General features: G+C 38.2%; 1 protein-coding gene and 2 long non-coding RNA genes across 4 annotated transcripts; 2 read left to right on the forward strand and 1 right to left on the reverse strand.

The window, feature by feature from the left end:
* Nucleotides 1–1,421: 1,421 nt before the first annotated feature.
* Nucleotides 1,422–2,651, reverse strand: LOC110925375. Its single transcript, XM_022169334.1, has 3 exons — nt 2,216–2,651; nt 1,623–2,093; nt 1,422–1,579 (listed from the first exon to the last, which is right to left on the reverse strand). Exons 1-3 carry the CDS (start codon nt 2,649–2,651, stop codon nt 1,422–1,424), a joined length of 1,065 nt encoding a protein of 354 aa, XP_022025026.1.
* Nucleotides 2,652–51,865: 49,214 nt separating this feature from the next.
* Nucleotides 51,866–54,654, forward strand: LOC110925822. 2 transcript variants are annotated; one of them, XR_002584754.2, is made up of 3 exons: nt 51,866–52,043; nt 52,785–53,282; nt 54,245–54,654. It is a non-coding gene; the product is annotated as an uncharacterized LOC110925822 (long non-coding RNA). The 2 variants fall into 2 exon arrangements; XR_002584755.2 differs by having other exon boundaries at nt 51,871–52,043; nt 52,785–52,872; nt 53,193–54,654.
* Nucleotides 54,655–57,698: 3,044 nt separating this feature from the next.
* LOC110925671 lies at nt 57,699–60,231 on the forward strand. Its single transcript, XR_004885566.1, has 2 exons — nt 57,699–57,871; nt 58,609–60,231. It is a non-coding gene; the product is annotated as an uncharacterized LOC110925671 (long non-coding RNA).
* The last annotated feature ends 11,858 nt before the right edge of the window (nt 60,232–72,089 follow it).

Consider the following 72,089-nt stretch of genomic DNA (forward strand, 5'->3'; position numbering starts at 1 on the left):
TCATTTTTAACCTATGGGTCCAAAAAGGTTTCACAGTTGCCATTTTAGTCCACTGGGTTAACTTCATCCATTTTTTCTGTTAACCAGAAAGCCAATTCGGTCATTTTATATGGCTGAATTACCCTTTTAGTTAACAGAATTACATACAAAATGACCAAATTGGCCTTCTCGTTAACAGAAAAAAATGGATGAAGTTAACCAAGTGGACTAAAATGGCAACCGTGAAATCTTTTTGGACCCACAAGTTAAAAATGAAACCTTTGGACTAAACTGGCAAAATGGCTCAAACCACAGGGACTAAAATGGCATTTAACTCTAAAATATAATTGAATAGTTAGGAGGTTGTATGATGATAAATTGGTTAACTGTATTATAATGTCATATGTTTTTAGTTATATATTTTTAGAATTATTTTAAAAAAAAATTAAGACTTTGTTATTATTAGTAAAATCAGTGATTTTATATTTGTAATTTTTTTGGTATTATTTTATTAAAAAGTGCATATTATATTATGCCTTAAGTTATTGATGTCATCCAAAATGTTTTTTGATTTTATGTCTAGCATTATATATATTATGGTAAAAGTTTACATATAAAAAGTTTAACGTTTATTAGAGATAATTATATCATCGTAAACAATAAGAGTAAATTTGTATATTACATATAAAAAGTAGGTTCATGGAATATGATATAAAAAATCAAATAAATATTGTTATAAATGAAAAGTATACATTACATTTAAACTAAATAATAATTATCTATAGTTAAGTAGAAAAGATTAAACAAAATAATATTTAGTAGGAGAGTTATCTATAATTAATTAGAAGAGATTAAATTAAATCATAATTAGAGTAAATTGCCAAAATCGTCCCTGAGGTTTGAGTATGTTTGTCATTTTCACCCTAAACAACTTAAAGAATGTTTTCGAGTCTAAACTAACTTTTAAAACATTCTTGTTAAGTACAAGCTCCTTTTTTCTTGCAGCTTCTAAGACCATTGGGTATGGGAAGGATAGTCTCAAAATGGATTATCCTTCACATAAGCGCCACGTAAGCATAGGATGAGGACCCTCCCTTTGGAGACTATCCAAGGGTATGGTGGATGCTCCTCCTCCATTTTTTATTATTATTTATTTGATTTAATTAATGAATGAAAACAAAGTAAATAAAAATAAAAAAGTTACATTTAAATAAAACCTAAAAAAACAACAACCTAAAGTTACATTTAAATTAAAAAAAACACACCTAAAAAAACATAAAGTTACATTTAAATTAAAAAAAATGCACTTAAAAAAAACCTAAAGTTACATTTAAAAAAAACTACACTCCCCCACTCCATTTTTTCCTAATTTTTTTCTTCATCATTTGTAAAATGGGACGGTCTTCCGGTGGATATTCGCTAAGATCGGTGGTCATTATTTTTCATTCCTCCAACTCCTGTGCTTCTTGTTGCTTCTTTTGCTTCTCATCGGCTAGTTTTTTTTTCATCTTTACCTTCTCGGTTTGCGTCTCGTTAAAGATTTGGTTGAATGCTTTCAACTCGGCCATAACACCTTCCAACCTCGAACCACCACCACTTCCTGATGCGGCTTGTTTCTTTTTTTTCAACCGCTATCTTTTTACTTTTGTCTCTTCCTGGGGGACGTTCTCCATCTTCATTCGGCTCCTTCTCATAGTCGGGCTCGTCGTTGATATTTATTTGGCAACAACCGGTTGAGCCTCCAACGCTATAACTTCCTGACTCGGAAGTTTTAGACCGTTTCGTTGCTCGTTTCGCTTGTGCAACCTCATTTCGACATCCCTTCCATTTTGGTCGATCCTTTACAACTAGCCAAGCACGGACATGTGGGAAAGGAGATTTGCTCTCATTTTCATATAAACGCACCGCTTCATTGTAAGCATTTTCGTGGTTCCACCCACTCGGTTTGTTGGCGAGCGTTGTGTTATAAAACCCACAAAAGCGTTGGATCAACGTATTCATCTTGCAACACTTCGAGCTGATAGAATCAATGGTTCTGTACTCGCCTTGTTCCATAAGCCTGTGGAATAAATCAAGGGCTTCTTGCCAAAACGAATCGCCTGGTTGATTGTTACCTACAAGTTAGTAACAATAATAATAATATTTTGTTAGAAAAATATAGTGTACAAATAAATATTTAATAACAACAATAATATAATGTACAAAAAAATAATTTTTAACAATAATAATATTTTACCGATTATAGGAGATGTTGAAGAGTTAATATATGCTTTCGCCAACGCATCTTCCTCATTTTTTGTCCATTGTTGTTGTTGTTTGGCGGCTGCGTCTTCCTTTTTACCATTTCCCTTTTTATTTTTCTTTTTTGAAGGTTCAGGTTGCATTTCTCGCACAACCTCTACGTCATCATCTTGTTCCTCGATTTGTGTTCGTGGTGCTTGTGGCGTTGGTTGATATGGCATATTTAGCGGGTTTTGCATTAGTTGCTGCATTTGATATGGGTTGAACGGCATGTTGGGTTGTTGCATTTGCCTCGGGTTGAACGGGTATTGGTTGAAAGCGTTTGGCATTTGTTGGTGACCCGCAAAAGCGTTGTCCATTGCGGGTGTGTAGTCGGATGACGAAAACGGGTGTGAACATGAGTTGGGATTATTTGGGTTGTAGGGATCCATAATTTTTTTTAAGGTTGGGAGAGGTTTTTTTTATAAAAATTGGAGAAAAGTGGGAGTAGTTTGGTAAAAAAGTGAGGTGAAAAGGGGTTTAATCTATAGTGGTGGGGTGAATTTTTTTTTAAAGGTTGCAAGTTACCATTAGCGGGCCCACCCCATTCAAAAAGCTTGCCCCGTCTCCAACGTCCGAATTCGGACGGAAGTGCCGAGACGCCCCTAAGGGGGGGGGGGGGGCCTGTGCCGATCCCCATACCCATTGGTCTAACAGACCGAATTGGGATCTCGTTGACGATCTTGATTTGGTCAACCTCAACATCGAATTCAGGATTCGTGTTGGTTGGTGTCTTAAGATTTTTTTAACCCACATCTCCGTATCTGACCATATTTTACTTCATGAAAATCCAAAAGCATCTTTGCAGTAACTTTGTTGCCAAACCCATCTACACTCTGACTTGTGTGACCACCAACTCTCTTATCATTTCCTTCTGACCCCACTTTACCTTGAAGAAATTTGAGGGTATCTTTTAAAATTTATAAAGAAAAACTGCTGTCTTTGTGTGATGAGTCAACTCTTAGTTCAACATCAAACCCACAAGTATTATTCCTAAAGATCAAATGCAGAATCATACAACTACAACAATAATATGGAAATTATCTAGGATTTTGAGCTCTACCCTAAATTCAAATCAAGAACATCATAAATTATTCAACGAAAATAAAGATGGTGGTTCATTATTATTATATATGACAATTTAAAAACCCCTCTTCTTGTTCATGTAAAATTGAAAACTTACTGAAATCAACATTCTAATTCGAAATTTTATGAACGAAACCTAGTTATAAATCAAAGTAAAAATAAACAAGAATCATTGAATACTTCAGAGAACACCGGGTGAAATTATAGACTTACGAGATTGTTTGAAAAGGAAGATTTGAACCAAACTGATGTTGATGTAGATTGTTTTGGGTTTGCGAAGGGAACCGTTGTTTGAATGGAAGCATTTTTACCAGATTCTTTGAAAAGGAAATACGGAAGGGTAACTCGGTAATTTCATTAAAAAAAAGGGAAATATGTAATTAATTATAGAAGCTGGGTAAATATGTAACAAAGGTTTTTAATAGAGGGATATATGTAATAATCCCATGAAAAGAAAGGTCAAAGTCACTATTCACAGAAGTCGATAAGTGTTAGTATCTTGAATATCTTGAATTTCTAGTTCTTATCACTTTGACTATACAATGGTCAAACTAATTACGTTTCGGATAGAAATTTAACTTACTTTAATGGTTTTGCCCCAAACTTTTAAAAATAACCATTTTACTCCCTGATCTATGAAGCCCTTCACGATTTTACTCCCCGCCCTAAACGTCATCCATTTTAAACGTTAAAGCATGTCACGTGCAAAACACTTGATGGGCAATTATATCTTTTAACACCAGTTTGTCCGTAGTTTTTTGGGGAGCATAAACATTAATAATGTTGATCTTCTGTTGTGACCCTTTAATAGTCCCACTCACCAAAAGGAAATTCCTATTCTTAACAGAACTAGAAACCTCGAATATCCCTTTGTCCCATATACACATCAGAACCCAGACAAACCAGTCGCCTCAACTCCCTCGACGCCAAAATCTTGATTCCCCCAAAAAATTAACCACATTTAACTTTGAGAGATCCGTACGTTTCGTTTCTTGAATCAAAAGAAAATCAACCTTATTTATCTGTTTCAAACCCTTAATCCAACCCTCCTTAACCGGCCCCCCAATCCCTCTAGCGTTTATTGAAAGGAAATTAATTTACTTACCACGTTGATGCATTCTGTGCCCAAAGTCTCCTGAATCAACTTTCCATGTTCGGTAAGATTCACACCAACCAAGTTTCCAATACGAATCGTTTCCTCGAGCTCATCAAGCTCCACCGCTTTACTGTGCCTTTTTTCCTGCGAGTCATCCACCAGCGTTTCCCCATATGAGCAATCACCTTCATCGAACTTATTATTTGCTTCCACATTAATAATTTATAGAAGAGACAATGAACTCATGACATGGCCTTGCATGGCTTGACATCATGACATTGAACAAATGTAATAATCAAGATTAGGCCACTTTCTATGTAATAAGTTATTTAAATGTACCTATTGCTTATAAGAACAATGACGAAACACTAAAGTTAAGTAGTCAAATTATTTTATGATAAAGTTGAATCAGTGTGTATGTAATAAGTTATTTAAACATTTGTTTATCTGATACACGATTAATGGGATATAGTGACCTTTTTAATTAACTATCCAATGCACAATTATGTACACTATTTTTTTTTTTTTTTGAAAAAAGGAGGAATATTATAAAACTGTTGTGGTTTCAACGATTTCGTTGACCAAAGAAAATAGAGGGAAACTTGAGAGAATTTTAGAGAGGATAACTAGACTAGTATTTTTCATTCATGCTAGAAACTTTAACATAATAGCCATACAAACACATACCCACTACTTGCTAATATGACTCATAAACTCACCCACTACTCTACATAATAACTAGAAAATGCAAATAAGCTACTGGAATCCTAATAAATTGGAAAATAGACCTTATTTGGAAACGTGAGAGATCCCCAAGATTCCTTTATTTTCTGCACTTAACAACTAAACAAATGTAATAATTTATAAAAGAGACATTGAACTCATGGCATGGCCTTGCATGGCTTGACATCATGACATTGAACAAATGTAATAATCAAGATTAGGCCAGTTTCTTATAAGAGCAATGACGAAACACTAGTCAAATTATTTTATGATAAAGTTGATTCAGTGTGTATGTGAAGAGGGAGTGAGTAAAAAAGTAGTAAATTCAGTGTACATCTTACTTGGATCTAAAGTTATTTATGTAGTTATATCAGCTGCAAAATGCGTGTAATTACTTATACGCATCATGGTAATATTGTAAGTCATCAACAAAATATACACTTTGTAGAGTTTGATCAAGCCATATAAGTTTCCACAATGAAACTGGCCTTGATAAGTATTATTTCTCTTCTACAAACTATGTGAAACACATACCAACTAGAGGTAGTGTATGTAACGCCCATCTCGTTCTATTAATATTTTAATAATAAGATACACATTTTTATGCTAAAATGTGACTTTACAAAAACTTGTTATACCAACATTCCCAAATGTTTACAACATTTCAAAAACAATTTATAAGTGTTTACATAATTCGCTTATAACAACACAAATCAAGATTTGACGCGGAAGCTTCATTTAACGTGTGTTCGGTTCTTGCTCGCCGCTTGATCTTCATCCGGATTAGGTCCATCTTCGCCTACGGTCAAAACCATGTAAATAATTAGTTTTGACACTTTAATAATCGAGTGTAAACAAGTTCCGAGCTTAAACGTAACAAAACAAGAAAAATCATAATCTACATGTAAATTATAATGTTTTCCCGCCTAGATTGACTTATCGCTATCATGTAAATTATAATGTGGATAAATTGTTTAACTTAAAATATATATCCTATTTTAAGTGCTAAAATTATGGAAGTTTTCAAATAGATGTTTATTTGAAAACTTCCGTAATTTTACAATTAAAAACATTTATTTAAGAAATCATATTCTACATGATAGCGATAATTCTATCTAGACAGGAAAACACGAATTGAGTGCTCCTCATGTTAGGGGTGTGCACGGTTCGGTTCGGTTTTTTGGTAAAACCAAAACCGAAACCGAAATGTCGGTTTTCGATTTTTTAAAACCGTTCGGTTTCGGTTTTTATGTCGGTTCGGTTCTTCGGTTATTTCGGTTTTTGGAACCAAATTATGTAAGATTCAAAAATTAAGTTATTATAGTTACCTCTTAAACTATTATTGCTTACATAAACCTAACATTTTAATCTATTTTTATATTTCTCTAAAATTTTTATTAAGACATTTACTTTTATAATAATTTGAAGACAATTTAATTTTTGTACTAAATTTTGTTAGTTCTTATAGGTAATAAATAGACCATTTCAATTATAAATAAACATGTAATGTTTTTATTATAAACAACATTCAAGAATAAAATTAATAATTTATGCTAGCATTGGGTTAAATACTTAAACAACTTAAACTTAGGGGCTGTTTGGCAACTTCTGAATGGTTAAGTGCTGAATCAGTAAAAAGTATGAACCATTAAGAGCCAGTATAATACTTAACCGTTGAGAGGCAAATGTCTGACCAATTAAGATTTAGGTCTTAACCATTCAGACTCTGTGTAAAGCTTAACCGTTCAGAGGCAAATGTTTGAACCATTCAGACATCTGCTCACGACACAAACAGTCTGAATCACTAAGTGATGAACCAGTAAGAGGTCTGAACCATTAAGAGTCTCATTGAGAGCTAAACAAACAGCCCCTTAAACATAAAATATATGGATTGTAACTTGTCGATTTTTTTCGGTTATTGAAAATGGTTATCCGAAAACCGAACCGTCGATTTTTGTTTCGGTTCGGTTTTTTTAAATCTAAATCAATCAAACTATATTCCATCATCTACTGTTACATTGTTACTTCACTTAAGAAAAGGACATTTCTGTTGATATAACATTGTTATTCATTCAAATCCAAATCAATCAAACTATTTAAGATTAGTAGCTTATTAAAACTTATGTACATTAAATATGGAGGTATCTTTCTCATCCCACATCGTTTATTTAAGGGTTCCAATATTCTTTCCACTCTTATAAAAGATGAAGATATGAACTTTTCTTCAAAAATTAGCTTGTACATTTTAATGAATCGGTGTCTATCATAATATCCTAAGTAATAATTTGATTGAATGAATTGGTTTTTTAAGCTAGTCAACAAGATAGATCCGCACATGCTCAATTCAGTTTTATATTAATTTTTTAAGAGTAAATTACGTTTTTGGCCCATGTGGTTATATCACTTTTACTATATTAGCCTAAAATAAAATTTTTTAATATATCTGCCCACATGGTCTCTATAACTAACCATTTTGGCCCCTAAGTCTAACCATTTGGCCCTCATGGTCTCTATAACTAACCACTCGACGTCGACCGAACCCTCCTCCTTCGAACCAAATACTTCCCGCACCTGGGAGATTAACACGACGTCGTCTGAACCAAGAAACTACAAACCCACCACCTTCAATTAACTCAGTTGCAAACCAACCACTAAAAAACGAAAACATTGTTTATGAATATTACCAGCAAGAACATCCAGACGATTTAACAGATCAAGAGTTGAACTTGGCATACGATTTAGCAACGAGCACACTTCAAATTGCATCGCCAAACACTAATCAACCTAACCAGATGCTGGAGCAAGGAAGACCGGAAGGCTATGAAACGGACCCGGGAGAGGAGTACGTAGAATGGTGGGGGGAGGAGGACACTCGATGCCCAACACCGGAGAGCCCACGTCGTACATGTTGGTACTCGCCAAGATCTGACGGTCGTGACAGTGATCGTTCGGTCTCGCCGCCCCCATTCTTCTTGGGTGATTGGCCTTAGGAATAATCTATTTTTATTTCTTAGATTTTTAGTTTAATCGTACGTTTATATAAATGTTTGTCCGTTTGTTTCCTATTGTATCTTAATAAATAAAGTCTTTGTCTTATTTAATGTCTATTGCAATGTACATAAAATATAAAATTTATCTTATATTCACGGGAAAATTGCAATTTAATTTTACAAATTACGGCAACATTAAATTAAAGTGAGCTCCGGATTTTTAAGCTAATAATGATACCTGCAAATTAATAAAAATATAAGTTTCCAAATAAAACCAGCGATGATGGTAGCCCATCTGGTTAGTGTGTGTGTTTGTGAGACGGAGGTCGCGGGTTCGATTCGTGTAAGGGGCGGATCATACAAGAGATCCCCCCTTTTTAAACCGGTCAAATCATAATTTTTACCTATGGCACTTGACTAACTGGACTAACGGAGTTCTTTAACTCAGTTGATTGATTCCTTTATTACATAATAACCTAGTTAAGTATCTAACTTAGTTATTATTTATTCCATATATGATTTAACTAACTAGGTTAGTTTAATCTAACCTTTCATTTATAGACGGCCTTCATAAAAATGTATGGAGAAAAGAGTATTTTGATATTTTTTTGATGTTTTTTGATATTTTTTGATGTTTTTTGATATTTTTTTGATGTTTTTTGATATTTTTTTATGTATTTTGATATTTTTTAAAAAATACTACTGAAGCGGCTCGGCTTGTACTTTAAGCGGCTCGGCTTGTACTTGTAGCGGCATGGCTTGTACTTGTGGGCAGGGGGCGAAGCGGCTTGGCTTGGGGATGAAGCGGCTCGGCTGACAGGCGTGGCGGCATAAAGCCGGTTCAGGTTAAAGGGACACGTGTCCGCTTGGTTGTGGCTGGATTGAAGGTGCATAAAAATGGGGGTTCACTTGGATGGGAAGGTCCATTAAGCCTGGTCAAATGGCTATTTTCGTAAAAAGGTTGGTCAAGCGGCTAGTTTGGTTAGCCGCTTGACCAACCTTTTTACGAAAATAGCCATTTGACCGGGCTTAATGGACCTTCCCATCCAAGTGAACCCCCATTTTTATGCACCTTTGTCACACCCCCAAAATCCACCTGCGGAGTATCACCGCTTGGGAGCGTGACTGACCAGGATCAAGCCACCAATCATATCGAATCTGTAGTTATTGTCAAGTATAATAAATGTAAACCAATTATTCAATACGATTGATGTTCCAACAAAACATAATTTAAGTAGCGGAAGCGTAATAATGATATCCAATGTATGTAAGTAGATCAAGTGTTGTAAGTATGACATAACATCCACGATCCAAGCTCCACAACGACCTGCTCCTCCCTGTGCAAGCTCCATATGTACCTAATATCCTGCAAGGCATGCAGCAGAGAGTCAACAACTAGTTGAGCGAGTTCACAGTTAACAGTTCAGTATTGTATAGTGTGAGTAGTAGTATGTTCGTTCGTTATGTCGTATATCGTAATAGTTTCCATCGCGGCCTCCCAGGCAGGTATGCGAAGATGTTAGGGGGATGGTCATCCCGTATATTCTAGACTAGGTTTACTTGTATCGCGGCCTACCAGGCAGGTGTGCGAAGATTAGTAAATTACAGTTCGCGGCCTTCCAAAGGCAGGTGTGCGAAGTCAGTCATAATATCGCGGCCAACCCTTGGCAGGTGTGCGAAGATCAGTTCAATAAGTGTTACTAGTCTAGTCGTAGTTCAATCAGCAGTGTATGTACCATAGTTCATCAAATCACATCACTACGTTCCAGTATCGATAAGTACCAGTAAATAATCAAATCCCATTCCCACCCTGGGAACCCCATGCCTTGGCTGTGTGAACTCACCTTGGTTTGCTCGGTATGTTATTGCTTCTAGGGTTTGCTAACCGTCTAAGTCCGTTACACACGACCTAGGATGCATTGCACATGATTCGATGTAAGTGTTACATTCAAGTAGGGTTTACATGTTACTTATGTCTAAACAGTTGTGATCGGTGTGAGGGTTGTGCACAGGATGAGATGACAAGAGTTGTTCGCACATATAAGATCATGTAGTACCATTCAATAGCATATAGTCACATATAGTACATGCAGTAAGCTTTAACTGTTTGTTCTAAACTCAGATTACACGCCACTTATAAAGTTCAGACAACATTATTCAACTCGTGTGTTCATCATCATCAAATTCGTTATTGATTACTAGCAGTTTATTATAATCGTTTCCTGCATGCATATCAAGAAGCCGTAAACATATATGTATATATATCATTCAGTATTCGATCATCAGAACAATCACACCACATCAGACAATTACACATCAGACGAGTGTGTGTGTGTGGGGGGGTTTTCCCCTGTTTGAAACTCGGATAACACATGACCTAGCATACAACCTCGAACATATAACCAACATACAAATTCGGACATGTATGATCATATTAAACTCGGTCCAATATATAATCATTAAGGTCGGACCTTACTGCATACAATAATCTCGGCCCATCATGTCACACACACAAACTCGGACTTATGTGATTCAAATGATCGGACCAACATCACAAGCCATTAACTCGGACCTTGAGTCCATTAATTTAAACTCGGACCACCTCAGGCCCAAACAAAGTCGGACACCACTCATTTATAATAAACTCGGACAAGGGTGTCCAAGTTAAACTCGGACCCCAAATCCCTCACTAAACTCGGTCCAAATAATTATCAATAAACTCGGCCCATGCACACATCAATAAACTCGGACAAGGCATTCACTAAGGAAACTCGGTCCACCATTATAATGTAAAACTCGGACTAGAGTCCCTTATGTAACTCGGACATGGGCCGCCCCCTTAAACTCGGACCACATTGTGTTTCTTATTAAACTCGGTCATTCACTCCTAATGTAAACTCGGACCACATTGTTATTCATTCAGAAACTCAGGCAACATACTGGTTGTGAAACTCGGACCTTAATATCTTGTTAAAGCTCGGACCATATTCAAGTATTAAACTCAGACATGTTGCATCATATTAAACTCGGATCTAACATCCTCAGACAAGCGAGTAATCATAACAATCAACAGTTAGTCGCACAAATCATTTGAGCAGTTACGTTTCATGTTTCATCATTCTAAAAACCCTACTTCATACACAATGACGGCAGAACATAACGAATCCTCAATTGCAAATCAACAACAACAATTACCACAATGGTAACCTATCCAGCATGTATCTAATCATGTCATAATCTCAACTTTTCAAGATCAAATCACAGAATATCACATATAATCATACTAGGGTTTTCCATGAATACAAAATCAAGAAATTTATAAACAATAATCATTTGATAGAATCAGGAATCAACAAACAATAATCAATTACCTTGTGATGATCCTAGAGAAATGTGGAATCAAGTGTGATGATTATCTTGTGCCAATGATTTGGTGATGATGATTGCTAGGAGATTAGAGAATGAAGTACGTGCTTTTGGTTTTGTGTAAATGATTAGAGAATGATTAGTGAATGAGTTTAGGGTTATGTATTACTAGGATTCCACTAATTGTCCTCTACATCCTCAAGTATTATATTTTACAATAGTGCACTATTCCAATTAATTACACAGTTTCACCACCAAGTTTATACATTTGACAAGTTTATCATAATTAACACATAGTCATACACAATTACACAATACACTTCATTATACCAAAACGTTTATAATTCCATAGCAATTAACTGTGCAAGTAATCAACTAAACGCTACAAGAACGTGCAATAAATGCGAAATAGAAATCTTGGAAATTCGAGTTGTCACATTATCCCCAACTTAAAAGAAATTTCGTCCCGAAATTTGGTACGCACTCACTGAGGAAGCTAGGTAAGTTATATCGTTCACTGGTTTTCCTGGGGTGTCACATCATCCCCCCGTTGATTTGGAATTTCGTCCCGAAATTCAGTAGTAGTAGCTTCAGCCTCAGTAGTGGTTGTATTGGTTTCGAATAACTGGGGTACTTTTCTGTCATCTGGTCTTCGCGTCCCCAGGAGTACTCTGGGCCACATTGGGAGTTCCAACGAACTCGAACAAGAGGGATTCTCTTGTGTTTGAGGACCTTAACATCCCGGTCCGTGATTTCAATTGGTTCCTCGACGAACTGCAACCGCTCGTCGATAGTGAGTTCCTTAAAAGGAATGATGAGGGTTTCATCTGATAAGCACTTCTTTAAGTTCGACACATGAAAGACATTGTGAACTGCTCCGAGTTCAGCTGGTAAGTTCAACTTGTAGGCTACTTTGCCTATCTTTTCTAAGATTTCGAATGGTCCGACGTACCGCGGATTCAGTTTGCCCCTTTTGCCAAAACGTACCACACCCTTCCAGGGTGAGACTTTCAATAATACCCGGTCCCCGACCTGAAATTCCAAAGGCTTTCTACGCTTGTCCGCGTAGGCTTTCTGACGGTCGCGTGCTGCCGCCATGCGTTGTCGTATTTGTGCAATTCGTTCGGTAGCGTCAACTACCATTTCTGGGCCTGTAATCTAACTATCCCTCACCTCTGCCCAACCAAGAGGTGACCGGCATTTACGTCCGTACAATGCCTCGAATGGAGCGGCTTGTAGGCTTGTGTGATAACTGTTATTTTACGAGAACTCCACCAAAGGGAGATGCTTTTCCCAGCCATTGCCGAAATCAATAACACATGCCCGAAGCATGTCTTCAAGAGTTAGTATTGTGCGCTCAGACTGCCCATCCGTCTGAGGATGATGTGCTGTGCTCATGTCTAAACGAGAGCTAAACGCTTTGTGCATCGCTTGCCATAGTTCTGACGTGAATCGTGCATCCCGATCCGAAATGATAGAGGTGGGCACCCCGTGCCTCGAAACAACTTCTTTAAGATAGATGTCTGCGAGAGTGGAGAACTTATCCGTTTCCTTTATAACCAGGAAGTGTGCAGACTTGGTGAGTCGGTCCACGATCACCCATATAGTATTATTCCAACGCTGAGATCTAGATAACCCGTAACGAAGTCCATGGAAATTTCTTCCCATTTCCATTGTGGTATCCTGGGTTGCTGAAGTAAGTCTGAGGGTTTCTGGTACTCTGTCTTGACTCTCGCACAGGTCAAGCGCTTGCCAACATAGGTGGCGATGTGGGCCTTCATGTTAGGCCACCAATAAGCAGTTCTGATGTCGTTGTACATTTTGTTCGAACCTGGATCTACCGAGTAGCGAGACTTATGAGCTTCATCCATCACAAGTTCTCGTAAGCCGCCATAACGTGGGACCCAAATACGCCCCGACACAAAATAGGCGCCGTCTTCCTTTTGTTCCATTCGTTGTCGTGAGTCACGCAAGGCTTCAGCCTTGACGTTTTCGGGTTTCAGTGCTTCTACCTGAGCATTTCGTATCCGTGCAGGAAGATCAGACTAAATAGTAAGCTGTAGCGCTCGCACGCGCTTAGGTAGGGTGTCCTTTCGACTGAAGGCGTCGGCCACACCATTGGCCTGGCCTGGATGATACTTGATGGCGCATTCGTAGTCGTTAAGCAGTTCGATCCATCGTCGTTAACGCATGTTCAACTCCTTCTGCTTGAAGATATGCTCGAGACTCCTGTGATCGGTGTGGATTGCGCACTTGGTACCGTACAGGTAGTGTCGCCATATCTTAAGCGCGCAAACAACAGTTCCCAGCTCCAAATCGTGCGTCGTGTAGTTCCGTTCGTGAATCTTGAGTTGACGAGAGGCGTAAGCTATTAACTTTATCCCGTTGCATCAACACACAACCAAGACCCTGTATCGATGCGTCACAATAAACCACGAAGTCATCTGTGCCCTCCGGCAATGAGAGAATAGGTGCACTGCAAGGCCTATCCTTTAGGTACTGAAAAGCGGTCTCTTGGGAATCTCTCCAACGGTAGGTGACACCTTTCTGTGTCAGCATAGTAATCGGCTGCGCGATCTTCGAAAAGTCTTTGATAAACCGCCTGTAGTATCCCGCCCAACCCAAGAATTGGCGTATTTCTGTTGGTGTACGTGGTGCTGGCCAGTTTCTGATCGAATCTACCTTGGATGGATCAACATGAATCCCATCCCAGTTCACCACATGGCCTAAGAAGTGGACTTCACGTAGCCAGAAGTCGCATTTAGAAAAAGAACTTTGCGTACATTTGCTCCTTTCGAAGAAGTTCCAAGATAAGGCGTAAGTGATGATCGTGCTCCTCCTGACTCTTGGAGTAGATCAGAATGTCGTCGATGAAGACAATGACGAACTTGTCAAGATAAGGTTTGCGTTCATAAAGGGTCCATAAATACGGCAGGTGCGCTCAATAATATCAAACCATCCATCATACCAAACATAAATATAATAGGTAAAATAATTCATAAAACCCAACACGATTAATGTTCAAACCAAACTTTGTTTGAGTAGCGTAAACATAATAATGAAAACCCAAGATAAGTTATAAGTTCAATTAGCGTTCATTGCGTCTCCTCCTCCTAAGACGAAAACTCGACCTCGTGCTTCGTTGCCATTGTTGTTGTTGTTTCCCCCGTTGTTGTTGTTGTTCCCGTTGCCCTGGTTATTGTTGTGGTTCTGATTCTGGTTCAACTGAGGACAATCGCGTTTGTAATGACCTTCTGCCCCACACTGGAAACACCCCCGGTTTCCACGCTGTGGTTGCTGCTGCTGGTTCTGTGGAGCTGGCGGTGGGAGTTGCTGGTTCTGATTTGCTGGCCGAGAGCTTCTACAATCCTTAGCCTCATGACCCATCTTGAGGCATCTTTGACATTGTTCCCTGCGACATCTTCCACTGTGGTGTTTGTTGCACTTGTTACACAGTGGGTGAATTCCCCGATATCCACCCTGCCCTTGACTGCCAGATGATTGCTGACTCGAATTCTGGTAGTCATTTGTCTTGCGCTGCTGAGACTGAACAGTAACCGATCCCTTGCTGGAATCCCCCTCCCATTTCCTCTTGTTGTCACTGGGAGTAGCAGAAGTGGTGACAGCAGAAGTGGTGACAGCAGTAGCGGTAGCCTTGACACGTTTTGGCAGTCTGTTCTGATCCACTGCCTGATCTGTAATACGGTGAGCGAGGCGCTGAATAGCCTGAATGTTGTCAAGATTGGCCGATGTCACATGGCTCTGGATTTCTGGCGCCAAACCCTTGAGATACATCTCAATACGCTTGTATGGTGGGTCTACCATAGTTGGACACAGCACGGCCAGCTCGTTTGACCGTTTAGTATACGCTTCGATCTCAGATCCAACCATTTTCAAATTGTACAGCTCGTCTTCCAACTTGTGAATATCTTCACGCGTGCAATATTCCCTTTTGATAAGTTCCTTAAAATCGTTCCAGGGTGTGGCGTTAGCAGCTGCCAACCCCAGAATTTGCACCTGCGCGTTCCACCAGGTTAGCGCTATTCCCTCCAAGGTGCCAGTTGCATACTTAACCTTGCGAGCCTCAGGGCACTCGCACATCTCGAATACCGACTCTAGCTTTTCGAACCAATGGAGGAGTCCCACTGCCCCCTCGGTGCCACTAAAGGAATTTGGACGACAGTCCATGAAATTTTTGAAGGTACACACAGGCTGTTGCTGAGCGGGTTGACCTGCTTGAGCGGCTGCAACTGCCGCAGCAATGAGAGCCTCTAGCTGGGCTTGAGTCATGTTAATTCGTGCGGCCATTGATCTTCACATCAAAGGCAACATAAGTGAGAAAAGTTCGCGAATAGTGCGATGACAGAAGAGTGTAAGCACGTAAGTGTTCTCAAGCAATAACAAGTAGTGAGCAAAGTAATGTAAGCATACTACGAGCAAAGTTCTATGCAGTTCTAGCATGTAGGCAATAAACATAAACCTTATTACCTAGGATGTCGAGTCTTGCACGTGGAGCGAAGTGTCGTTGTGGATCGTTGAGAGCACTGTTCTGGTTATAGTCTGGTTTTAATAAAAACGTTTTCCCATATTAAAACCAAGTTCTCTATAACCAATGGCTCTGATACCAATCTGTCACACCCCCAAAATCCACCTGCGGAGTATCACCGCTTGGGAGCGTGACTGACCAGGATCAAGCCACCAATCATATCGAACCTGTAGTTATTGTCAAGTATAATAAATGTAAACCAATTATTCAATACGATTGATGTTCCAACAAAACATAATTTAAGTAGCGGAAGCGTAATAATGATATCCAATGTATGTAAGTAGATCAAGTGTTGTAAGTATGACATAACATCCACGATCCAAGCTCCACAACGACCTGCTCCTCCCTGTGCAAGCTCCATATGTACCTAATATCCTGCAAGGCATGCAGCAGAGAGTCAACAACTAGTTGAGCGAGTTCACAGTTAACAGTTCAGTATTGTATAGTGTGAGTAGTAGTATGTTCGTTCGTTATGTCGTATATCGTAATAGTTTCCATCGCGGCCTCCCAGGCAGGTATGCGAAGATGTTAGGGGGATGGTCATCCCGTATATTCTAGACTAGGTTTACTTGTATCGCGGCCTACCAGGCAGGTGTGCGAAGATTAGTAAATTACAGTTCGCGGCCTTCCAAAGGCAGGTGTGCGAAGTCAGTCATAATATCGCGGCCAACCCTTGGCAGGTGTGCGAAGATCAGTTCAATAAGTGTTACTAGTCTAGTCGTAGTTCAATCAGCGGTGTATGTACCATAGTTCATCAAATCACATCACTACGTTCCAGTATCGATAAGTACCAGTAAATAATCAAATCCCATTCCCACCCTGGGAACCCCATGCCTTGGCTGTGTGAACTCACCTTGGTTTGCTCGGTATGTTATTGCTTCTAGGGTTTGCTAACCATCTAAGTCCGTTACACACGACCTAGGATGCATTGCACATGATTCGATGTAAGTGTTACATTCAAGTAGGGTTTACATGTTACTTATGTCTAAACAGTTGTGATCGGTGTGAGGGTTGTGCACAGGATGAGATGACAAGAGTTGTTCGCACATATAAGATCATGTAGTACCATTCAATAGCATATAGTCACATATAGTACATGCAGTAAGCTTTAACTGTTTGTTCTAAACTCAGATTACACGCCACTTATAAAGTTCAGACAACATTATTCAACTCGTGTGTTCATCATCATCAAATTCGTTATTGATTACTAGCAGTTTATTATAATCGTTTCCTGCATGCATATCAAGAAGCCGTAAACATATATGTATATATATCATTCAGTATTCGATCATCAGAACAATCACACCACATCAGACAATTACACATCAGACGAGTGTGTGTGTGGGGGGGGGGGGGTTTCCCCTGTTTGAAACTCGGATAACACATGACCTAGCATACAACCTCGAACATATAACCAACATACAAATTCGGACATGTATGATCATATTAAACTCGGTCCAATATATAATCATTAAGGTCGGACCTTACTGCATACAATAATCTCGGCCCATCATGTCACACACACAAACTCGGACTTATGTGATTCAAATGATCGGACCAACATCACAAGCCATTAACTCGGACCTTGAGTCCATTAATTTAAACTCGGACCACCTCAGGCCCAAACAAAGTCGGACACCACTCATTTATAATAAACTCGGACAAGGGTGTCCAAGTTAAACTCGGACCCCAAATCCCTCACTAAACTCGGTCCAAATAATTATCAATAAACTCGGCCCATGCACACATCAATAAACTCGGACAAGGCATTCACTAAGGAAACTCGGTCCACCATTATAATGTAAAACTCGGACTAGAGTCCCTTATGTAACTCGGACATGGGCCGCCCCCTTAAACTCGGACCACATTGTGTTTCTTATTAAACTCGGTCATTCACTCCTAATGTAAACTCGGACCACATTGTTATTCATTCAGAAACTCAGGCAACATACTGGTTGTAAAACTCGGACCTTAATATCTTGTTAAAGCTCGGACCATATTCAAGTATTAAACTCAGACATGTTGCATCATATTAAACTCGGATCTAACATCCTCAGACAAGCGAGTAATCATAACAATCAACAGTTAGTCGCACAAATCATTTGAGCAGTTACGTTTCATGTTTCATCATTCTAAAAACCCTACTTCATACACAATGACGGCAGAACATAACGAATCCTCAATTGCAAATCAACAACAACAATTACCACAATGGTAACCTATCCAGCATGTATCTAATCATGTCATAATCTCAACTTTTCAAGATCAAATCACAGAATATCACATATAATCATACTAGGGTTTTCCATGAATACAAAATCAAGAAATTTATAAACAATAATCATTTGATAGAATCAGGAATCAACAAACAATAATCAATTACCTTGTGATGATCCTAGAGAAATGTGGAATCAAGTGTGATGATTATCTTGTGCCAATGATTTGGTGATGATGATTGCTAGGAGATTAGAGAATGAAGTACGTGCTTTTGGTTTTGTGTAAATGATTAGAGAATGATTAGTGAATGAGTTTAGGGTTATGTATTACTAGGATTCCACTAATTGTCCTCTACATCCTCAAGTATTATATTTTACAATAGTGCACTGTTAGGCCCTAAAGTGTGAGACTGACGCATCAAATTAATACAACGGACTATGGTTACGAACTGGGCTTTACCGGGTTAGTTTATATTAGGTTTTGGACCTTTATAGGTCACTTGGGCCAAGCTTTAGGCCATGTGGGCCAAGCAGGCCCAAGGGGAGCCCATGTAGGGAAGTGGGCTTAGGTTAGTATATAAACAAGTTTTCTACTTGTTTTAGGGTTGGACATTCATAGTTACAGATTTTCTAGAGAGAAAGCTAGAGTTTTCGAGTTGGTGGTGATCATTTGTACCAGACGGTTTTGCTTATTCAAGTAATAGAATCGTGTGCAAGTGGTTAAAAGTGATTCGGTTTGTTCTTCGTTTCATATTTTCGATTCGTTTTTCATATTTCTCGATTTGTTCTTGAATCACCAATTGATTGGATTCCGCACAATCGATTGGTTGTTTGATATCATTGAAAGATCCGGTTAAACGGGACTTACAAGTGGTATCAGAGCCTTTAGAACCTATTTCTAGGCTCGGTGTGATATCAAATATTCAAGATTTTGAATTTTTTTGTTAAAAATCATCAAGAACATTCTTCGCGTTCTTCGTGTTCTTCGTAGCATTCATCAAAATTTTATCAGAATTAATATATTTTGCTGTTTTGATTTTTAAAAGGGTTGTTAAAATTACAATACTGATCTTTAGAATTTTTGAAAAATCTCTTGATTTAAAAATTTTCAAATTTTTCGGAGATTTGTTTTGATACTCAAAGAGATATTGTATTTTTCAAAAAGGATTTGTTTTTGTTTCCTTTTAAAATTGATCCCAAATTTTCGGAATACTTAAATAAAAAGGGGGGGGGGGCAATTTCAAATTCTTATCAAGATCTATCATCTGGGAGTCGCAATCAACAACCGACATTTCGACTCTTCATATTCTAAGTCCAACCTCAAGGTCACATACCACTCGCAACCTCTGGTTACGGTTCATCCTGTTTTGACTCGCAATCTCTCCTGTTTTCACCATCTCCGGTCGTAACCAAAGCTTCAATCTTCATCCACTCGCAACCGGGTTTCGAGTCCATCATTCCATCTCGCAACCACCGTTTCGGCTCTTCACGGCACCATTACGAGTCGCAATCCTGTCCGTTTCGAGTCGCAACCGGAAACCTGCAATCTCAATTCATCACCGGTCACCTATTTCAACAAGAAGCACCATAACCAAACACCTACAACTACACTCCCGTCGCCATCTTTGTAACCATCACCATAACCGCGGTCGAATCGTTCAACGTCCACCATCACTTCCATCCAAACCGAACACCATTACCGTCGTTCACCTCTACACAAACTGTTGAGTAGCAACCACAGTTCCGACTCCTCCGATTCGTAACCACGATTCCGGTTCCGATTCCACAATCATCGTTCTGTCGCAACCATCAAACTCCATCAATCACTAACAGTTCCTGTCCGATCGTACAATCACTAACAGTTGCCGTCCGATAGTACGATCACCATCCGTTCAACTTCGACCTCCGTTACGCTCCGCACATCCGCCACAACCTCCGGCCATATATATACAATTACTTAGACGTTCATCATCTTCCAGTCAACCTGAAATATCATCTTCTCCAGTCAATCTGAAACTTCATCTTGTCCGGTCATCATTATTACCATCCCCATTCACCAATCTCTGTTCACGCACAATCGTATAAACAACCGTTCATCTTCGTCTCCGTTCTCCGTTCATCATTCTCTGATCACCTTCGGTTCTCCGTTCACCGTCGTTTCTCCGTTCATCGTTCACCGTCGTTTCTCCGTTGACCGTCATTCATCTCCGTTGTCAGTCGTGTACATCATCGTCTTCATCACCGTCGTTCATAGTCTCCGTCGTCGGACACCATCTCCGTTTCCATCCTTCTTCATCTCCGGTCAGTAGCATATCGTCGTCTCGAGTCACCGGTGATCTCCATTGAACTTCACGTGGCGGCTGATTAAGTGTAATTAGGGTTATCTATTTCGTTTGTCTTAGACGAGGAAGAAGACATAGTTTCTTGTAGGGTTTTGTTTTTTTTTTAATAATAAATATTATAAATAATTATTAATCATTGTATAATCATTTCCTAATCATTAGTTTAATATAATAATAATAATAATAATAATAAGTATTTGTTTATAATAAAAAAAAAATTGATTAATTAATTATTTAAAAAAAAAAAAGTTATCATTAATTAAAAAAAAAAATAAATAAAAAAAAAATAAAAAAAGGGGTTTGTTTGTTCGGTTGTGATAACGGTTTTTGACAGGTTTTTGAGGAGTGGTTCAGAAAGCGGGTTCGATTGCGTGCAAAGTGTTTGATTTAGCGAGTACTCGGGTTCTCGTTTTTGAGCTTGTATTGAGCAAATTGTTAAACGAACACATTTTTGGGAATCATATCTTAAAATGTCTTCAAAAAGAGAGATGCTTCAGCAGAAATTCGAAGGATTCAGTTACTCATACGGTGAATCTATAGATGAAGTGATTGGCCGGTTTGTTGAACTGCTTTCTGAAATGGAGAAGGCAGAAATGGTGGTGTCTACTCGCATAAGCAACAGAAAGCTTCTGGAGGCTATAAAAGAGATTCCAGATCAGGCGAACTGTAGTTGGTTTCGCAATGTTCATCAGATAATGGTGACAACCGACGGCAACTGTTACAAAATGAAGTCAGATGAGCTGATCTCTCTTATCAAATCCTATGGCAATGCTGACTCACCAAAAATTTCAGTTTCTATGTTTAACAAACCCATGGCTAAAGAAGTTACTCGTGATCGTGAAGAGATACTTTCTGTATTTTGCACTCCTGAGTGTAGAAAAAGAAATGAGGCATATCGATTACACAACGCTGAGTTGGTTCAAGACTACAACGACATAAAAAATAAAAATTTTACTTTATCAAAGAATGAAAAGCTTTATAAAGATAAAATTGAAGCTCAGCGTAAGGACATCGTTCAACTCAAGGACGATGTCAGTGTAAAAACAGCCCAACTCTTCATGGTTAAAGAAAAACTATGCGATGTGACTAAGGAACTGGAGGATATCAGAGAGAGATATCAAATTAATGAGCTCAACATTAAGAAATTCGATTCCTCCAGTAAATTAGTCAAAAATCTGTGTGATCAGCAATTGGCATATTCTAAAAGGAAAGGGTCAGGATTGGGTTATAATCAGACTCCTCCTCCGTACAATGATAATTACACTTATTTACCAATGACTGAGGAGGAGATGCTGAACGAAAGTAAAATGACTTATGGTTCGAAAAACAACAAATCGTCTGTTCATGACAGACAAGTTGAGAAACAAAAGTCTACTCCATTGAATTTTGTTCCCAAAGGCACAATTGATCCTAATGTTTCGTCTTCATGTGCAGATGATAGCTCTGAAGTAAAGAGTGGTGATGTTCATGGGAGTGAACCGGTCATCAGTTCAGATGTTTCTGAACCATATTTTGAATCTTATTCTGAACCAACTGAGTCTGACATTGCTTTTACTCGTTCTTTGTTTGCGTCGTTTTCAGCTTATGTTTCGTCTTGTGAGCCTGTTGTTTTGGGCAAAACTGATGATGTTTGTGTTGATAATTTGAACAATAAGTGTAGTGATGATTGTTTTTCAGCTAATGTGTGTGATCCTAATGTTTCTAATGTTTCAGTTCATGAAAGTGTTACAGGTGAGGTCCCTCAGGACGCATTCAGTGAAACCACTAAAACGACTTCTCAAGAAAATCAAGAGTATCCTGATTCTTCTTCTGAGTCTGTCTCAGTGGGTGTCCCTAATGTTGAATCGAGTGGGACCCCATTGGAAACAGTAGCTGAAAGTAAATCACAAGTAGATTCACATGATACGTGTGTTGATGAAACATGTGTTGATGAAACTTCTACATCTTCGGAAATTAAAACTGAACCAGATTTTTCAAAAGAAGAAGCGGTCACATTAACTGAAAAATCACAAGAAAATGTTTCTAAAAGGGAAATTAAAACAGAAACTGAATCGTCTTTTCAAAATGATCCTGTTAAAATTATAAAAGACGAAAAACATCATCCGTCTGAATCTCATGATTGTGCTAGTTCTGATCAACAGGTACAGAAGAACTCAGAAAAGGCACATGGAACACAAGCAACGCAAGCTCGGTCATCTAGACCCACTAAATCAGCTACGGCTGCTGGCTGTCAGAATATCCATACATTGAAACGACAGACATGTTTCAACTGTGGAATTCCTGGACACATTGCTAGAAATTGTGTTCATCGTCCAAACGTGCAACAAAACGTTAATACTCACTCTTGTGCTGGTGTTTGTGAGCCGGTTCACAACACGCAAAAGGAGCCAAAACGAGCGGATCAAAGTCGAGGATATAAGAAGTCTGCTCATCAAGGACACTCACGATCCCATAAGGCTCGTGACAGGAAGATTGAAAGCTCCAATCAAGGAGAAAAGACGAAGAATGGTGCTCAAAGCAACAAGAATTCTGCAACGAGCAAATACAAGCACCCAAATTCGTCTTCGTCTGAAAGTAAAGTGCAGGCGCATCCAACGCAAAAAGGACCGGTTTGTCCTTCAGGACCTGCTAGAGCGAATCAAGCAGCTCAAAACGTCTTTCCAGTGAAAAGACAAACTTGCTACAACTGTGGCATTGCGGGTCACATTGCTAGAAACTGCACAAGGCGTCCCTACGTACCCTACTATATGCAAAATCAGAGGGTTACACCAAAGGACAACTACCATTCTAAGCCAATGAAGGTATCTTCACCTAAGGCAATGAAGAATGTGAATCCCACGGTTAAACCTTCTGATGGGGATTGGAATGCTGCTAAAGCAAAAAGAAAACAAGCTTTGAAACCTACAAAAATTTCGAAAAATAACAAGGTTGATAAGCAAACTGTTTTGCCAAAGGCATCTAAGAAACTAGAAAAGCCTAAACAAATTTGGAAAGCAAAACAAAAAGCAGCTACATCTCCAATTCTTAAAACAAAAGGGGACTTATGTTTGAAAGAAGTGTCTTACTTTGATGCTTCAGGTAAACCCAGGACCACGATGGCCTGGGTACCAATGTCTTACTAATCTCCTTACTTTTCAGGAACAACCAAGGAGGAGCTGTTGACAATCTCTGGAATGTTGATAGCGGTTGTTCCAGAGATAAAAACGGGTAACATTTCACTGTTTGCAAAAAGTTCAAATTTTTTTTACAGATGATATGTTTTCTTTGGAGGAGATAAAAGAAGTAAGAAATGATCAGCAAAAGGTACCGTTTAAATTCAGTACTTTGATTTGAATTTGATTAGTCTTCAATCTGATGATAGAACGGTTAAACAAAAATATTTTCTCTCTTTCTTAGTTTTATTTGTTTTTGTACATAAAGTGTCCTTTCTCTAGTAAATGGTAAATTTGCGCAAAAATCCAAGATTTATGCACAAATTTAGGGGGGGAGAGAGACATATATAGAGTTTAGGGGGAGAAAATGAGAAAAATACAAAAACATTAGAAAAATGAAAAAGCCAAAAAGAAAAATTGCATGATATGGGAAGTGAAATATATGTTCGTGTTAAAGGGTTTGACTAACACATGTAAGGTGCCATAGCTGAAATGACTAGGATCTACTGCGATATGTCGATAGGCTTGACGCTCAACATGATAAAAGATACTAAGTGATATAAACATAATGAACTATGTATCATGTGGGTAACATACCAAAGGCGTATGATTTTATGGTCTTAAATCTTGCGTTGATAGATAGCCAACATCTGAGGTTTCGGGTCTTTATATTGTTGAATCATCCGGGGATATCTTGGTTGTCTTTCTACTTAGAACTAAAATTGTGCATGACTCCAGGAAAGAAAGTCACTTGGAATTAGCTCATTTCTATTTGAATGTCTGTATGATGTCCCGATACACACAATTTTGATCTGATTCTGAAATCTTCTCTGAAAAAGTCGTGTACCTCCTCTGCTGCATCCAGATATATGCTGACCTGGAGGTGCTAGGCAACGTCAGCTTCTGCTGCATCCAGATACATGCTGACCTAGCTGTACGTTGTCGCGCTATAGATCTAATACACCCGAAAGAGGCCCTCTAGTGCCCAAAAGAAACCCCAATAAACCTATATCAAATTGAGAAAAACTCATTTGATCTGTATATTATACCATCTCTACTTAAGATCTATTCTGTTCTCTTCTCAACCTATTCCCAGTTAAGATTTCAGAAATCTGGATTGGACTTGTGAAATATGTGGTAGGGAAGATACTTGCATGATAGAGTGTGCTGTTTATATTTCCGGGATTTGATTAGTATTTATTTGGGTGTTCATTGTTAAGAAATTAAAACATGATAAAACAGATTATATGTAGACTGCACAGTCATGATATCTTAAAGGATGACATCAGTATACTCACCTGCTACGATGAATTGTTGTGCTTACCTTGATCGCGGGGGTATGCCTTGGAATGGGACACACGGGTATAATAGTATAATATTACCTTAAGCATATCACGAAGTTGAAAATTGAAAGTTGAGCGTTAAAGTTTAAGTGGACAAACATATTGGCAATCACATAGACCAGTTTGATTAGGCTCGTACTGAAAAGTGCTCCTTAGTCTACCTGAGAACGAATTTTGATCCCATTTGCAATTGTAATTGTATATTATGGTAGTTGTTTATATTTTGAGTTTTTATTTGTTTTAGTTCTTAAAAATTAAAAATTAAAAAAAAAATAGAAAAATTAAAAATCCAAAAATAGTGTGTTTATTTGTTTTTCTTAAAATTAAAAAAATATAACCGTTCTTGAAGATTTGACTGATCATCAAAAGTTAAAAGAATTTAAATCGTAAAATTTCATGTACCTAGTGTTCATGTGGTACTCTCCCTGTTGCATAAGAAATGTTTGCTTATGAGTTTGTGAGCATGTGCAGAACTTGATTTCAATCAAGAATAGGGGTTGATGAAGATTGAGATGCTGTTAGTTGCTGAAGAAGCCTGAAGCAGCACAACAACAAGATGTACCTGAGTCAGAAGAACCGGATACGAGACGCCGTCTGACAATGAAAGTGCATTTGAAGAAGTACCGTGAACCTGCTTGAAAGACAAAGACTGAAGAAGAAAAGAGCTGTTGAGAATCCTCCTCTCACATTCTTTTTAACAAGATTTTCAAGCAAATGCTGATCGAGATCCTGATATGAAGCTAACCACAGAATCTGAAGAAAGAGACCCAGTGCTGAGAGTTCAGAAGTCAAGAACTTCCACAACATCTGCAGCTTAGAGACAACCATAGATTTCGTTGAAGACGTTGCTGAATTCAAGTTATGAAGACAATTTGATGGCATCAGTCTAGGGGGAGATTGTTAGGCCCTAAAGTGTGAGACTGACGCATCAAATTAATACAACGGACTATGGTTACGAACTGGGCTTTACCGGGTTAGTTTATATTAGGTTTTGGACCTTTATAGGTCACTTGGGCCAAGCTTTAGGCCATGTGGGCCAAGCAGGCCCAAGGGGAGCCCATGTAGGGAAGTGGGCTTAGGTTAGTATATAAACAAGTTTTCTACTTGTTTTAGGGTTGGACATTCATAGTTACAGATTTTCTAGAGAGAAAGCTAGAGTTTTCGAGTTGGTGGTGATCATTTGTACCAGACGGTTTTGCTTATTCAAGTAATAGAATCGTGTGCAAGTGGTTAAAAGTGATTCGGTTTGTTCTTCGTTTCATATTTTCGATTCGTTTTTCATATTTCTCGATTTGTTCTTGAATCACCAATTGATTGGATTCCGCACAATCGATTGGTTGTTTGATATCATTGAAAGATCCGGTTAAACGGGACTTACATGCACTATTCCAATTAATTACACAGTTTCACCACCAAGTTTATACATTTGACAAGTTTATCATAATTAACACATAGTCATACACAATTACACAATACACTTCATTATACCAAAACGTTTATAATTCCATAGCAATTAACTGTGCAAGTAATCAACTAAACGCTACAAGAACGTGCAATAAATGCGAAATAGAAATCTTGGAAATTCGAGTTGTCACAACCTTCAATCCAGCCACAACCAAGCGGACACGTGTCCCTTTAACCTGAACCGGCTTTATGCCGCCACGCCTGTCAGCCGAGCCGCTTCATCCCCAAGCCAAGCCGCTTCGCCCCCTGCCTGATTTATGCCGCTTTGTGGTACTGCCAAGCCGAGCCGCTTCATGGCCAAGCCGAGCCGCTTTGCCCCATTCCAAGCCGTTATACCCTGGATCTAAGCCGCTTCAGAATACCACCTACCCCCAAGCCGTTTCAACCTATGCCCAAGCCGCTACACCCTGGATACGAGCCGCTTCAGCATCCCAGCTACCCCCAAGCCGCTACACATGTGTTTTTTATGTATAATTTCGTATGTATATATATAACATCTGGATTTTGCACACATTTGTTTTTTGTCTTCTCGTTATCTTTGTATGAATACATAGTTTGGTCACGGTTTAGTATAACTCATGGGTGTTAAGTTTGTGATATACACCGGGGGAAAGTGGGAGGTTGGTAACGGGAACATCGAGTATGTTGCCGGTCACGATTGTATTACTAGACGTGGTTTAGAAGTTGAAACCAATTTTTCCTACATCACTTTTTTAAGTTATATTCGCAAGATGTGTGATATTCAAAATATTACTTGGATATCCTACCGGATGTCTTCGTTTACAGATCCGATCGATATAATGAATGATAATGATGTTGTTTTTTTCTTTAATTTGGCTCAGAGTAAACCGTTTGAATTATTTCAGTTATATGTCATTCAAGAACCCGGTGTTGAGTCTTCTGATTGTGCATTTTTAAACAATTTCAAAGTTCCTGATTTAAATTTATCTCTTGATGAAAGTGATAAAAAAATTTATGAAAACAGTACCCAATTATACTTACCCAGTAATAGCCAAGGCATATCTTCTATTGTGTTCGAGTCATGCCACATTTTTAATAGCAAAGAGGAAATGAAACTTGAATTGGGTAAAAAATGTTTGATAGAAGGATTTGAGTTTAAAGTTGACAGATCGTCTAAAACACGATACGAAGTGTCATGTTTTGTTGATGGTTGTGAGTGGCGTTTTAGGGCATACGGCTTTGCTGGTGATAGCGCATTTTACGTTAAATATTTCAACGATAAACACACATGTTCAAAGACGCTCACACACCCACATTTTCGTCAGGCAAACCCCCAAGTTGTGGGTCATTATTTAGTGCCTCAATTAAAAGACGGTGGTCGAATTTATCGCGGAAACGAGATAAAGTCCGATTTTAAACAAAATTTAGGAATTGATATTAGTTACATGCAAGCATGGCGTGGAAAATGTCATGCTTTAGAACTCTTGCAGGGTACAAGCAGAGATTCTTTTGCCGAACGCCCAATTTATTGTTACAATTTGGAGCGGGCGAATCCGGGAACAGTGACTCACATTTGGATTGAAGACGAGAGTCGGTTTGAAATGGTCTTTGTGGCTATTGGTGCAGCGGTAAGTCGGAACCTTAATAATATTTTTTTTATCTTAAAATAAGATGGTCATTCACTGATTTTTTTTTCAGGTTCGTAGTTTTATGCGTAATTTAAGACCTGTTATTATTATAGACGTTGCCCATTTGAAGGGTGAATTTAAAGGAACATTGTTGTTAGCAGTTGGCATGGACGGAATAACCAGATTTTACCAATTGCTTATGGAATAGGCAAATCAGAGGATGGTGCTTCTTGGACATGGTTCCTCTCAAAGCTTAAAGGCTGTGTTGGTGAAATTCCAGATATGGCGATCATATCGGATAAGGCCAATTCAATACATTTAGCTGTAAGCAACGTGTTTCCACACGCTTATCACGGTCTCTGCTGTCGACATTTAATGGTGAACTTAAGCTTACCGTCGAATAAAAAAAAGGAATACGAGAGCCTCTGGTGGAAGACATGTAAATCTTACCGGTTGTCTGATTTTAATGAGTCTTTCCACACTCTATGTCTTGCAGTTCCTAGAATACGGAACACTTTAGTAAGTATCGGGTTTGGACGGTGGGCAAGAGCGCATTGTCCCGGCAATCGATATCATTATATGACATCTAACAGTGCAGAGTCAATTAACGTTTTGTCTAAAGACTATCGTAAATTGCTAGTAACCCAACTTATTGAATTTTTCCGTCAATCTGTTCAAAAATGGTTCTACGATCGTCGGCTGGAGGGAATTAAGGAAAGACATGAGCTTACCCAGTGGGCTCAAAAAAATTGCAAAGAAAATTGATGGGTCTAGAACTTGGACTGTCGCTGGTGTAGGGTTGACCACTTTTGATGTTGACGACAGGAAAAAGCGTGGTTTTGTAGATTTTTCCGATCGAACATGCAGTTGCCGTGTTTGGCAAGTCTCTGGACTACCCTGTGGGCACGTGATTGCCGTATCCAAATTCTTAGGTGAAACCGACTGCAGTCATTATGCTTTCCGATTTTATTCCAATGAAGTATATAAAAAAACTTACGAGGAAGCGATTAATCCTCTTCCTCATAAATCTGAATGGGAGATACCAGAAAGTCTTATAAATGTTCGCCCCCCGCAAATTACAAAACGTCAGTCTGGCCGTCCGCGAGCAAACAACTGAATCTTGTCTCGGGGGGGAAGAACCCACGCCTCTATATTGTGGTAGGTGTAAGTCACACGGCCATCATCGTGACGTTTGTTCAGCCCCAATCCCATCGCAACAACGTTCGCGAAAAGGCAAGGAAACCGTTGCTCATGAAGACCCAGGAAATTATCCGTCTGATAATTATTTTCCGTCTGATAACTTGGGAGATTTTTAGTTTTAGTTTAGTATTTTGGTATTTTTTTTATGTACAACATTATGTTGAAATGCTTGTACTTGAAAAATCTATTTATATTTTAACTTGAATTACTTTAACATGCATAGATACAAACATCAGTTTTTTGTAGGTGTGAATCGGCCAGCGTAGAGTTCATCCGCCATGTACCGTCTGTATCTGACACAAGCATCCTGTAGATTTTCCTCTTCCCATGTCAATGCAACGTTTTGAACAAGTTTTTCCATTAACATACAAATAATTACACCTGAATTTCGACCTGTATGATCCCCGTTATCTGGCCACACATCATCCCCCGCACACTCCAAGGCATCAGTCTCGTTTAATCCAGAACGTTGCCAGTACGATATGCGACCCAAAAACCATAAGAATGGAGACTCAAATTCAAGTAGAATTTGATGTATTTTTGTATGTATGCAAAACGACTCTCCACAATGAATTACATTACAATTATTTGGGAAATAAACTTTAACTTTTAGTGACAACATGTTTATCTGTAAGATTAACCAGTGTTGATCCTTGTGTGAAACTGGCATGTAGACCTACAAAATGTCGATATTTAAATGGCCGGATCAAATTATTTTTGGATGAAATTAATAAAATAATAAACAACTTTTACCGTATCCACATTCCAAAATGCAGGAAATTTTTCTCTAGACCCATCTGCGTAGCTGTAAGCATCATGATTCTGTTCAACTAGCATGTTGAAAAAATGAGGGGGCATAATTGTCCAACGATAATCATTTGACTGGCACGGCCGTTTCTGGCTTTGAGTTTCCCGTAAATACATTAGCTTGTTACACCATGCATTTATGTGCTGGAAATTAAAGGGCAAAACTAATTTAAAAATATTAAAAAAACATATATAGTTCGTATGTTTACGTTTTTAAATACCGTTTCTTGTATAAAACCATTGCCACAAAACCCTAGAAGTCCGCCCCACCAGGTTTTTCCTAACGGTGTAATGCCCATGTATGTCGAATAGCAAGTTGGTGTATCACCATCGTAGTAAAACTCAAGAACATTTGGAGACTAATTGTCATATCGATCATCTTGAATGATCCAAAGCGTGTTCTGTACTGGATGAGGAATGGTTGAGCAAGACCTCCTCTTGGACATTATTAGTTCCTCAGTATGTTGGAAAGAGGAAGCATAAAGATGTGTATATATAGCCACCTCCATCTGACCAAGACATCAAAAAATCTATGTTTTTTTAATTTATTTTTTTTCTAACGATTACTTAAAAAAATATGCACACGTCCATAAGACTATATATATTTCGAAACAAATAAAAAAATATTTATTTTCAAACCTGTGAATAATAATTTTAACTTACGGACACCGTTTTTAATAAAATGTATATCAAGACATTCAGGAAAAAAAACTAAGAAATATCGTTTATATAATTTTTTAAATAACTAATCATGATTTATATCGGAAATTTATATATATTTTTATCGGTCATTTATAAATATTTTTTAAAATATTATCTAACTTACATATAAATGTACAGGTTATATTAAAAGTCACCGAACTTATTTGTTGTCTACCATTTTTTGAACCTTTGCATATACATTAACATAACTTATACATATATAGCAATCAAATTGATTTGTTCACATATTTCTTTATTTCGATAAGAGTTGAATTAGAAACAATAAACATTATACTTATATCAATATTACACAAAACGGTCTTATAAATCCTAAAAATATTACAATATTAAATCCTAACAATATTACACAACCTACTTATTAAATCCTAACAATATTACACAATCTACTTATTAAATCCTAAAAATATAAAACTACATAGCATTAAAAAAATAACTACAAAGTAAGATAAATATTAAAGTGGTCAACCAACTTAAAATCCGTATTCTCTTCGTGCCTATACTCGACCCTCGCAATATATACCCGATCATCGTGGGTCAAGCCAGCCGCCGGGACACGGTTGAAGTAACGTTTAAACCGATCCAACTTTGGTTTAAGATCACGCCATTTGTGTTGACACGCGTTTAAGTTGTGTCGCGCGTTGCCGACGTGCTGTTGATAGTGTTGAAACGCTTGCCCCCAGTACGCGGTTTGTCTGCGTTGTAAATTCCGTTTAGCGTCAACGATAGCTGTTACTAATGCTAGTTCTTCTTCTTCTGTCCATTGAACCATGTTGGGTATTTTTTAGTAAAATGTTAACTTTTTAAGTAGGGATTGTTGGTGATTTTTGGGAGACCAAGCCATGTTGCTATTTATAGCACACCTTCGCTAACCCACACCGCTACCCCCCCCCCCTCACCCGCGGTCATGGCTATCCCCCACCAAAGTACCAAACACTTTCTGTTTTTAAATATTTAATGTTTTTTTATTGTTTTTAAATATTACAACTTAATAGGTTAGTTAAATTAAAGGGGTATTTGGTAGTTAATAAAGAACTCAAATAGAAACTACGAGTGACGAAAAAGTCGGTGCAAACTCGGAATTCAACTATTTATTTAATTTTAATTAGAATATTTAATTCTAATGAACAACATAATACAAGACGAAAAAAACCCAGCTAAATAGTAACAACATCTTCACGCGTGTATACTTCACCGCCATCGTTAACGCTTCGTCTTGAAGATGCCTAATTTCACTAGCTTGATTTGCAACGGTCACATGTTGTTGTTCATGCATAAAATGTCGAAATACATCAATAGCCCTTTGGCATGAGGGCCCCTCTGCCCAATCCACAAACCCACAGCCTCCTCGTCGACTGATGCAGCAATAGAATTTTCTTCCCGGGTTTGTAGCGGTCCAGGAAGTTTTTATAATTGTTTGCGAGCCACAATTCCTGCATAGCACCATTTTGCTAAGTGTAGTAGATTTTTTGGTATTTTTTTTGGGGGGGGTATATATAGGTGGTGGTAGGTGTAATAAGGGACCAATATTATTTTTTATTTGGTGGTATTATATTATATTATAGCAAAAATAGTAGACTAACATATTTTAAACTGTTCTTGATTCAAATACAAAACAAAAACTAACGAAACGGTTTCGTTAGTAATTGAAGTTCATCACTATTACGTTCAACACTCTGAATTATTTTTTCAACACTCGACTCTCCTTCTAATTTTGAATCATAGAAAAGCATAGCAAGGTGCCGCCTCATATTGCTAGCCGTTAAGTTGGGGTCTTCACCGTCATTAATCCGCTTCCCGTTAATTAGCCTTTCCGGGAAAATGCAAACCCATACCCCACAATCTCCTAAAGGCCCCGATTGTTGAGGCACGTTGTGTGCAAAAGTAACCCGAAAGGGGTAAGTTAGCGGTATGGGCATTGTGGTGTAGTAACCGTGCCTACGTAGCCAATTGTCAAAGACAAAATTAATATGAGTGAGCACTTCGTCTCTTCCCCTGTCCAAAAATGGCGATTCTGCAAGGCTACAAAACATAAACATAAAACATATTAGACAATGACAAAGTAAAAAAGAAATGTTACAATTAATAAATTTTTAATTAAAAAGACAAACGAAAAGGATAGTACCTGTCGTAAACAGTGAGAGTACGGTTAACCAGGTTGAAAACCCCTAAAAACCAGTGTGTTTGCGGTATAAGCAAAGGTACATACACCTATATTTTATTTTTTTAAATTAATAAACTTTTACGGAACTATGTAAATAAAATTAAAATTAAATTAGAAAGAACCTAATCAACTGTAGTAATTGATGGAAAAGGTTCCACGACCCCGGTGTAATAACCCTTGTACGTTTGTTCAGGGAGAGTCGTTCCAAAAAAATACATTTGGAAATATGGGGGTAAAATACTCCAACGGGCGTTAGGATCTCTCGATTCATACAAGTGGATCATCCAACCATAGATATGCTGTTAAGCAAAAAATCAAATAATATTTTACTTTTGTTAGTAAAAAGATAATATATCTAAAATTGCTTACATCATCGCTTAACCACCCCTCGTTATCGTCACCTAGCAGTGCTGACCAGAATGACGGACCTACAAATCCACCCGTCGTTAATCGGAGCTGGACATCGCCACTACTAGGATACCAACTCCTGATTTCATCGATCTTTTGATCATCGGTTTTTCGCTTCCTTGTTTGCCCTTTTTTCAAATGTTTAAAAACAATAAATGGTGATAGCACACAGGAGGAGGGCTTCACAAGCCGTTCAGAGCGCCTCAAATTCACCAACTCCGGATCAGCATTCTACGACAAAATAAAATATATAAGACTAAACACTTCGAAAAATTATATTTTAAAAAATTTCATTAGTTTATAACTTACAATATCTTCTTGCATTAAGTTGTTGCTCGGCACACGGTAACTATCATCGTAGACTTCAAACTGGTCCGCTACACCCTAAAATTATATTTTAAAAAAAATGTCATCAGTTTATAAGTTAATGATTATTATGAAAAATTTATAAAAATAATAAATTAAAAAAATTCAAGTATTACCTTATCACTAAAGTTAACTTCTGGCATGGAAAATGGAGTACTAGCAGGAACCGGCCGAACACCATGTAAACCCGCCGAACTTAACATGGCAGTTAACTTGTGGTTGTTTTCATCCATCAGCAAACTTAACTTGTGGTTGTTTTCATCCATCAGCAACTTAAATTTTGCAATAAGTTCGTCATTAGAACCAACCCCATAAGAAAATTGAGCGGGACCAAAATTTTGTTGTGGAATTTCTGTTCGGTCTGGTGCCGGGGAAAACGGTTGTCTTGGCTCATTTAAACCGAAAATATTGCTATACACCGCATTTAAATCTTCAGCCCGTACTTGAGCCGGCATATGTGACCGTACATCAGACGACGTGTCAAATTCATACAGTTGACGTTGGGCATCCAAATAATCTGAACTGGCGGCAAACCACTCAGTTCGCATCTCAGCATCGGTGGGTAGTATGCACATAAGAGGTTGGAATTCAGGTTTCTATATTTTGCGATACAAAAAATTATAAAAACAGTTACCCTAAAGTAAATAAATTTGTTTTATAATGTTAAATTTAGTGAAAATACCTTAATGGCATTACGAAGATATTTATCCACACCTTGCTTCTGGTACTTAGTTCCGGCTCCCCAACCTAAAAATCTTGGAATCGTCTGTTTTTGAAATAACTCGGGTTCTGCTCGAAATTCTGGAAAAACCTCCATGATCCACATCTGCACATAAATGGGTATAATCTGTAATAATTAATTAATCAACATATAACTGTAATGAACAATGAGCTGAAAGTGCTACCTTGAAGGGCCAGACAAAGCCTGTTAAAGAAAAACCAACTGTATCTTTTTTTTTGTCGAATGTACATATTATAAACATTCGTAACCGTGTTTTCCCAAAAATAGTTCCCCCATGGATACTGTCTAAATACCACCAGATCGTCTACGAGGTGTATCAATCTATCATCAAAAACATTAGTTGGTTGGAGTCCCAAAAAACCTAATCCTAACAACATCAAAACAAAAATCCTCGTTTGATCATCTGGATCTAATGTCCGGAGAACAGCGAATTTTTCTTCAACCATTGCCATGTTAACACGCTTTTTGACATTGAACGCTCTCCGTTTGAAGGAATCTTCATGATCCTTTGGTGTCCACTCTGTGGGCCCAAACTCTAACCCGGTAATCAGACAGAAATTTTTAGGGGTAAACATTAGGGTCCTTCCGGCAAGCTTATAAGGAATACCAAGATGCGGTGTAGGTGTATTTTCTTGTAGACTTGCAACACCGACTAAAAGCTTGCTATCACATACAGTACTTTTTATATCTAAATAATTACCAAAACAAGTTTCCCTGATGTATGAGAGGGTTTGTTCGGACATGGCATGCTTCAATCGATCTATAACCGACCATTTCTGTCTAACTTTGATTTGGACTTTCTAGTAATTTAAGATAAAAAATAAAATGTCATAATATTATGAATTAAACTAAAAAGAAATAATAACAAAAGGTAGTAATATTAGAAAAAGGGAAAACATATATACTTACCTTTACAGGTGGAGGCGATTGGTATACTAGATCTTCCATCATCGGATCTTGTTGCATGTTACCTTGTCGGCTCGGGCCCTGGTAAAACTGGTCCATGGTCCCCTACTGTAAAACGTGGTGGCGAGGCAGGGTGGTGGTGGGCCTCTGCGGTGGCTGGACTCGGCGTAAAGTCGCGGTGGTCCCCAACTGTTCTTGGTCTGTGGTCCTCGAGTAAACCGGGTCGGGTCTACAGAGCTTCGGTTCTTCCAAACGGGTGCACGTGTGTCGGGTTCAAAAAAGACAAGAGAGTTTATGACTTGGAAAGTGGGAAGTCTTTCTTTTTTTCCGTATTAACAAGATTGGCGGACAAGTGTCAACCTAGGGTGAACCGGGTAAGTGAAACGGCATATTTGTAGAGGTGAAGCGGCATATTTGTAGGGTGAAGCGGCTTGGGGTCAGGTGAACCGGCATAATGGGTCAGGTGAACCGGCATAAGGGCAGCGGTGTACCGGCATAAGGGCATCGGTGTACCGGCATATGGGCAGCGGTGTACCGGCATAAGGGCAGCAGTATAACGGCATAATGGCAGCGGTGTACCGGCTTAATGGCAGCGGTAGCGGCTTGGCCACAGGGGAACCGGCATAATGGCAGCGGTGTACCGGCTTGGCCATAGGTGTACCGGCTTAATGGCAGCGGTATCGGCTTGGGTAGTGAAAGGTCATGTCAACCTCGCCTCGGAAAGGGAAAGCGGCCAGTGAAAGGTCAAACCGGGTCGGGAAGCGGTATAGCTGACATGTGGGACGGCATAGCGGAAATGTGTAGCGGCATATTTATTTTTGTATTTTTTCTTTTATTTTACTAATATAGTAAATTAATAAACAAAATAATTTATATTTATACTTATAAATAATTAATTCTATGACTTGGAGTATAAATATAACACACGAAAAAACTACTTTCTCTCATATATGTGTTGGAAAAAATGTCTAATAAAAACACTGATGATGTATACAGCTCTCAACCCGTTAACAAATCATCAAGTTGGATTCTTAGAAAATGGAGGGCGCCAAAAAACAAGAGTGAAAATTCGTCCTCTGAATCTTCAAATGCACAAAATGCTGAAGACAACCAGTTTGTACAGAACCGTGAAAGCTTACACCTCCACAGAACAGGTAGATGGGCAATTCTAGACGACGAAACAGAGAATTGGTCGAAAGATGTTGTCACATTTTACAATAATGGAGACGCTCCATTCTGCTACTCTGCTGTTTTCTCAAGATCAATTGAGCTAGACCAAAATTTTTGGGGCACCCTGTTGGGATATCGTAGTAACGGCTACCTAACGGCTACAGTAAATTTTGTTTAAATCTTTCTACAATATGTCGTATTTTGATTCAAGTAATTTATTTTTGATGTTAACATATTTAAATATTAATAAATGATGCTTGTACAGCATATTGAAGGTTGGGTTGGAAGACTAATGGCTTGGAGGAGTAGAAAACTTCAAAGGGATACAATGCTAAACTTGCGTTGGACTATTCTACCACCACAATTTTATGAGAATTTATTAGACTCAGTTACTAAAAACGTGGCTATGTATGCTAATGGTAAATTAAACCCATTTCCTTCTTTCATCGACGTTGATTACGTTTTTTTCCCACTGCCGCTGGAAAATAGAGAATGGCTGCTGCTTCGATTTGAGTTGGTAACTCAAGAATTAGTTATATACGCATGTGAAGACATATGTGTTGGTGAAAAGTACAGAAATGTCATTCACCCACGGTTGACTAAGATCGCAGTTTATTTAGGAGCTTTGTTGGTGCATTTGCGGTATTGGAAAAAGACGGGCAAACCGGAAAAATGCATGACTTTCGAGCTTAATGAAGAATACATGGTGTCTAACAGGTCACTCTCAGGAAATGAGGGAGTCTATCTGTGTATGCTTATGGAGCATCTAGTAACAGACAAACCAATTAATCGATCCGGTCAAACAATTCAAAATTTTTTAGCATACAGACGTTTCATGGCCGATAAACTGTATTTTTGGCGATGTTTACCACGCCCAAATGTTGTTTAGTGATATTTATTTTAAATGTTTAATTATTTATATGGAATTATGATGACTTCGTTCTTATATAAACCCCCCAACATCCACACACACCATTACACCTTCAAAATAAACATAACTCACTATGAACACCAACATGGGTGTAGGTAACCAAGATCCTATCGAACCAGTGGTTTCCGCACCCCGTCGGCAATCCACTCGACGTCGACCGAACCCTCCTCCTTCGAACCAAATACTTCCCGCACCTGGGAGATTAACACGACGTCGTCTGAACCAAGAAACTACAAACCCACCACCTTCAATTAACTCAGTTGCAAACCAACCACTAAAAAACGAAAACATTGTTTATGAATATTACCAGCAAGAACATCCAGACGATTTAACAGATCAAGAGTTGAACTTGGCATACGATTTAGCAACGAGCACACTTCAAATTGCATCGCCAAACACTAATCAACCTAACCAGATGCTGGAGCAAGGAAGACCGGAAGGCTATGAAACGGACCCGGGAGAGGAGTACGTAGAATGGTGGGGGGAGGAGGACACTCGATGCCCAACACCGGAGAGCCCACGTCGTACATGTTGGTACTCGCCAAGATCTGACGGTCGTGACAGTGATCGTTCGGTCTCGCCGCCCCCATTCTTCTTGGGTGATTGGCCTTAGGAATAATCTATTTTTATTTCTTAGATTTTTAGTTTAATCGTACGTTTATATAAATGCTTGTCCGTTTGTTTCCTATTGTATCTTAATAAATAAAGTCTTTGTCTTATTTAATTTCTATTGCAATGTACATAAAATATAAAATTTATCTTATATTCACGGGAAAATTACAATTTAATTTTACAAATTACGGCAACATTAAATTAAAGTGAGCTCCGGATTTTTAAGCTAATAATGATAACTGCAAATTAATAAAAATATAAGTTTCCAAATAAAACCAGCGATGATGGTAGCCCATCTGGTTAGTGTGTGTGTTTGTGAGACGGAGGTCGCGGGTTCGATTCGTGTAAGGGGCGGATCATACAAGAGATCCCCCCTTTTTAAACCGGTCAAATCATAATTTTTACCTATGGCACTTGACTAACTGGACTAACGGAGTTCTTTAACTCAGTTGATTGATTCCTTTATTACATAATAACCTAGTTAAGTATCTAACTTAGTTATTATTTATTCCATATATAATTTAACTAACTAGGTTAGTTTAATCTAACCTTTCATTTATAGAAGGCCTTCATAAAATGTATGGAGAAAAGAGTATTTTGATATTTTTTTGATGTTTTTTGATATTTTTTGATGTTTTTTGATATTTTTTTGATGTTTTTTTGATATTTTTTTTGTGTATTTTGATATTTTTTAAAAAATACTACTGAAGCGGCTCGGCTTGTACTTTAAGCGGCTCGGCTTGTACTTGTAGCGGCATGGCTTGTACTTGTGGGCAGGGGCGAAATGGCTCGGCTTGTACTTCTTCATTGTAAGTATATGATGGATAAGGGTCGAAACATTGTTCTTCATAGTACTCATATGAGGTGGGTTGTTCACGCCATGGTTCCTCATAATAAGTGCATGAAGGCGGTAGCTCATATCTTGAATCTTCAAAGTATGAGTATGAAGGTTCATACCTTGGTTCATCAAAATATGAGTATGAGGGAGGAGGTTCATACCTTTGGTCTTCATATGATGTGTATGAAGTTGATGGCTCGTACCTGGGCTCCTCATAATAGTTGTATGAGTTGGATGGTTGATATGAAGTATTATATTGAGCCGAGCGTGTGTTACGACAATTAATGCAATAGTTACCCCTACAATCATCCTCATCATAGGTGTAGTCGTAACCTCTTGAGTATTGATCCATAAGAATCACTCAACAGACCACAACTGAGTCTCGGGACCAGAAAACAAAAATAAGACGGAAACAGAAGCTGGACACGGCCCGTGTCTGGTGAACACGGCCCCGTGGTCAGACTCTGTATCTGGGCGTTTTAATTAAAGTTACTGGTCACGTTGAGCACGGGGGCTTGTTCACTGAGCACGACCACGTGTTCAGACTCTGTATCTGGGTATCTAACTAAAAATATGCAGCACGGGGGCGTGTTCAGCGAGCACGGCCCCGTGTTTAGGCTACTGTAAATGCAAACTAAGCTAAAATGCAGAAAAATGTGCGCGCGTTTTGAAAAGGTTTTGAAAAATAGATTAGGCCGTCGATTTTAAGCTTTCTTAAAATCCTTGTGTCCCCGGCAACGGCGCCAAAAACTTGATGCGTGTGTAGTGTAGTATATTTTTAATATATAATTAAGCCCTTTTTACACCTTTAGCCAAGTTTTAAATTTATAAAACACGATATTCACTAACACTAAACACACATATGGGCAAGTGCACCCATCGTGGACGTAGTATAGTGTTGGTAAGATACCGAGGTCGTCCAAGGACACAAGAGCTTTTAATACCGGTTTATCCTCAACGTCTAATCAAATCAAAAAGTGAGAAAAATGTTTTTAAACTAAGAAAATAAAAACTAACTAAATGCTGAAAAATAAAACAAATTAAAAACAGATAGACAAGATGAATCACTTGGATCCGACACGTGTATTAGTATAACCTTTGATTATTTTCGCACTTTTGCACTTATTTAAGAGATTATCTTAGTTATTGTAGTAGGCCCCTCTTTTGAAGGCGACGTTACCCTCAACCCAGTAGTTTGAGTCAGCAAGGATACAATCCTAAAGGGTCGGATTATTGAAAGATAATGAATTAAGTTATTAATGCAAATTATGGTAGGCCCCGCTTTTGGCGGTGACGTTACCCTCGGCTAAGTAGTCTGAGTCAGCAGGGATACAGTCCTAAATAGCCGGGTTATAGTATTAATAGTAGTTAACTTATGAGGGGGTCAAAGAGTTTGTATCCCCGCCATCCAATACCTATGGGCATTGAAGGAGATCCTACTAAATTTGACCCAGGTCCCAAGCAGGACCTCTAAAAGCTGAACAAGGGCAAGACCCTTACCAAACCGTTCCCTTAACCCCCGACCAGGTAGCCAACATACCTCCATATAGACCGTGGAGATATGAATGGTGAAAATCTTTTATTTTATATAGACAGTAAAATAATGCCAAGACACCACGGACAAACGATAAGGAAAGATCACCTTCAACATAAGCAACTAGTTATTAAAGTCATTAATACAAAACCAAATAAAAAGTGCAAAAGATTAAAAATAAAAAGTATTATACTAAACACTTGTCTTCACCAAGTGATGTAAGAGACTTAGGCAAACATGGCCTTGATTGTCAAGAACTCTTACTATCAATCTTGGATCCCGAGACGACTCACACAATCTACGATGGACAATGGATGATGGTGGCGGATGATGGTGTTATGGTGGTGGTGGGTGGTGGATGAAGTGCGAGAGAGGTGGTGTGCCAAGGGATGAGATGGAATGAAACCAAGCACCCCTATTTATAGGCTGAAAAGAAGGATGGGCACGGCCCCGTGTCCGCTGGACACGCCCCCGTGCCCGTCTGACACTCTCTCTCCTCATTAATTGTAATTCGCAATTACAATTAATGCGCCTGCTGTACTTTCACGACGCCCCCGTGCCCACTGGACACGGCCCCGTGGTGGGCAATGGAAGCTTCTACAAGTTTGTCTTTTATGCTGCTTCTTGGGCACGGCCCCGTGCTGGCTGAGCACGGGGCGTGTTCAGACTTCTGTTTTCTCTTCTTTGCTTTGGAGGATGCCGTTGAGGGTCCGGGCAGTCTACTTTTATTCCTTTCCTTGTATTTATGCTAGAATTAGTTGCCTTTTTGCTTCTTTTGTGAATTTGAGCTCATTTCATCCTGAAAATACAAAAGGAAGACAAAAACACTCTTTTTCCAACATTTGTACTTAAAAAGGGTTAGTTTTATGCCTTAATTGATGTGATTTATATGTTGCATTTTACACACATCAAATACCCCCACACTTGAACTTTTGCTTGTCCTCAAGCAAAACTCTTTAAATGTGGCTTACACTCCCAAATGGAATAGGTAGAAGAGAAAGCTTTTGGCTTGTCGTAGAGTGTCAGGAATCCAAGATCTTTTTAGGTTTTATTTTTATTTATTTACAATCCTATTCGTCATGATTTATTTAGAAAGTTTTATAGGATAAATTACTTATTTGGGCATAACATGCCTTTTTTTTTAAATTCCATTTATATACAAGTTCACATACCTCACGGGGGATCACTCAACACTCGACCGAAGGTGTATTTTTAGTGAATCACTCGAGAGCGGCATGGAACTTACGCCTTCCATAGGCTTGCCCAGCAATCAATCCTCCTCGTTTTTAACTTTTTACCTTTGTAAATATCAAGAGGACTTTTTGGGTGAAGGGTTAGGCTTGGGTTAAAGGTGGGTGGTTGGGTTAGCGGTTAGTAAAAGGGCGAAAATCGTAAAAAGCGTCGTTTTCGTGACACACCTTATTTTTAGTGACTCTTTATTTTGAAGTATTTCTCCAAACAAGCTTTTATATAGCTTTTGTTTGTTTTTAACTTCATCATCAATTTTTTTTTAGTCACATAAAATAGCGAGCTTGCGAAAAATCGAGCTTGTTACTAAAATAAAGGGTGAAAAATAAAAAAAAAGGGTTTTTGGTGGGTAAAAAGGGTTTTAGAGTAATGAAATGAAAGGTTTAGGCTCAAAGGGGTTAACTAGGGGGATTTTGGGTAGGTGGCAAAAAAATGAAAAATAATGGTGTAGAAAGAAAAATATGGTTAGTCCTAATGCCTCCATCACTTACTTACTTGGGTTTAAGTTGGTAAGGACCGGGAATGTATCGTCGTGGCAAGTTCTAGAGTTGTAAGAACCAAGCGGCTATTCACACAAGAAACGAAAAATGAGCATTTTAGTCTAAACATGTAAATTTGTATGCTCAATAAAGGCTCACTTTTGTGGGAATGGGTTTTTAATGTGATCAAGTATATATAATTGAACTTTAACTAGACTTGTTATGCCGTTTCGTAATTTTCTTATGTTGGTTCTTTGTTATCACGACGCTCTCGGTTGTAAATTTCATAAAAATATAACCTTATCAAACTTGTAATTCCAAACTTAAACTTTAGACAAGTAAAAATGAAAGAAGTTTTTGAAAAAATTTGGGGTGTTTAGCGGTTCCAATAGAGTTTTGTGTAAGGCTTGTTGTTAGGACTTGCAAAAATTCAAAGTGTTAGCTTCCCCCCCCCCCACACTTAAATTATACATTGTCCTCAATGTGTCCCAAAAATAAATTTTTAGGTTGATTGGATGTGTAGTGTGATGTTAAAAAGCAAAGATTTATATTACTGGCAGCCTGGACACGGCCCCGTGTCCACTGGACACGACCCCGTGGCGAACTGCCAGTATTGAAAACTTACAGAAGATGAACACGGGGGCGTGTCGGCTGGACACGGCCCCGTGTCTGGCAAATAATTGCAGATCAGTAACCAAACAGCAGGTCTGGGAGATGAACACGGGGGCGTGTCGGCTGGACACGTCCCCGTGTGGACAGTCTGTGAGCCTGAAAAATAGGTTTTGTCTCCCGGTTTCTCCATTTTGGGACTGTAAGTGCTAAGGTTTAGCACTCCAACCCTTGCATTGTACATGTTTCATCACTCAATACCACACCAAGCAAACATAAAACATCCTAATTTACCAACGTTAATTGTCTCCAAGCATAAAGTGAAAATAAAACGAAAATAAAAACAGTTAAAGAAAGTAAATTGTTCAACAAGCGGCACGCAGGCCGTAAATTGTCCGATAGAGAAGGGTACTTAAACCTGTGGGCTCATCACCAACCTGCCCCTTGTTCCTCCAAACTTCTTACTCCATGTCTTCATCGCTATCTCCACCTCCACCCCCATGTCCCGCCATATACTCCCGGATGCTACCAATATCATCTTGTATATCGTTGATGTTGCGCTCAATAGCTCCAACCCGGTGGTATGTGTTGTTGGCGAGATTGTAGGCGTTCCTGGTGCACATGAGGTTTTCCTGCAAAAGATCATGTAAACTTTGAAAGTTAGGAAAACCGCCTCCTGGTGAGGAGGATTGACCCGGATCGCCATGGGGTTGGTACTGGTATTGGGGAGGTGGTGCATGAAGAACTAGAGCCTCCTGTGGGTTCCATGCATAACCGTGCGTCCTTTGAAAGCTCACCGTCCCGTCTTCCGCCTCATAAAGCAAGTTCATGGCTCGGCAAATGTGGTAGTCGACTCGTCCCGACCATGGACTTCTTTGAAAGGACCTTGGAATGTTCGTGAAGTGCTTGAAAAGACGGTACACCCATCCCCCAAAGAAGATAGGTGTTGGAGCTCTAGCAAGGCGGTTGAGATGCATGTTTCGCAGCAGGAGATATGGAACATCGAGAGGCTTTTGGTTGTGGACGCAGTGAAGGACAACCAAATCTTTCAACCCTACAACGCCACTACTGTCGTGACGCTGGTTCAGCGAGTAAGTGAGGAGCCTGTGAATGTAGCGGTATAGCGGGTCCCTCAGTTTGGTGCTCTTGGTGCTGCTATGGTTGTAGATTCCTTCACCTATTTGAGCCCATGCGGCTTGACGTTCGGTTTCATCCAAGTCTCGTAGTCCCCCAGTATTCTCTTCATTTCCCGATTCCTCTTCACCGTATAGCCCTATTATAGATCCAAACTGTGCCACGGAGATTGAGTACGTTGTCCCTCCACATCGAAATGTGACCCCCTATTGTCAAACGGGTCACACGTCGAGTTGAAAACGAAAGTACTGTAAAACTCCATTGTGCATTGATGCACCGACCGAAGCCGGGTGTTCAATGCAACTGCCAGTGGCCCTCTCACGATGTTGTTGAATCGGTCAAGTTGGTTCACCATGGTTAACAAGTCTGTACATGCCCGCCTAGGGTACTCCTCCGGTCTTGTTTGGAGTATCTCATACCACGCCCTAGCGTCAAGTTCGCTTGCGTTGAACCTTGTGAATTTTGACATCTGAAAGAATACACTAGAAGTTAGTATGAAACAAGGATATTTGGGGCGAAACTGCAAACAGTGGGCTGGACACGGCCCCGTGTTCAGCGGACACGGCCCCGTGTTCAGCGGACACGGCCCCGTGTCCAGGCGTCTGTAACCCAAAAAGTTCATTTTTCGTCCCGGTTTCGAAAACCTGAAAATTTTTAGCCCAATAGCAGCGGTTTCCCCCGAAAATGAAACCCTAAGTGTCGTTTTTCCCAAAACAAACCGTTTACCCTTCCAATTTTGTCTTTTTCGGTGCAAAAACAAGGGTTTGGGGTTTTTGTGGGAAATCGAACGAATCTATCAACAATACATGTTTATTTACTTTCTACTACACTAATCTAAAGTACTACTAACAGATTGCATCAAAAATTTGAAGTTCGATCCGGATGAACACGAAGAACCCTAGATTTTTCCCCAATTTTTGATGTTTTAACTACATGCAAGTAACTAATCTAACTACTAAAGATGATAGAATCATACCTTGATGTTGTTGAACGTGGTAGTGACGTCGGAAATCTGCGGAAAATCGCCTGGAACCAGAGCGTTTTCGGCAATACGGGGCGTGTGGAATGAGGTAACTGTTATGAAAAGAGGGTTTTATCCCGACAGTTTCCTCGACACGGCCCCGTGTCCAGCGGACACGGCCCCGTGCCGAGCAAAGTTTTTGAAATTTTTTTTTGTGCTCGTGTGCATGCCCCTTTATTTCCGAAAATGGTTAGAAGACTTACCGGTTTTTGAACGTACACTTGCCTGTTCGTAACATGTCGGGTACGAGTTTATTCGTTAACCGTTTGAAGTGAGATCTCCTCTTCCTCATCCTCAATGGATCCTCGGTAGAGTTTTAGCCGTCGGCCATTGACTTTAAATGGTATCCCATTTCGAGTTTTAATTTCTACTGCACCGTGCAGAAAAACATGGGTGACGGAAAAGGTCCTGACCACCTAGATTTTAGCTTACCAGGAAATAATCGAAATCGTGAATTAAACATAGAACCTAATCTCCTACCCGAAATTCATTAGATTTAATATATTTATCATGTAAATTTTTCATTCTTTCCTTATAAATTTCGGAGTTAGAATATGCATAATTCCTTAGTTCGTCTAATTCATTTATTTGACAAAATCGATTTTTACCGGCATTTTCTAAATCTAAGTTCACATTTTTTATTGCCCAGTAGGCTTTGTGAGCTATTTCTACTGGCAAGTGACAACTTTTTCCATAGACGAGCTTATATGGGGTTGTGCCTATAGTTGTTTTATAAGCAGTTCGAAAAGCCCATAAAGCATCGTCTAATTTGTCGGCCCATTCCTTTTTATTTAGTCCTACGGTTTTTTCAAGTGTTCTTTTTAAACCTCGATTAGTCACTTCGGCTTGCCCATTTGTTTAAGGGTGATACGCTGTTGAGACCCGGTGATAGACCCCATACCTTCTTAATATTTTTTCGAGTTGATGATTGCAAAAATGGGTACCTCCATCACTTATCAAAGCTTTTGGTGTCCCGAAGCGAGAAAACAGTTTTTTCAGAAATTTTACCACTACTCTTCCATCATTTGTTGGAAGAGCCTCGGCGTCCGCCTATTTAGACAAGTAATCGACTGCCACAAGTATATATTTGTTTCCTTTTGACGGCGGGAAAGGTCCCATGAAATCGAGTCCCCACACATCAAAGATTTCACAAACGAGAATGCCATTTTGAGGCATTTCGTTTTTGGAAGAAATATTACCTGATCTTTGGCAGGCATCACATGTCTTTACAAGGTTTTGTGCATCCTTGTAACCTGAATCAAATACCTTCCGTGCGGTACTTGCGGCACCATGATGTCCTCCGTATGGACCTTCATGACAATGACGGAGAATTCTTCGTGCTTCATTACCATGGACACACCTTCGGATGAGCTGGTCGGCACATATTTTGAAAAGATAGGGGTCTTCCCAAAAGTAATGCTTTACATCAGCAAAGAATTTCTTTCTTTGATGATGTGGCCATCCTTTGGTGACTATACCGCTAGCTAGGAAATTAGCATAGTCGGCATACCATGGCTCTTGTCTACTCTCCATCATCTCCAAGGATTCTGTGGGAAATTTCTCGTTGATTTGCTCGTCCCTGGTTGTTTCCAAAGCTGGGTCTTCTAGGCGTGAGAGATGATCTGCAACAGTGTTTTCTGCTCCTCTTTTGTCCTTGATTTCGATGTCGAATTCTTGGAGGAGTAGAATCCATCTGATCAAACGGGGTTTTGCGTCTTGTTTCTTGAAGAGGTACCTGATGGCTGCATGGTCTGTATAGACTACAGTTTTAGAAAGAACAAGGTAAGAACGGAATTTATCAAAAGCAAACACCACTGCTAGTAATTCTTTTTCTGTAGTTGTATAATTTTCTTGTGCATCATTAAGAGTTTTACTAGCATAATAGATTGCGTGGAAATGCTTTTCTTTTCTTTGTCCCAAGACTGCTCCAACAGCAAAGTCACTTGCATTACACATGATTTCGAAAGGAAATTTCCAATCGGGCGCTATCATGATAGGTGCATTGACTAGCATTTCTTTGAAGGTTAGAAATGCTTGATTGCATTCCTTGTCAAAGATGAACGGTGCATCTTTTTCAAGTAATTTTGTTAGAGGTCTTGAAATCTTTGAAAAGTCCTTGATAAACCTTCTATAAAATCCGGCATGCCCTAAGAAACTTCTGATTGCTCTTACGGAGGATGGTGGAGGTAATCGAGAAATAGTTTCTATTTTTGCTCGATCAACTTCCATTCCTTCGCTTGAGATTTTGTGACCGAGTACTATTCCCTCTGTTACCATGAAATGGCATTTTTCCCAGTTAAGGGCGAGGTTAGTTTCCTCACATCGGGATAGCATTTGTTCAAGATTATCGAGGCATTGGTGATATGAGTCTCCAAAGATGGAAAAGTCGTCCATGAAGACTTCCATTGTCTTTTCTATCATGTCATGGAAAATGGCCACCATACAACGTTGGAATATTGCGGACGCATTACATAGACCGAATGACATGCGTCGCTATGCGAAAGTTCCGTAGGGACATGTGAAAGTTGTTTTCTCTTGGTCTTCTGGTGCTATCGGTATTTGAAAGTAACCTGAAAAACCATCTAAGAAACAATAAAATTTATGACCGGATAGTCGTTCTAACATTTGATCAATGAAAGGTAAAGGAAAGTGGTCTTTCCTTGTTGCTTCATTTAATCGCCTATAATCTATACAAACTCTCCATCCTGTGATGGTTCTCGTTGGTATTAATTCATGTTTCTCATTAGTTATTACCGTCATACCTCCTTTCTTCGGGACTACTTGGACGGGACTTACCCACGGACTATCGGAGATAGGGTAGATTAGTCCGGCGTCAAGCAGCTTGATGACTTCATTTTTAACCACTTCTTGAACATTGGGATTCACTCTTCGTCGTCGTTGAATTACTGTTTTGTAGTCATCATTCATTAAAATTTTGTGTGTGCACATGGAAGGGCTTATTCCTTTAATATCTACAAGCTTCCAAGCGATCGCGTTTTTGTGTTTTTTTAGTAGATTAACTAATTTCTCTTTTTCTATGTTACTTAACTTAGATGAAATAATTACAGGTAAACTACCATCTTTGCCTAGAAAAGCATATTCCAAACCTTTAGGAAGTTCTTTGAGCTCAATGGGTGGGTCTTTAGAAGACACCTTATTTTGTGGCTCATCTAGATTAAGAACCTTAAAGGTTTGTTCTATGGCTATCTCTTCCTCGACAAAGTGGTTATCTTCTTTAGTTGTATCGGGTGGTTCAGCTTCATCTTCAATTAGGGGGTCATTATTGCCAAAAGGATATTTCATTGAATGCTCAAGATCTATGCTCCTTTTGAATGCCCCTAACTGAAGAGGCAGATTGTTAAATTTCCGGTTTTTCAATGCTTTATGAGTTTGTACAAAAGGTTTTCCCAAGACTAGAGGGGCATCATCAAGGATGACGAAGTCGGTTGGGATTACCAATTGATTTGTGTGAACCAAAACATCTTCAACTACACCGATTGATCTTATCACTTTTCGATCGGATAGAAAAATGGGTATTTGAAGTGGAGTAAAATCACTGATACTCAATTTTTCAAAAATGTAGTTAGGCATTATGTTAACACAAAGATCTTTATCAATGGTGACATTACTAATAAATGAATTTTGAAAGAAACATGGAACCGGTGTAATGTTAATTTCAAAAGGGTCTTCTTTTATTAGCGAAGTTTGATCATTAGTTAACTTAACACTTACCAATTCTTTGATTTTAGCACTAGTGTTTAACTCTTTTAAAAACGTGGCATGAGGGGTTACTAAACAATGATTTTCGAAAGTGGGTGACAATAGAGTAATTTCTTCAAAATTAGACTCTTCATGAATTTTAACATTATCGGACTCATTTTTTTCATTGTTTAACTCATGTGTCGGTTTTTCACTATCTTGTTCTTCCATTTTTACATTTTCAACTATCTCTTCGTTATTATTACAATTTAATTCTTCTCTTGCGCGGGATTGCTCTTCCCTTGCGCGAGATTCTTTCATGTAACGTTCGATAGTTTTAATGTGTTCTAATATCCTATTGGTCACTTCGGTGAGAGAAAAAGAATTTGGATCCTCAAAGCTTGAATCCGGTTGTTCGATCCTTAGCTCCTCATAGTACTCATATAAAGTAGATGGTTCACACCATTCTTCTTCATTGTAAGTATATGATGGATAAGGGTCGAAACATTGTTCTTCATAGTACTCATATGAGGTGGGTTGTTCACGCCATGGTTCCTCATAATAAGTGCACGAAGGTGGTGGCTCATATCTTGAATCTTCAAAGTATGAGTATGAAGGTTCATACCTTGGTTCATCAAAATATGAGTATGAGGGAGGAGGTTCATACCTTTGGTCTTCATATGATGTGTATGAAGTTGATGGCTCGTACCTGGGCTCCTCATAATAGTTGTATGAGTTGGATGGTTGATATGAAGTATTATATTGAGCCGAGCGTGTGTTACGACAATTAATGCAATAGTTACCCCTACAATCATCCTCATCATAGGTGTAGTCGTAACCTCTTGAGTATTGATCCATAAGAATCACTCAACAGACCACAACTGAGTCTCGGGACCAGAAAACAAAAATAAGACGGAAACAGAAGCTGGACACGGCCCGTGTCTGGTGAACACGGCCCCGTGGTCAGACTCTGTATCTGGGCGTTTTAATTAAAGTTACTGGTCACGTTGAGCACGGGGGCTTGTTCACTGAGCACGACCACGTGTTCAGACTCTGTATCTGGGTATCTAACTAAAAATATGCAGCACGGGGGCGTGTTCAGCGAGCACGGCCCCGTGTTCAGGCTACTGTAAATGCAAACTAAGCTAAAATGCAGAAAAATGTGCGCGCGTTTTGAAAAATAGATTAGGCCGTCGATTTTAAGCTTTCTTAAAATCCTTGTGTCCCCGGCAACGGCGCCAAAAACTTGATGCGTGTGTAGTGTAGTATATTTTTAATATATAATTAAGCCCTTTTTACACCTTTAGCCAAGTTTTAAATTTATAAAACACGATATTCACTAACACTAAACACACATATGGGCAAGTGCACCCATCGTGGACGTATTATAGTGTTGGTAAGATACCGAGGTCGTCCAAGGACACAAGAGCTTTTAATACCGGTTTATCCTCAACGTCTAATCAAATCAAAAAGTGAGAAAAATGTTTTTAAACTAAGAAAATAAAAACTAACTAAATGCTGAAAAATAAAATAAAATAAAAACAGATAGACAAGATGAATCACTTGGATCCGACACGTGTATTAGTATAACCTTTGATTATTTTCGCACTTTTGCACTTGTTTAAGAGATTATCTTAGTTATTGTAGTAGGCCCCTCTTTTGAAGGCGACGTTACCCTCAACCCAGTAGTTTGAGTCAGCAAGGATACAATCCTAAAGGCTCGGATTATTGAAAGATAATGAATTAAGTTATTAATGCAAATTATGGTAGGCCCCGCTTTTGGCGGTGACGTTACCCTCGGCTAAGTAGTCTGAGTCAGCAGGGATACAGTCCTAAATAGCCGGGTTATATTATTAATAGTAGTTAACTTATGAGGGGGTCAAAGAGTTTGGATCCCCGCCATCCAATACCTATGGGCATTGAAGGAGATCCTACTAAATTTGACCCAGGTCCCAAGCAGGACCTCTAAACGCTGAACAAGGGCAAGACCCTTACCAAACCGTTCCCTTAACCCCCGACCAGGTAGCCAACATACCTCCATATAGACCGTGGAGATATGAATGGTGAAAATCTTTTATTTTATATAGACAGTAAAATAATGCCAAGACACCACGGACAAACGATAAGGAAAGATCACCTTCAACATAAGCAACTAGTTATTAAAGTCATTAATACAAAACCAAATAAAAAGTGCAAAAGATTAAAAATAAAAAGTATTATACTAAACACTTGTCTTCACCAAGTGATGTAAGAGACTTAGGCAAACATGGCCTTGATTGTCAAGAACTCTTACTATCAATCTTGGATCCCGAGACGACTCACACACTCTACGATGGACAATGGATGATGGTGGTGGATGATGGTGTTATGGTGGTGGTGGGTGGTGGATGAAGTGTGAGAGAGGTGGTGTGCCAAGGGATGAGATGGAATGAAACCAAGCACCCCTATTTATAGGCTGAACAGAAGGCTGGGCACGGCCCCGTGTCCGCTGGACACGCCCCCGTGCCCGTCTGACACTCTCTCTCCTCATTAATTGTAATTCGCAATTACAATTAATGCGCCTGCTGTACTTTCACCACGCCCTCGTGCCCACTGGACACGGCCCCGTGGTGGGCAATGGAAGCTTCTACAAGTTTGTCTTTTATGTTGCTTCTTGGGCCCGGCCCCGTGCTGGCTGAGCACGGGGCGTGTTCAGATGTAACACCCCGAAAACGGGTTTGGTAATAAAATCGCGTTAATACTAAAAGACGGGTAAAGCACCGTTGGTAGTAAAATTTACCCGACGAATATTAGGATTTAAATAAATAAACTTGATGTTAATTAAAAGAAGGGTAAATACTTTGAGGAAAACAAAGTATATAAAAGGCCCGAGTTGACGGGACTCGAAATATAAAGGATAGGGAAACACCCCAAAGATATATAGGTTTCGTACATATATATTAAATATCGGTTATGAACAAGATAAAATAACTAGGAAGTAAATAACCTAGTTAAATTACAAGTCTTGTAGTAATAAAGAAATTGGTTAAAATACACTCAATGTAACTTGGGTGAATTAGAGGGGCCATAAGGGACAAACTAGAAACAAGTTTTAATTAAATAAAACTCTCTACACCAAAACACACACCTTGAGTGTGTGTTCTGGTCGATGTCTTCCACAGGAGCAAAGGAGTTCCTTTGTTCAACCCTAACTTGCCTAAATCCAAGAAATTGAGAGGCCAAATCAGTCCCAAATCGAAATCCAAGCTCGTATTCATGAACACCAAGTTGAAAGGATCACAAGGTATGTAAAATTGTGACGTTTTGATCCATCTCAAATTCTAGGTTATTTGTAAGAAACTGAAATTGAGCTTGATTATGTCATGCATGAGTGAATCTTGAAGTAATATGATGTCTAGGAGTAAACCCTAGTCAATAACATGTTAGATTGTTGGAAAAACTATAAGATTCATGATGATCCATTGATAAGCTAAGTGGGTTTTATGTTAATATGATGAACACTAGGAAATAGATTGTTGATCTAGTGTAAATAAACGATTTTGAAGTGAATTCAGAAATTATAGAAGTTAACCACTTTGTAAGATGGTTGATTTATGTGAAATTTGGGGTAAGAGATAAGCTAGAGACATGATAAATAAACATGTAAAATTCTGCCCTTAAGGTGTTCGTTGAAATGCCTCAAAGAAGGCTCGAAACTAGAATTTTGTAGTTAAAACACCTAGTTGTGATGTTTCGACTATTATGCAAAAAGTGATTAAAGAGAGTTCTAAATGTGTTAAACGCGATTAGAACTTTGGTTAAAACGGAGGTCTAAAGATAACGCCTACCGAGTAGTTAAAGAGTGCAAAAACTAGTTGATAAATCGAAAATGCAAATTAGTATACTAATGGGCATTTGACTATTAAAAAGGTCAAACTGACCTATAATACGATAAATAGCAATTTTGATATGAAATGCATAAGGTGGAATAATCGTATTAGAATATGATTAAACTAATTAACCACCTTGAAAACGATGATGATAGTTTGACGCGTAACAAGCTAGGTGGAAGCTTGGAGTGAAAGCGGGTCAAACAAGTCGAGCATGGAAGAAAAGAGTAGCTCGGATGCAAGGTAAGTGAAACTTACATAATTGTGTAGTTTACTTGTTCATTCTATACGTTATAGATGCAATAATGCTAATATTGAAGATATGGATTTCCGACGTGATTGATACGAGTCGGAACATATAAAGATGATAAAAACCATGTTTATGGTAAAAAGGGGATTCGGTAATGAAATCCGGGACGGGATGGATGTATGAATCAGAAGTCAAAAACCATGTTTTTGATTTAATAGGCAACGTTGGGCATATAGGCCGAACGGGTCAAATGGTGGTGATAACACCATTTGACAATATCGACTAATGCAATTGTTAAGTCTTGTGCTAACAGGAGCGATTAGCGATTCAGTTAATTTCGCCCACACTAAGTGCGATGATAAAAGCAAGGTATAAATTGGGTCTATATGTTGACCCTAGCCAGGTACGCATGCATACGATTATAGTTAACATACAAACTTGGTCAAATAGGTAGTGAAAGCCCCTCGTAGTAAATGAGGGGCTAATGTCGACCAAAATGCCCTTGAAGGGTAAATTGAGCAAACAACTTATAAAGGTTGTTTAGGAACTTATCTTGCGATCTTGTAACCTTTAGACGCGCATGAAAGTTGTAGACATAAACTTTCGAAAGTTAAATGCTTAAATTGTGTGTTGCCGCAAAAATAACACATCCGTAGGATTAAACTCGGAATAAATAGTCCATTTCGCTAAATCCACCACATTCATAGTCGTGGTGGAAGAATAGCTAATAACAAATTGGTGGAACTATGAGGTACATGAGAAATGAGCACCGTTCGTGCTAAAATGGTCGTAAATACCCTTAACGGGTCAAAATAAGATTTTAAACGAAAACGGGTAAATAATTGTGTAGAAACCCGTGTTCAGTACTTAATATGATTGACAATATTAGAATTTAAGGGTTCATGATGAATGGTGGCCAAACAAACATGTTTGTTTGATAATCACATAGTCGGGTCGAAAATTGTTGAAAAGATAATAAGCCGAAGGCTTAAAAGTCTCAATTTTATTTAATCCGGATGTCGGATTTTAACTCCATATGATGGAGAATTAAATTACGGACGCGTAGGAAAAAGAATCGTGTAAAACGGATTAAAAACGAGAGGGTTATGTCCGTTTCGGTAGAAAACAATGAAAAATAAACGTCAGAGTTGACACGGGCAGGTGACTTTTTGACACGGCCGGGTGGCTGGGCTGTGAAAAATATATGTTAAGCTGACACGGCCGGGTGACTTTTTGGCACGGCCGGGTGAAGGGGCTGAAAACAAAACAAAAATAATTTCTTGTTTTGTTACGTTAAGCACGAAACTTGTTTATACTCGATTATTAAAGTGTCAAAACTAATTATTTACATGGTTTTGACCGTAGGTGAAGATGGACCTAATCCGGATGAAGATCAAGCGGCGAGCAAGAACCGAACACGCGTTAAACAAAGCTTCCGCAATGTTGTTTCGTCATTATTTTAAAACGACGAATTAAACCACTTTATGTGGTGTTACTATAATTTGTAAAAGTTTTCTTTAATCCCGTATTTCCAATGTATGTAATCATTAATTACATGGATGTTTTCGCAAAATATACGTTAAACCTTGATTTATAAGAACTGGTGTTACAAGTTGGTAATCAGAGCTCAAGGTTAAAAGAATAAAGTGTTCGGTTCGAGGCTTGATCGCAAATCCGGTAAGTACAAGTACGTGAATAGTTAGTATTCTAAAGTGTTGTAAACAACACATAGGGCTATCGTGTGATACACGCTACCCCAATTAAAATGATTGAAATAGTTGACGAAAATACGCGCGTTGACGCGTATAGTAGAAAAAGCCTTGTATTATAATACGGGCGATTATTGAGGTTGACGTTACTAACTTTTGTGAATGTCTTAATTACGGACACTCGCGTTTGAAGACGACGAGAGTCAAAGGAATTGTGGATACGATAAGGGAACGGTCCGAAGCATGACAAGAGGAGCATGCTCACCGAGGACTAAATCGCGTAACGACCGCGAACAAGGTTATTGGCAAGGAACGCCCGCCGGGGCAAACATTACTAGGTGCACATTTTAAATAATCGCACGAATAGTAATATGCAACCAATAAGTAAAAATTGAAGGTTGCATATGTAGATTAAAAACTTGGAAAAACCCGAATAGAAAATGTATTCGGGATATTGTTTCCAAGAGAAACAAATAGAGGCATTACTTACATAGGGCGTGATGTGAAAACTATAAAAAGGTCATGCGTGTCATGTGTTAATCGCTTACTCTGGCCAAGTAAGTAGCGGCATATGTTACCATGAACTTCTTATGGCGGACACGTTTACATCCGATGTAGTAAGGGCAAGGTGAATGGGACTAATTAGAAAGTGCCCAAATGAATCAGATAAGCAAAATACTTGGTAACAATGTAAACGCACAACCAAGTGACGGGAGCGTATTACATTAGGATAATGAGCCCGAGTGAAGGGACAAACAAGCATGTAAAATGATTCAGACATGTATTGGGAGGGAGTGTACTTACACTCGAACCCAGAAAACATCAAGCATGTAAAACGATTTAGACATGAATTGGGAGGGAGTGTACTTACACTCGAACCCGGAAAACACAAACATGTAAAATGATTTAGACATGAATTGGGAAGGAGTGTACTTACACTCGAACCCGGAAAACACAAACATGTAAAATGATTTAGACATGAATTGGGAGGGAGTGTACTTACACTCGAACCCGGAAAAACACAAACATGTAAAATGATTTAGACATGAATTGGGAGGGAGTGTACTTACACTCGAACCCGGAAAATGCAAATATGTCCCTTTACGGATCGTTTTGTAAAACGTCAAACACAAGGACAAAGTCGGAATATAAAAATGAAGTGAGGTCTTAATGCATACCGGGAGGGTTGCAATAATAACGACTTCGGTAAAACACCCGGTTGATGGGTAAGAATTAAACACATGCGTAAACCGAGAAACGGGAACTCGGATGGAAAGTTAAAAGACTCTGGTTTTGAGTCATAACTAAAGGACGACAAGATAATGTAAATAGAAATTTCGAATAAATTATGCTCAACTATTTTAAAGTGAACAAGTCGAGTATAATATCCTGCCGGACGACATGGGTTAACGCAAGCGGGTCAATGGTAGCGTTAGAAGCAAAAGAATAATGAGCCCAGTAATGGGACATAATCAATTACGAATGTATGTAAACTAGATGATGGTGAGCATAAGATAAACCGACGCATAAATGACGTGAGAATTTATAAAGTCAGAAAATTTTTCCAAAAGGAAACAAATGTAGCCTTAGACTACGGTCAAGGTCAGAGAAATATACCAAGGCAGAAATAAATAATTTTAAAACAAAAACAAGGTGCCTTGACACCAAACATGTATTTTAAGAATGACATGAGTAAAGAATGAACTACGGGGTCAACATGACCTTTAGGGTTATTAAAAAAAAAGGGTCTACGAGACTAAAACGACCTACAGCTCATGACTAGAAAGATATAGATTATGAGTACCTCGCCTTAAAGAGGTGAAAGTCTGATAAAATAGCCCATAAGGCTAAGTGATAAAACCTACGGGTTAATTAGACAAAGCGAGGGAATTAGTTGAGAATCATCGCATAAAACAAAGACTGCAAAAGAATGAATGTCAAGTCATCAAATTTCTTGACATAAATTAAAGATAAAACGTTCAACTAAAATACAGTTTTAGTAAGAGATAACGTTTTTACAAATATAAATTCTGGTAGGAACTTAAATAGTAAGCATGAAAGATACAAGTCTTGACACTGATAGGCGCAAGACGATATATTCGAAAAGTGATATTTTCGAAAATGAAAGGTGGATATAAATTAAACATGATGTGACGCGATCACGGTCAAGAAATGCAATGTGAGGTAAAATCACATTATAACCTAGCGAGCGGTAAAAAAAAGTAATTGGGCTAATAAGTCTAGTTAGTAAGACCGGTTAAGGTCAGCAACTCAAATCAAGAAATTTGGTTTGCTTGTAAACGGTGGATTCGGTATAACTGAACCGAATAAATAAGTTTGAAAACAAAAGAATTCGTCGCTAAAAGTGAAGGGTTTCACTAAAGACCTTTAAACGGGTCAAAATAACGGATTCATAAAGAATTCGATAGTATATGAAAGCGATGGATATCGCTAAGTTAACTACACTAGTGGAAATAACGAAGTTACGTTATTTCAAGATTGCACTATGTAGTATGAGATACGCAGACAATTAGTAACCAAAAGGATATTGCCATACTTTTCTGGTAGTACTAACTATTGGGTAAAAGTATAAGTAATGTTTAAAAGAATTCTTGGATCGAATACATTGAGTTTAAACTCAATGAATTATGTAAGAACAGGTTTCGAGGACGAAACCTCTCTAAGGGGGGTAGACTTGTAACACCCCGAAAACGGGTTTGGTAATCAAATCGCGTTAATACTAAAAGACGGGTAAAGCACCGTTGGTAGTAAAATTTACCCGACGAATATTAGGATTTAAATAAATAAACTTGATGTTAATTAAAAGAAGGGTAAATACTTTGAGGAAAACAAAGTATATAAAAGGCCCGAGTTGACGGGACTCGAAATATAAAGGATAGGGAAACACCCCAAAGATATATAGGTTTCGTACATATATATTAAATATCGGTTATGAACAAGATAAAATAACTAGGAAGTAAATAACCTAGTTAAATTACAAGTCTTGTAGTAATAAAGAAATTGGTTAAAATACACTCAATGTAACTTGGGTGAATTAGAGGGGCCATATGGGACAAACTAGAAACAAGTTTTAATTAAATAAAACTCTCTACACCAAAACACACACCTTGAGTGTGTGTTCTGGTCGATGTCTTCCACAGGAGCAAAGGAGTTCCTTTGTTCAACCCTAACTTGCCTAAATCCAAGAAATTGAGAGGCCAAATCAGTCCCAAATCGAAATCCAAGCTCGTATTCATGAACACCAAGTTGAAAGGATCACAAGGTATGTAAAATTGTGACGTTTTGATCCATCTCAAATTCTAGGTTATTTGTAAGAAACTGAAATTGAGCTTGATTATGTCATGCATGAGTGAATCTTGAAGTAATATGATGTCTAGGAGTAAACCCTAGTCAATAACATGTTAGATTGTTGGAAAAACTATAAGATTCATGATGATCCATTGATAAGCTAAGTGGGTTTTATGTTAATATGATGAACACTAGGAAATAGATTGTTGATCTAGTGTAAATAAACGATTTTGAAGTGAATTCAGAAATTATAGAAGTTAACCACTTTGTAAGATGGTTGATTTATGTGAAATTTGGGGTAAGAGATAAGCTAGAGACATGATAAATAAACATGTAAAATTCTGCCCTTAAGGTGTTCGTTGAAATGCCTCAAAGAAGGCTCGAAACTAGAATTTTGTAGTTAAAACACCTAGTTGTGATGTTTCGACTATTATGCAAAAAGTGATTAACGAGAGTTCTAAATGTGTTAAACGCGATTAGAACTTTGGTTAAAACGGAGGTCTAAAGATAACGCCTACCGAGTAGTTAAAGAGTGCAAAAACTAGTTGATAAATCGAAAATGCAAATTAGTATACTAATGGGCATTTGACTATTAAAAAGGTCAAACTGACCTATAATACGATAAATAGCAATTTTGATATGAAATGCATAAGGTGGAATAATCGTATTAGAATATGATTAAACTAACCACCTTGAAAACGATGATGATAGTTTGACGCGTAACAAGCTAGGTGGAAGCTTGGAGTGAAAGCGGGTCAAACAAGTCGAGCATGGAAGAAAGAGTAGCTCGGATGCAAGGTAAGTGAAACTTACATAATTGTGTAGTTTACTTGTTCATTCTATACGTTATAGATGCAATAATGCTAATATTGAAGATATGGATTTCCGACGTGATTGATACGAGTCGGAACATATAAAGATGATAAAAACCATGTTTATGGTAAAAAGGGGATTCGGTAATGAAATCCGGGACGGGATGGATGTATGAATCAGAAGTCAAAAACCATGTTTTTGATTTAATAGGCAACGTTGGGCATATAGGCCGAACGGGTCAAATGGTGGTAATAACACCATTTGACAATATCGACTAATGCAATTGTTAAGTCTTGTGCTAACAGGAGCGATTAGCGATTCAGTTAATTTCGCCCACACTAAGTGCGATGATAAAAGCAAGGTATAAATTGGGTCTATATGTTGACCCTAGCCAGGTACGCATGCATACGATTATAGTTAACATACAAACTTGGTCAAATAGGTAGTGAAAGCCCCTCGTAGTAAATGAGGGGCTAATGTCGACCAAAATTCCCTTGAAGGGTAAATTGAGCAAACAACTTATAAAGGTTGTTTAGGAACTTATCTTGCGATCTTGTAACCTTTAGACGCGCATGAAAGTTGTAGACATAAACTTTCGAAAGTTAAATGCTTAAATTGTGTGTTGCCGCAAAAATAACACATCCGTAGGATTAAACTCGGAATAAATAGTCCATTTCGCTAAATCCACCACATTCATAGTCGTGGTGGAAGAATAGCTAATAACAAATTGGTGGAACTATGAGGTACATGAGAAATGAGCACCGTTCGTGCTAAAATGGTCGTAAATACCCTTAACGGGTCAAAATAAGATTTTAAACGAAAACGGGTAAATAATTGTGTAGAACCCCGTGTTCAGTACTTAATATGATTGACAATATTAGAATTTAAGGGTTCATGATGAATGGTGGCCAAACAAACATGTTTGTTTGATAATCACATAGTCGGGTCGAAAATTGTTGAAAAGATAATAAGCCGAAGGCTTAAAAGTCTCAATTTTATTTAATCCGGATGTCGGATTTTAACTCCATATGATGGAGAATTAAATTACGGACGCGTAGGAAAAAGAATCGTGTAAAACGGATTAAAAACGAGAGGGTTATGTCCGTTTCGGTAAGAAACAATGAAAAATAAACGTGCAGAGTTGACACGGGCGGGTGACTTTTTGACACGGCCGGGTGGCTGGGCTGTGAAAAATATATGTTAAGCTGACACGGCCGGGTGACTTTTTGGCACGGCCGGGTGAAGGGGCTGAAAACAAAACAAAAATAATTTCTTGTTTTGTTACGTTAAGCACGAAAGTTGTTTATACTCGATTATTAAAGTGTCAAAACTAATTATTTACATGGTTTTGACCGTAGGTGAAGATGGACCTAATCCGGATGAAGATCAAGCGGCGAGCAAGAACCGAACACGCGTTAAACAAAGCTTCCGCAATGTTGTTTCATCATTATTTTAAAACGACGAATTAAACCACTTTATGTGGTGTTACTATAATTTGTAAAAGTTTTCTTTAATCCCGTATTTCCAATGTATGTAATCATTAATTACATGGATGTTTTCGCAAAATATACGTTAAACCTTGATTTATAAGAACTGGTGTTACATCAGACTTCTGTTTTCTCTTCTTTGCTTTGGAGGATGCCGTTGAGGGTCCGGGCAGTCTACTTTTATTCCTTTCCTTGTATTTATGCTAGAATTAGTTGTCTTTTTGCTTCTTTTGTGAATTTGAGCTCATTTCATCCTGAAAATACAAAAGGAAGACAAAAACACTCTTTTTCCAACATTATTACTTAAAAAGGGTTAGTTTTATGCCTTAATTGATGTGATTTATATGTTGCATTTTACACACATCAAAATGCTTGTACTTGAAAAATCTATTTATATTTTAACTTGAATTACTTTAACATGCATAGATACAAACATCAGTTTTTTGTAGGTGTGAATCGGCCAGCGTAGAGTTCATCCGCCATGTACCGTCTGTATCTGACACAAGCATCCTGTAGATTTTCCTCTTCCCATGTCAATGCAACGTTTTGAACAAGTTTTTCCATTAACATACAAATAATTACATCTGAATTTCGACCTGTATGATCCCCTTTATCTGGCCACAAATCATCCCCTGCACACTCCAAGGCATCAGTCTCGTTTATTCCAGAACGTTGCCAGTACGATATGCGACCCAAAAACCATAAGAATGGAGACTCAAATTCAAGTAGAATTTGATGTATTTTTTTATGTATGCAAAACGACTCTCCACAATGAATTACATTACAGTTATTTGGGAAATAAACTTTAACTTTTAGTGACAACATGTTTATCTATAAGATTAACCAGTGTTGATCCTTGTGTGAAACTGGCATGTAGACCTACAAAATGTCGATATTTAAATGGCCGGATCAAATTATTTTTGGATGAAATTAATAAAATAATAAACAACTTTTACCGTATCCACATTCCAAAATGCAGGAAATTTTTCTCTAGACCCATCTGCGTAGCTGTAAGCATCATATTCTGTTCAACTAGCATGTTGAAAAAATGAGGGGGCATAATTGTCCAACGATAATCATTTGACTTGACTGGCACGGCCGTGTCTGGCTTTGAGTTTCCCGTAAATACATTAGCTTGTTACACCATGCATTTATGTGCTGGAAATTAAAGGGCAAAACTAATTTAAAAATATTAAAAAAAGCATATATAGTTCGTATGTTTACGTTTTTAAATACCGTTTCTTGTATAAAACCATTGCCACAAAACCCTAGAAGTCCGCCCCACCAGTCTTTTCCTAACGGTGTAATGCCCATGTAAGTCGAATAGCAAGTTGGTGTATCACCATCGTAGTAAAACTCAAGAACATTTGGAGACCAATTGTCATATCGATCATCTTGAATGATCCAAAGCGTGTTCTGTACTGGATGAGGAATGGTTGAGCAAGACCTCCTCTTGGACATTATTAGTTCCTCAGTATGTTGGAAAGAGTAAGCATAAAGATGTGTATATATAGCCACCTCCATCAGACCAAGACATCCAAAAATCTATGTTTTTTTAATTTATTTTTTTTTCTAACGATTACTTAAAAAAAATATGCACACGTCCATAAGACTATATATATTTCGAAACAAATAAAAAAATATTTATTTTCAAACCTGTGAATAATAATTTTAACTTACGAACACCGTTTTTAATAAAATGTATATCAAGACATTCAGGAAAAAAAACTAAGAAATATCGTTTATATAATTTTTTAAATAACTAATCATGATTTATATCGGAAATTTATATATATTTTTATCGGTCATTTATAAATATTTTTTAAAATATTATCTAACTTACATATAAATGTACAGGTTATATTAAAAGTCACCGAACTTATTTGTTGTCTACCATTTTTTGAACCTTTGCATATACATTAACATAACTTATACATATATAGCAATCAAATTGATTTGTTCACATATTTCTTTATTTCGATAAGAGTTGAATTAGAAACAATAAACATTATACTTATATCAATATTACACAAAACGGTCTTATAAATCCTAAAAATATTACAATATTAAATCCTAACAATATTACACAACCTACTTATTAAATCCTAACAATATTACACAATCTACTTATTAAATCCTAAAAATATAAAACTACATAGCATTAAAAAAAAATAACTACAAAGTAAGATAAATATTAAAGTGGTCAACCAACTTAAAATCCGTATTCTCTTCGTGCCTATACTCGACCCTCGCGATATATACCCGATCATCGTGGTCAAGCCAGCCGCCGGGACACAGTTGAAGTAACGTTTAAACCGATCCAACTTTGGTTTAAGATCACGCCATTTGTGTTGACACGCGTTTAAGTTGTGTCGCGCGTTGCCGACGTGCTGTTGATAGTGTTGAAACGCTTACCCCCAGTACGCGGTTTGTCCGCGTTGTAAATTCCGTTTAGCGTCAACGATAGCTGTTACTAATGCTAGTTCTTCTTCTTCTGTCCATTGAACCATGTTGGGTATTTTTTAGTAAAATGTTAACTTTTTAAGTAGGGATTGTTGGTGATTTTTGGGAGACCAAGCCATGTTGCTATTTATAGCACACCTTCGCTACCCCATACCGCTACCCCCCACCCCCCCCCACCCGCGGTCATGGCTATCCCCCACCAAAGTACCAAACACTTTCTGTTTTTAAATATTTAAAGTTTTTTATTGTTTTTAAATATTACAACTTAATAGGTTAGTTAAATTAAAGGGGTATTGGTAGTTAATAAATAACTCAAATAGAAACTACGAGTGACGAAAAAGTCGGTGCAAACTCGGAATTCTACTATTTATTTAATTTTAATTAGAATATTTAATTCTAATGAACAACTTAATACAAGACGAAAAAAACCCAGCTAAATAGTAACAACATCTTCACGCGTGTAAACTTCACCGCCATCGTTAACGCTTCGTCTTGAAGATGCCTAATTTCACTAGCTTGATTTGCAACGGTCACATGTTGTTGTTCATGCATAAAATGTCGAAATACATCAATAGCCCTTTGGCATGAGGGCCCCTCTGCCCAATCCACAAAACCACAGCCTCCTCGTCGACTGATGCAGCAATAGAATTTTCTTCCCGGGTTTGTAGCGGTCCAGGAAGTTTTTATAATTGTTTGCGAGCCACAATTCCTGCATAGCACCATTTTGCTAAGTGTAGTAGATTTTTGGGTATTTGGGGGGGGGGTATATATAGGTGGTGGTAGGTGTAATAAGGGACCAATATTATTTTTTATTTGGTGGTATTATATTATATTATAGCAAAAATAGTAGACTAACATATTTTAAACTGTTCTTGATTCAAATACAAAACAAAAACTAACGAACGGTTTCGTTAGTAATTGAAGTTCATCACTATTACGTTCAACACTCTGAATTATTTTTTCAACACTCGACTCTCCTTCTAATTTTGAATCATAGAAAAGCATAGCAAGGTGCCGCCTCATATTGCTAGCCGTTAAGTTGGGGTCTTCACCGTCATTAATCCGCTTCCCGTTAATTAGCCTTTCCAGGAAAATGCAAACCCATACCCCACAATCTCCTAAAGGCCCCGATTGTTGAGGCACGTTGTGTGCAAAAGTAACCCGAAAGGGGTAAGTTAGCGGTATGGGCATTGTGGTGTAGTAACCGTGCCTACGCAGCCCATTGTCAAAGACAAAATTAATATGAGTGAGCACTTCGTCTCTTCCCCTGTCCATAAATGGCGATTCTGCAAGGCTACAAAACATAAACATAAAACATATTAGACAATGACAAAGTAAAAAAGAAATGTTACAATTAATAAATTTTAATTAAAAAGACAAACGAAAAGGAATAGGACCTGTCGTAAACAGTGAGAGTACGGTTAACCAGGTTGAAAACCCCCAAAAACCAGTGTGTTTGCGGTATAAGCAAAGGTACATACACCTATATTTTATTTTTTTAAATTAATAAACTTTTACGGAACTATGTAAATAAAATTAAAATTAAATTAGAAAGAACCTCAACAACTGTAGTAATTGATGGAAAAGGTTCCACGACCCCGGTGTAATAACCCTTGTACGTTTGTTCAGGGAGAGTCGTTCCAAAAAAATACATTTGGAAATATGGGGGTAAAATACTCCAACGGGCGTTAGGATCTCTCGATTCATACAAGTGGATCATCCAACCATAGATATGTTGTTAAGCAAAAAATCAAATAATATTTTACTTTTGTTAGTAAAAAGATAATATATCTAAAATTGCTTACATCATCGCTCAACCACCCCTCGTTATCGTCACCTAGCAGTGCTGACCAGAATGAAGGACCTACAAATCCACCCGTCGTTAATCGGAGCTGGACATCGCCACTACTAGGATACCAACTCCTGATTTCATCGATCTTTTGATCATCGGTTTTTCGCTTCCTTGTTTGCCCTTTTTTCAAATGTTTAAAAACAATAAATGGTGATAGCACACAGGAGGAGGGCTTCACAAGCCGTTCAGAGCGCCTCAAATTCACCAACTCCGGATCAGCATTCTACGACAAAATAAAATATATAAGACTAAACAGTTCGAAAAATTATATTTTAAAAAATTTCATTAGTTTATAACTTACAATATCTTCTTGCATTAAGTTGTTGCTCGGCACACGATAACTATTATCGTAGACTTCAAACTGGTCAGCTACACCCTAAAATTATATTTTAAAAAAAATGTCATCAGTTTATAACTTAATGATTATTATGAAAAATTTATAAAAATAATAAATTAAAAAAATTCAAGTATTACCTTATCACTAAAGTTAACTTCTGGCATGGAAAATGGAGTACTAGCAGGAACCGGCCGAACACCATGTAAACCCGCCGAACTTAACATGGCAGTTAACTTGTGGTTGTTTTCATCCATCAGCAAACTTAACTTGTGGTTGTTTTCATCCATCAGCAACTTAAATTTTGCAATAAGTTCGTCATTAGAACCAACCCCATAAGAAAATTGAGCGGGACCAAAATTTTGTTGTGGAATTTCTGTTCGGTCTGGTGCCGGGGAAAACGGTTGTTTCGGCTCATTTAAACCGAAAATATTGCTATACACCGCATTTAAATCTTCAGCCCGTACTTGAGCCGGCATATGTGACCGTACATCAGACGACGTGTCAAATTCATACAGTTGACGTTGGGCATTGGCGGCAAACCACTCAGTTCGCATCTCAGCATCGGTGGGTAGTATGCACATAAGAGGTTGGAATTCAGGTTTCTATATTTTGCGATACAAAAAATTATAAAAACAGTTACCCTAAAGTAAATAAATATATTTTATAATGTTAAATTTAGTGAAAATACCTTAATGGCATTACGAAGATATTTATCCACACCTTGCTTCTGGTACTTAGTTCCGGCTCCCCAACCTAAAAATCTTGGAATCGTCTGTTTTTGAAATAACTCGGGTTCTGCTCGAAATTCTGGAAAAACCTCCATGATCCACATCTGCACATAAATGGGTATAATCTGTAATAATTAATTAATCAACATATAACTGTAATGAACAATGAGCTGAAAGTGCTACCTTGAAGGGCCAGACGAAGCCTGTTAAAGAAAAACCAACTGTATCTTTTTTTTGTCGAATGTACATATTATAAACATTCGTAACCGTGTTTTCCCAAAAATAGTTCCCCCATGGATACTGTCTAAATACCACCAGATCGTCTACGAGGTGTATCAATCTATCATCAAAAACATTAGTTGGTTGGAGTCCCGAAAAACCTAATCCTAACAACATCAAAAGACAAATCCTCGTTTGATCATCTGGATCTAATGTCCGGAGAACAGCGAATTTTTCTTCAACCATTGCCATGTTAACACGCTTTTTGACATTGAACGTTCTCCGTTTGAAGGAATCTTCGTGATCCTTTGGTGTCCACTCTGTGGGCCCAAACTCTAACCCGGTAATTAGACAGAAATTTTTAGGGGTAAACATTAGGGTCCTTCCTGCAAGCTTATAAGGAATACCAAGATGCGGTGTAGGTGTATTTTCTTGTAGACTTGCAACACCGACTAAAAGCTTGCTATCACATACAGTACTTTTTATATCTAAATAATTACCAAAACAAGTTTCCCTGATATATGAGAGGGTTTGTTCGGACATGGCATGCTTCAATCGATCTATAACCGACCATTTCTGTCTAACTTTGATTTGGACTTTCTAGTAATTTAAGATAAAAAATAAAATGTCATAATATTATGAATTAAACTAAAAAGAAATAATAACAAAAAGTAGTAATATTAGAAAAAGGGAAAACATATATACTTACCTTTACAGGTGGAGGCGATTGGTATACTGGATCTTCCATCATCGGATCTTGTTGCATGTTACCTGGTCGGCTCGGGCCCTGGTAAAACTGGTCCATGGTCCCCTACTGTAACACGTGGTGGCGAGGCAGGGTGGTGGTGGGCCTCTGCGGTGGAAAAAATGTCTAATAAATATAACAAAAAATAATTTATATTTATACTTATAAATAATTAATTCTATGACTTGGAGTATAAATACAACACACAAAAAAACTACTTTCTCTCATATATGTGTTGGAAAAAATGTCTAATAAAAACACTGATGATGTATACAGCTCTCAACCCGTTAACAAATCATCAAGTTGGATTCTTAGAAAATGGAGGGCGCCAAAAAACAAGAGTGAAAATTCGTCCTCTGAATCTTCAAATGCACAAAATGCTGAAGACAACCAGTTTGTACAGAACCGTGAAAGCTTACACCTCCACAGAACAGGTAGATGGGCAATTCTAGACGACGAAACGGAGAATTGGTCGAAAGATGTTGTCACATTTTACAATAATGGAGACGCTCCATTCTGCTACTCTGCTGTTTTCTCAAGATCAATTGAGCTAGACCAAAATTTTTGGGGCACCCTGTTGGGATATCGTAGTAACGGCTACCTAACGACTACAGTAAATTTTGTTTAAATCTTTCTACAATATGTCGTATTTTGATTCAAGTAATTTGTTTTTGATGTTAACATATTTAAAAATTAATAAATGATGCTTGTACAGCATATTGAAGGTTGGGTTGGAAGACTAATGGCTTGGAGGAGTAGAAAACTTCAAAGGGATACAATGCTAAACTTGCGTTGGACTATTCTACCACCACAATTTTATGAGAATTTATTAGACTCCGTTACTAAAAACGTGGCTATGTATGCTAATGGTAAATTAAACCCATTTCCTTTTTTCATTGACGTTGATTACGTTTTTTTCCCACTGCCGCTGGAAAATAGAGAATGGTTGCTGCTTCGACTTGAGTTGGTAACTCAAGAATTAGTTATATACGCATGTGAAGACATATGTGTTGGTGAAAAGTACAGAAATGTCATTCACCCACGGTTGACTAAGATCGCAGTTTATTTAGGAGCTTTGTTGGTGCATTTGCGGTATTGGAAAAAGACGGGCAAACCGGAAAAATGCATGACTTTCGAGCTTAATGAAGAATACATGGTGTCTAACAGGTCACTCTCAGGAAATGAGGGAGTCTATCTGTGTATGCTTATGGAGCATCTAGTAACAGACAAACCAATTAATCGATCCGGTCAAACAATTCAAATTTTTTTAGCATACAGACGTTTCATGGCCGATAAACTGTATTTTTGGCGATGTTTACCACACCCAAATGTTGTTTAGTGATATTTATTTTAAATGTTTAATTATTTATATGGAATTATGATGACTTCGTTCTTATATAAACCCCCCAACATCCACACACACCATTACACCTTTAAAATAAACATAACTCACAATGAACACCAACATGGGTGTAGGTAACCAAGATCCTATCGAACCAGTGGTTTCCGCACCCCGTCGGCGATCCACTCGACGTCGACCGAACCCTCCTCCTTCAAACCAAATACTTCCCGCACCTGGGAGATTAACACGACGTCGTCTGAACCAAGAAACTACAAACCCACCACCTTCAATTAACTCAGTTGCAAACCAACCACTAAAAAACGAAAACATTGTTTATGAATATTACCAGCAAGAACATCCGGACGATTTAACAAATCAAGAGTTGAACTTGGCATACGATTTAGCAATGAGCACACTTCAAATTGCATCGCCAAACAATAATCAACCTAACCAGATGCGGCTGGAGCAAGGAAGACCGGAAGGCTATGAAACGGACCCGGGAGAGGAGTACGTAGAATGGTGGGGGGAGGAGGACACTCGATGCCCAACACCGGAGAGCCCACGTCGTACATGTTGGTACTCGCCAAGATCTGACGGTCGTGACAGTGATCGTTCGGTCTCGCCGCCCCCATTCTTCTTGGGTGATTGGCCTTAGGAATAATCTATTTTTATTTCTTAGATTTTTAGTTTAATCGTACATTTATATAAATGCTTGTCCGTTTGTTTCCTATTGTATCTTAATAAATAAAGTCTTTGTCTTATTTAATGTCTATTGCAATGTACATAAAATATAAAATTTATCTTATATTCACGGGAAAATTACAATTTAATTTTACAAATTCCGGCAACATTAAATTAAAGTGAGCTCTGGATTTTTAAGCTAATAATGATACCTGCAAATTAATAAAAATATAAGTTTCCAAATAAAACCAGCGATGATGGTAGCCCATCTGGTTAGTGTGTGTGTTTGTGAGACGGAGGTCGCGGGTTCGATTCGTGTAAGGGGCGGATCATACAAGAGATCCCCCCCCCCTTTTTAAACCGGTCAAATCATAATTTTAACCTATGGCACTTGACTAACTGGACTAACGGAGTTCTTTAACTAAGTTGATTGATTCCTTTATTACATAATAACCTAGTTAAGTATCTAACTTAGTTATTATTTATTCCATATATGATTTAACTAACTAGGTTAGTTTAATCTAACCTTTCATTTATAGACGGCCTTCGTAAAAATGTATGGAGAAAAGAGTATTTTGATATTTTTTTGATGTTTTTTGATATTTTTTGATGTTTTTTGATATATTTTTTTGATGTTTTTTGATATTTTTTATGTATTTTGATATTTTTTAAAAAATACTACTGAAGCGGCTCGGCTTGTACTTTAAGCGGCTCGGCTTGTACTTGTAGCGGCATGGCTTGTACTTGTGGGCAGGGGGCGAAGCGGCTTGGCTTGGGGATGAAGCGGCTCGGCTGACAGGCGTGGCGGCATAAAGCCGGTTCAGGTTAAAGGGACACGTGTCCGCTTGGTTGTGGCTGGATTGAAGGTGCATAAAAATGGGTGTTCACTTGGATGGAAAGGTCCATTAAGCCTGGTCAAATGGCTATTTTTGTAAAAAGGTTGGTCAAGCGGCTAGTTTGGTAGTTTTCCCATATTCGAATATATCACCTTTTATTTGAAAGAACAAGTCAATTTCGTATATTCAAAGTTAATGATGATCATACACCTGATTTTGGATGTACATATGTCGTACAAACATATGCATCCAAAAAGTCACTATTCTTGTTATTCTCTGTTTGATGTTGTGTGTGACTAAACTTAACCCTCATATGTCAGAAAAAAACACATAAAATTAAGTATATGTAAAAAAAATACATAAAATTAAGTATACTTGATTCTGTATTTATCTCATAAAATTAAGTATATGCAAATAAGCTAGTGGAATTAGGGCTGTTCATGAGCCGAGCCGAGCCGAGTCAGGCTAAGCTCGGGCTCGGCTCAATTATAAACCGAGCTGGCTCGGCACGGCTTGGATTTGAAACCGAGCTGAAAATCTAAGCTCGGGCTCGGCTTGGTTTTAAACCGAGCTAGCTCGGCACGGCTTGGTTTGGCTCGGTTTTATAAAAAAAAAAAACTAATATATACCTCTTAAAAATTAATAGCCTAAAATATTATTCAATAATTTAAAAGAATATATTCAAAATAAGTTCAACCTAATACACTTCAAACCAAAATCAAGTTTAACAACGCAAAATAAGTTTTAATTTCAATAAAATACAATATTAGTTCATTAGTATGGTAATCAATCTTCAAAGATGCCATAAATATCAAATTACAAACCTATATACATGTAAATAATAATCAGTTTTTTTGTAATATATTATAATGTATATAAAATTAAAACTTATTATAAGTAAAATAATTCGAGCTAAACCGAGCCGAGCTACAAAGCTAGCCGAACCGAGCCAGCTCGGCTCGTTACGAGCCGAGCTAGGCTCACTTTCTAACCGAGCCGAGCCGGCTCGGCTCACTTTTAAACCGAGCCAAGTCGAGCGAGCTTTTTCCGAGCTAAATCCGAGCGAGCTCCGAGCCGCGAGCTTTTTGAACAGCCCTAAGTGGAATCCTAATAAATTGGAAAATAGACGTTATTTGTTTAACTAAACAAATGTAATAATTTATAAAAGAGACATTGAACTCATGGCATGGCCTTGCATGGCTTGACATCATAGGCACGTAACAAAAAATCTCAGTGAAATAAAATCATAACACATTGTTCCTTTCCTCTCAATCCATCTTTTCTAAGTCTTATCAAAGTGAAATTAAAAAAAAAAAAAGGAGAATAGCGAAAATAGCCTTTGATCAGTCAAAATTTCCAAAATAGCCAACAGCTTAAAAAGCCATTTCACGGAAAAACATGGCGTTGAAACGTCTTAAAAAAGTCTTTTCAACCCAACCAACTGTGTTCCGCCACATATCAAAAAATGATTGTAAAGGCTTAGAGCCGTTTTAGCCTTTTTGTAGAGGCTTAGAGCCGTTTCAGCCTTATTTAGTAATTTTTTTTTGAACATTTGCATATTTCAAGTATTTTTAATATTTAAAATAAACGTAAATTTATCTACAATAAAAGTTGAAAAAGAAATCAAACAACGACATAATCTGTTAACAAAATTTAAAAAAAAAAACTTAAAAACGTAATAAACCTTTGATAAGAGAAATAAATAAGTGAAATATTTGAGTAATCGAACCATTTCCAGATCTGAAGCGGATCTGAACTTTAATGATGCCATTTTTGTAAGCAATGTAGCGTGCAGCCATTTCCAGATCTTGTTGTCGTTTCTTTATAAAACTATTTTAATAAGCTTACAATTTACTTAAATAAATACAAGGTTTTAAGTAAAGTTACTAAAGTTAAACAATCGATATGGGCTATCTAAAGGCACGCGGGTTATCGGTATTGACATTCTAAGGGGGCGTTTGGTTCACAGGCATTCAATGGAATTTAAATGAATTGGAATCTGAATTCCATCTCTTAAGATGTTTGGTTCAAAGAATTTGATGGAATTGGAATCTCAATTCCAGTTTTCATGTGTTTGCTTAATGACGGAATTGGAATTAGACATGAATTCCTTCAAATTCCTTTAACTAAAGGAATTCAAAATCCTTCCTATACGTGAAGTAATTAAAATAAATTCATTGGAAAAATTTGTGAACGGTTTCGACCCGCACCGTTTCAACCCGTACCGTTTCGACTCTTACTGTTTCGATGCGAACAGTTTCGCCCTTTGTTTCGACGCGAACCGTATCGCAGCGAAGCATTTCGACTGGTACCGTTTCGAATCGAACCGTTTCTACCGTGTTGTTGTCGTTTCGACGCTAACCGTTTCGACGTGAACCGTTTCGACGCGTACCGTTTCCACCTGTACCGTTTTGACCAGAACCAGGGGTTGTGGTTGCCGTGGTGATGAATTCCAATTCATTTGACAACCAAACACAACAAAAATGGAATTGAGATTCCAATTCCAACAATTTTCAATTCCAATTGGAATGCTTAAATTCCAAATCCAATTCCTTCAAATTGTAATTCCTATACAAATTCCAATTCCAAAACATTCCGCGGACCAAACGCCCCTTAGGGTACACAAATGTCATTTAATTTTGTTTAAAAAAATTATTAAAACCTTACATCAAAATTTATAAAAATTTAA

Source organism: Helianthus annuus, chromosome 17, assembly GCF_002127325.2.
Source record: "Helianthus annuus cultivar XRQ/B chromosome 17, HanXRQr2.0-SUNRISE, whole genome shotgun sequence".
Taxonomy (NCBI): domain Eukaryota; kingdom Viridiplantae; phylum Streptophyta; class Magnoliopsida; order Asterales; family Asteraceae; genus Helianthus; species Helianthus annuus.

Bases quoted from the DNA above. Each gene is read 5' to 3' on its own strand.
- LOC110925375 (XM_022169334.1), bottom strand. From the start codon at position 2,651: ATGGATCCCTACAACCCAAATAATCCCAACTCATGTTCACACCCGTTT. The intron at 2,094-2,215 runs GTAAAATATTAT...ACTAACTTGTAG, and splicing joins TTCAACATCTCCTATAATCG to GTAACAATCAACCAGGCGAT. The intron at 1,580-1,622 runs GTAAAAAGATAG...AAGCCGCATCAG, and splicing joins TCCCCCAGGAAGAGACAAAA to GAAGTGGTGGTGGTTCGAGG.